The sequence below is a fragment of the Rattus norvegicus genome, chromosome 2, assembly GCF_036323735.1.
Source record: "Rattus norvegicus strain BN/NHsdMcwi chromosome 2, GRCr8, whole genome shotgun sequence".
NCBI lineage: Eukaryota > Metazoa > Chordata > Mammalia > Rodentia > Muridae > Rattus > Rattus norvegicus.
In genome coordinates this window covers 88635919-88698862 of record NC_086020.1, presented here as the reverse complement: position 1 = coordinate 88698862, position 62944 = coordinate 88635919, and the positions used below count along the sequence as shown (strand labels likewise).

The 62944-nt window shown below is 40.8% G+C and overlaps 1 protein-coding gene and 1 pseudogene across 1 annotated transcript; one reads left to right on the top strand and one right to left on the bottom strand.

The window, feature by feature from the left end:
* Positions 1 to 9971: 9971 nt before the first annotated feature.
* Prxl2a-ps1 (peroxiredoxin like 2A, pseudogene 1) lies at positions 9972 to 18156 on the bottom strand (annotated as a pseudogene).
* Car13 (carbonic anhydrase 13) lies at positions 18100 to 49220 on the top strand. Its single transcript, NM_001134993.1, is given in 7 exon segments — positions 18100 to 18191; positions 21626 to 21823; positions 34453 to 34571; positions 39237 to 39332; positions 40755 to 40817; positions 41503 to 41658; positions 47963 to 49220. Coding segments are annotated over 7 exon segments (789 nt in total). The 5' UTR covers positions 18100 to 18154; the 3' UTR covers positions 48083 to 49220.
* The last annotated feature ends 13724 nt before the right edge of the window (positions 49221 to 62944 follow it).

Below are 62944 nucleotides of genomic sequence, written 5' to 3'. Positions count from 1 at the left end.
AGGACCAAGGGCTTCCTCTTCCACTGGTGCTCTTACTAGGCTATTCATTGCTACTTATGCAATTGGAGCCCAGGGTCAGTCCACATATAGTCTTTGGATGGTGGCTTAGTCCCTGGAAGCTCTGGTTGGTTGGCATTGTTGTTCATATGGGGTCTCGAGACCCTTCAAGCTCTTCCAGTCCTTTCTCTGATTCCTTCAATGGGGGTCCTGTTCTCAGTTCAGTGGTTTGCTGCTGGCATTCGCCTCTGTATTTGCTGTATTCTGGCTGTGTCTCTCAGGAGCGATCTACATCCGGCTCCTGTCAGCCTGCACTTCTTTGCTTCATCCATCTTATCTAGTTTGGTGGCTGTATATGTATGGGCCACATGTGGGGCAGGCTCTGAATGGGTGTTCCTTCTGCCTCTGTTCTGAACTTTGCCTCCCTATTCCCTCCCAAGGGTATTCTTGTTGAAGCATTCACATTTTGGTCATCCTTCTTGAGTTTCATGTATTCTGTGCATCTAGGTTAATTCAGCATTTGGGCTAATAGCCACTTATCAATGAGTGCATACCATGTATGTCTTTCTGTGATTGGGTTACCTCACTCAGGATGATATTTTCCAGTTCCATCCATTTGCCTATGAATTTCATAAGGTCATTGTTTTTGATAGCTGAGTAATATTCCATTGTGTAGATGTACCACATTTTCTGTATCCATTCCTCTGCTGAAGGGCATCTGGGTTCTTTCCAGCTTCTGGCTATTATAAATTAGGCTGCGATGAACATAGTGGAGCACGTGTCTTTTTTATATGTTGGGGCATCTTTTGGGTATATGCGCAAGAGAGGTATAGCTGGGTCCTCAGGTAGTTCAATGTCCAATTTTCTGAGGAACCTCCAGACTGATTTCCAGAATGGTTGTAACAGTCTGCAATCCCACCAACAATGGAGGAGTGTTCCTCTTTCTCCACACCCTCCCCAGCATTTGCTGTCACCTGAGTTTTTGATTTTAGTCATTCTCACTGGTGTGAGGTGAAATCTCAGGGTTGTTTTGATTTGCATTTCCCTTATGATTAAAGACCTTGAACATTTCTCTAGGTGTTTTTCAGCCATTCAACATTACTCAGCTTTAAATTCTTTGTTTAGCTCTGAACCCCATTTTTTAATAGGGTTATTTGTCTCCCTGCGGTCGAACTTCTTGAGTTCTTTGTATATTTTGGATATAAGCTCTCTATCTGTTGTGGGATTGGTAAAGATCTTTTCCCAATCTGTTGGTTGCCATTTTGTCCTAACAACAGTGTCCTTGGCCTTACAAAAGCTTTGCAGTTTTATGAGATCCCATTTGTCGATTCTTGATCTTAGAGCATAAGCCATTGGTGTTTTGTTCAGGAAATTTTTTCCAGTGCCCATGTGTTCGAGATGCTGCCCTAGTTTTTCTTTTATTAGTTTGAGTGTATCTGGTTTGAGTGTATCTGGTTTGATGTGGAGGTCCTTAATCCACTTGGACTTAAGCTTTGTACAGGGTGATAAGCATGGATCAATTTGCATTCTTCTACATGTTGACCTCCAGTTGAACCAGCACCATTTGCTGAAAATGCTATCTTTTTTCCATTGGATGGTTTTGGCTCCTTTGTCAAAAATCAAGTGCCCATAGGTGTGTGGGTTCATTTCTGGGTCTTCAATTCTGTTCCATTGGTCTATCTGTCTGTCTCTGTACCAATACCACGCAGTTTTTATCACTATTGCTCTGTAATACTGCTTGAGTTCAGGGATAGTGATTCCCCCTGAAGTCCTTTTATTGTTGAGAATAGTTTTAGCTATCCTGGGTTTTTTGTTATTCCAGATGTATTTGCAAATTGTTCTGTCTAACTCTTTGAAGAATTGGATTGGTATTTTGATGGGGATTGCATTGAATCTGTAGATCGCTTTTGGTAGAATTGCCATTTTTACTATATTAATCCTGCCAATCCATGAGCATGGGAGATCTTTCCATCTTCTGAGGTCTTCTTCAATTTCTTTCTTCAGAGTCTTGAAGTTCTTATTGTACAGATCTTTTACTTGCTTGGTTAAAGTCACACCGAGGTTCTTTATATTATTTGGGACTATTATGAAGGGTGTCATTTCCCTAATTTCTTTCTCGACTTCTTTCTCCTTTGCGTTGAGGAAGGCTACTGATTTATTTAAGTTAATTTTATACCCAGCCACTTTGCTGAGGGTGTTTATCAGGTTTAGTAGTTCTCTGGTGGAACTTTTGGGATCACTTAAATATACTATCCTATCATCTGCAAATATTTTGACTTCTTCTTTTCCAATCTGTATCTCTTTGATCTCCTTTTGTTGTCTGATTGCTCTGGCTAGAACTTCAAGAACTATATTGAATAAGTAGGGAGAGAGTGGGAAGCCTTGTCTAGGCCCTGATTTTAGTGGGATTGCTTCAAGTTTCTCTTCATTTAGTTTAATATTAGCTACTGGTTTGCTGTATATGGCCTTTACTATATTTAGGCATGGGCCTTGAATTCCTATTCTTTCCAGGACTTTTATCATGAAGGGGTGTTGAATTTTGTCAAATGCTTTCTCAGCATCTAATGAAATGATCATGTGGTTTTGTTCTTTCAGTTTGTTTATATCGTGGATTACATTGATGGTTTTCCATATATTAAACCATCCCTACATGCCTGAGATGAAGCCTACTTGATCATGGTGGATGATTGTATTGATGTGCTCTTGGATTCGGTTTGCCAGAATTTTATTGAGTATTTTTGCATCGATATTCATAAGGGAAATTGATCTGAAGTTCTCTTTCTTTGTTGGGTCTTTGTGTGGTTTAGGTATAAGAGTAATTGTGGCTTCATAGAAGGAATTTGGTAGCGCTCCATCTGTTTCAATTTTGTGGAAGAGTTTGGATAGTATTGGTATGAGGTCTTCTATGAAGGTCTGATAGAATTCTGCACTAAACCTATCTGGACCTGGGCTCTTTTTGGTTGGGATACCTTTAATGACTGCTTCTATTTCATTAGGAGTTATGGGGTTGTTTAAATGGTTTATCTGTTCCTGATTTAACTTCGGTACTTGGTATCTGTCTAGGAAATTGTCCATTTCCTGCAGATTTTCAAGTTTTGTTGAATATAGGCTTTTGTAGTAGGATCTGATGATGTTTTGAATTTCCTCTGATTCTGTAGTTATGTCTCCCTTTTCATTTCTGATTTTGTTAATTTGGACACACTCTCTGTGTCCTCTTGTTAGTCTGGCTAAGGGTTTATCTATCTTGTTGATTTTCTCTGGGGGCTGCCTGCTGGTATTACAGGAGGTCGAGTCAAGAAAATATTCCACAGATTTCCCTATAGGCCAGTTTTACAGAAGCATTTTCTCAATTGAGGTTTTTTCTTTCCAGATGACCCTAGCTTGTGTCAAGTTGACAAAATGAACAAGCAAACAACAAAAGCCCATTTCACAAGCACACTACCATCCAGGGTTACCTGGGAAACCCTCCATGTAGACCAAACTAGCTTCATACACACAGGGATTTGCCTATCTGTGCCTCTTGAGTGTTGGGATTAAAGACATTCATTGCCATGCCTGCATGATTTGTATTGGTTTTTCCTGCTAGAACATTTTATACAAGCAGGCCTGTTCATCTTGTTTTGTTTGATCCTGTTTTAGTTTTCTAATTCAGCAAAGTCATTGCAAATCACCACTCATTTCAGAAGCTGAAAAAAACCAATCATCATTTTCTATTTTACAATCTCTGAATCTAGAGTTTGGCAAGACCTAGTCTGTCAGAATACAGTCCATGAATGAAGTTATGTGAGATGTCTGAGAGCTTGTGAGAAAACTTCAGATAAAAAAGACAACAGTCTTGTAAGCTCTGTTCCCCCATAATATGGATTTATTGAAGGAAGGTGCTTTTAATGCCCCTCCCTGGTTCAGTATACAACAGTGAGTTTAAGTCAGATTACCCATAATCTTATCCATTGTTATTCAGAATGCTATTCCCTGAACGGAGATTGTTGGGGTTTAAATTTCAGTCTGCGCCCAGACAAAGCACACCAAGCCAACATGGTTCCACATGGATAGGTTTAATGTGAGAAGAAGAGTAGAAGGGGGGAGAAGTAAAGGAAGCAGGCCATGGGCATGTGGGGGTAAGGTGGGGGATGGTGAGAGAAGGGACAGAGACAGAGGGGAAGAGAGCAGAGAAGAGAAGAACAAAGAGAATAAGGAGGGGCAAGCAGCTCCTTATATAGTGTCAGGCACAGCTGGCTGTTGCCAAGCAACTGTGGGACAGAGCATACCTGGCTGTTGCCAGGTAGCTGTAGGGGTGGAGCTTAGACAGAATACCAACAAAGATGTCCTCCTGATTGTACACAATCTAAATATGATCTTGCCTGTATTCCTGTATACAACTTGAACTCAAGTGAACTTTCTAATATAACCTTGTTTACCTTTCAGAATGCCATCAGTGTATAAATTGTCTGATCCATGAACAAAGCTGGCTATTGCATGAGACTTTAGTATACTACATTTTTAGTTTCCACTATCCCAGATTCATGCCAAAAATAGAACATTGATCATACTAGAATAAATATTCTGGCTCAGGGTATTTGAAAAGGTTCAAATTAGATATTTTCTAGGACTACAGTCTTGCAGCTAGAACATCTGCTTTCAAGGAGCTTCATGAACATCTCCAAGCTGGTACCCACTAAACCCATGATTATCCAAGTCCTTATCAATGAGCCTTTTCATAGAGCTATCCCATGTCCTCATGACAGCTAGTGTCTTTAAGACCCAATGTTGCAAGACAGTCAGGGAAAGCTGACAATTTTTACGAATGGATCTTGAAATCACCACCAACGCTTTTTTTTTTTATTAACTTGAGTATTTCTTATATACATTTCAAGTGTTATTCCCTTTCCCGGTTTCCGGGCAAACATCCCCCTCCCCCCTCCCCTTCCTTATGGGTGTTCCCCTCCCAACCCTCCCTCCATTGCCGCCCTCCCCCCATAGTCTAGTTCACTGGGGGTTCAGTCTTAGCAGGACCCAGGGCTTCCCCTTCCACTGACCACCAACGCTTTTATCCCTTTCATTTGTCACACATGCCAACTTAAATTCCGTGGGGAAGATGATTCACAAAGAACTTAAAACAAGAAGAGGTCATTGTGAATGATGTAGAAGACTGACAAGTACAGCCTCTAGTTCACTATCCTGAAACAGGGCCTGGCATATAAATGGAGCTCCCTACCACTCAGCTTATTTTCATATATTTCCACAAAGCTCTTTCCCTCAGTGCCATTCAAAAATAGAGAGAAAACTAAAGGAAAATTGAGTTATGAAGGAAATATTCAAGTCTATTTGGATACTTTAAATCTAAACTGGAGTGGTTGAGTACAATACAATGGCCCTAGAACTGTGCTGCCAGGCCCAGTGGCTATGAACATGTGCTACAGTTGCAGAGGACCTGGGTTTGACTTTCAGCAGTCACACTGACAGCTCAAAACTGCCTGTAAATCCAGTTCCAGGCAATATGACTTCCTCTTCAGCCCTTTGTGGGTACCTGCTTGAAGGTGGAACACATACAAGAAATAAAAATAAATCTCAGAACTGTCCTTTCCAGAAGCCAGTAACCTCATATAGATGGTCTGAACTGAAATAGACAATTTACTAAACACCAGATTTAAAAATGTATTGTATGAGAAAAGGGACATAAAGGGTCTGAGTGCACTGCCGCCAAGGAGGCAACTATTACATGGTGCAGGAAGAGTTCATTGTAACAATGTATTCACCACAACCTAGAGTGAATGTGTGAAGATAGGTGGAAGGAATACTCAGTAGCTCTGGGGGTTTCTAAAAAGAAACACATTTGGAAGTCCTGTAGTCTAAGGCAGGATTCGCACCACTGAGGAGGCTGTGGTTATAGCCCAGTCAATAGCAGAAATGCTGCATCAAGAGCTGGTCCATGGTTGCCAAGCAAAAGAGAATGCCACTGGAGGGACTAGGAAAGGCAGGGCTGGTGCGAGGACAAGCAGTGTGAAATGTGGCACTGAGTGCACTGCACGGCTTCCTGTTAGGATGGCCAAGATGGGCAGGTGATGAGCAGCCTGTGAAGAAAGGCAAGGAACCTCCCTATCAGGATGGTGGCATGAGGCTGGACCAGATGGAGTTTGTTTGGGGAGAGGTAATGAGTTGGCCACTAGGCTTGGCACAGGGCTCTGAACAGGCTGGAAGACTGTATACTGGTTACACTGTTAGAACCATACACCTGCCCTCATGAGAGCAGACTCTTTAAAGACAGACACTTGAGCTTCTCCCACTGACTGAACAGACTATTGAAATAAGGGTCCTCAAGGAATTGGAATTTCTGCGTGTGGTGGTTTGAATGTGCTTGGCCTGTGGAGTGGCACATTAGGAGGTGTGGCCTTGTTGGAGAAAATGTGTCACTGTGAGTGTGCTCTTGGAGGCTCTCCTCCCAGATGCCTAAAAGACAGTCTTCTATTTGCCTTCTGAACAAGATGTAGAACCTTAGAACCTCCAGTGTCATGACTGCCTAGACACTGACATGCTTTCCATCATGATGATAATGGACGCAACCTCTGAAACTGTAATCCAGCCTCAATTAAATGTTACCCTTTATAAGATATCTCTTTATAAAAGTTGCCTTGGTCATGGTATCTTTTCACAGCAATGGAAACCCTAATTAAGACTGAAATTAGTACCAGGGACTGTACCAATTTGCTGTGATAGGCCTGACCAAGTTTTTGTTTGAGGAATGTGGATTTTTGGGGACTTTAGATTTGGAAAGACATGGACTGGTTCAAATGTGACTTAATGGGCTATGTAGTAGAAATATAAAGGGCATTGGTGCTAATAGTGATTTGAACTCTGGAGATCATCTTAAGATGTTTTGATGAAGAATATTGCTGTCTTTGCCCTTCTCTGAAGAGTCTGCCTTAGGTTAAGGTAAAGAGATTTCAGTTAATTGCATTGAAAAGTCTCAGAAAAGCCCAGCATAGACTTGTATTCTCATAAAGAGTGATTTGGTGAAGCATAGCAAACATAGAAAGGAAAAATACAAAACGTATAATGATACCACATTCCTCAAACAAAAACTGAGTCTCTGAACCTGTAAGCCAATTAAACATTGTCCTTTATAAGAGTTGCCTTGGTCATGATGTATCTTCACAGCAATAGAAAGACTAAGACACTCTCCAAGAATCTCTTGCTAGGAATAAGAAGGGATGAAGCCTGGCGTCAGTTAGAGGAGAAGCTTACCTCAAAGGTAAGGTTCACAGAGTTCTGACAACTTAGCAGACCACCTTGCAGCTAAGGAAAGACTGCAGCTAAGGGAATGATGTGTCAGGAATGGACAGGACCACACTTGATGAGACTGTCTAGTCACACATACTTCTATCCCTCCCTATATTTTGTGGCAATGCAATATTCTGAAAATGTCTCTCACACACTAAGAGATGAACTTTTGCTGGGTCTCAGTTCAAAGTTAATAATATACCTTGAAGTCACTTAAGACTGCTAGCCTGCTATGTACTCAAACTGTTTGTTTAACCTGCCTTTAAGAGAACAATGCAACAACCAACCCTGCTTGCCTCAGGTAAAAGTAGATTTCTTAGGTAATCTATTTTAGCAACCCAAGCTAACACATAGCTGCAGTCTTAAGTCATGTACTCTCCCATGTCCCTGACCTAGAATAATGCATGTATTTTCTGAAACTAGCCAAGATAGAAGTTGAAAGTAACTTCCCTAAACTTGACGACATAGGTCGATTGATGTTTACTGTCTGGCTCAATTGGAATAAGTTGGAACCAGTAACATAATCCCTTGTAAAACGCTGTTAAATAGTTCAGTAAAGTATCCTTTACCCATGTGATGCTCATTATAAATACAGAGTGAAGTGCTTTGTGACAGACAGACACCACTCACAGCCATAGATAGAGATACAGCAGCCACACAACACTCACATAGCAGTCACACACAAGACACACAAGACACACAAGACACAAGACATAAGACACAAGACACAAGTGAACAGGGTGTTCTCCTTAGTATGCATGGGACTTCTCAATTGAAAGCATGAGTATTATAACAAGAGTGACCCTCTGAGAAGAGTATCTCTTCTCTAGGTTGCTTTCAAGATGGGCATTGTCACTTTCCTATCCTGGCATTCAAATTTAAATGCTGAATCCTCCTGCCTAAATCTTAAAGCTGCCAAACTTATCAAGCCTGCAACCTGCAAATTCATCCTGCACATGTTGGGACACGTAGGTCTCTGTAATAAGATGAGCCAATACCTTAGCTACATCCTTTCCCACATTTCCCCCTCTCTCCCTCCAATTCTGGCCTTCCTTCCTCCTCTTGTGTCCTTCTCTCACACTCTATATTTCTTTAGAGAACTTCAACAAATACAAATGAATATCAGAGGATTAACCCCAGAAGAGCTATGGCAAATGGGTGGTTGGCAAATTGGAGATGTATATATTTTTGAGAAACTGATTACTCTCCAAAAGATAAAGACATAGAACATGACATATGCTAATGGGGACGTTCTGGCACAGGGCATGAGCTAGTGATGTAGGCTACACAAGATTTATAGGTGTATTGGTGTGAACTGTGGAGCTTTGCTGGTGTCTCAGGCTAGTACAGCAAGCCTTCAGGACGACAAGGGTCATATCCAGAAGGCAAGCTTCTTGGAATAAAGGTAATATCTGTTCCTCCAGAGGACAGCTTATCCTGTCCTGGCAGGCAGAAAGTAAATAATAATATATGTATTGATGAGAAAATGCCCAGAGAAACCTTTATTTCTTTTCTGTCATAGTTAGAAGAATTGATAGCAATAGAGTAAAACTGACTTAACTGCTTCAATTCCAGGAACTGTTATCTAATTTTTGATAGTTAATGATTTTGTCCTGAATTACCTGTGCCTTTCAACATTGATTTGATGTTTATATGAATTCATTTCCATTTATGATACTCTTAGCTTCCTCTTTTCTCATTTATATTTTACCTACTTTTATTATAGAACAGAATATGGGTATTTTTCTATTAGAAAGTTGTATGATTTGATGAAACCCTTAAATTGTTGAATGTAGGGTATAAGCTGAAATCTTTGACTCCTCTAGTTTTTGAAAGCCATAACCTTAAACTTCACGAGAAAGTGCCCTTTTAATTTTGGCATGAGAATTCTCATTTTGGCTAGCATCTAGATCATTTGAGCAAGCCTTTAAATTTTGGAAGATTTTTTTTTATTTTTCATGCACATTTTATTAGATCCAGGGGTGACAGTTTTTTCTAGTGAAACAAATGTTTGCTTCCATGATGGAAGACCACCAGAAACTTTAGTTTGTAATTTACCTTTACTAAACTATCAAGAGCACAGCATAGCTATTGCCTTATGTAGTACTCTGACATTATGTAACAAATTGTTCACAGAAAACACACCAAAGACACCTATTCTCTAATTATCAAGTCAGTCACAAGCTTTTCTTAGGGGTGTGTGTGTGTGTGTGTGTGTGTGTGTGTGTGAGAGAGAGAGAGAGAGAGAGAGAGAGAGAGAGAGAGAGAGAGAGAGAGAGAATCCCACCCAGGACCTTGTGCATGTTTGGTAAATGCTCTACCACTGAGCTGTTTCTTCTCCCACTCTTCTCACATTTCAGATTTTTTTTTAAGTTAGGCAAGGAAATAAAATTTATTTGAAATACTAGCACTCAGGGCATATTCCTTTGAAAGAAAGTGTAGCAGTAAAATTTAAGCCTTGAATTTTCTAGATCTTTCCTCAAATAAGTCTCATTGGTTTGTAAGATTTTATTCTGTTCTGTTTGGGACCTCTTTACCCTCCTAGGCCGAAACAGAAGACAATGCTAAAGTACATCGTCAATTCCTAGTAAATATGGGGCAATGGCTTACTATCTCTTGGGGCCATGGTGAAAGCATAGCTCATTTGCTGAACATTTCGCAGGCCTTGTTCTTAGCCAGCTAGCAGCTGTACATGATCACCTGTTCTCCGAGGCTAGAATCTACGGCTTGATCTTCTTTACAGCTGCCAGAACAGAGAGTGGGTTCAATCTGTGTCCAAATTATTTTTCTCAGTACTCAAGAAAAATGCTCTGTTTTCCAGATCTTCTTACAAAAACTCGTGAGGATATAGCCTTCGCCTTCCAGGTTTCCAGAGAAACCTCTAATCCAGGCCCGGAAGGAATTGTACCACACACCCAAACGAATGAAGCCCATGAACATCATCTTCTGCCTCTCTGAACCATACAATTTTTTTTTCTTTTCCTCCAGGAAGATTTCCCCTTTGAAGTAAGGCCGGAAGTCCTTCGCTTCTCTCTTAATCTGCACCTTTACCACAACATAGGGAACAACACCTACCGCATCTGGCATCGGCTTCAGGGATGACAGGTCTGCAGCCTCTGTTCTACAGAGGAAGCAGCCTGGCCTTCGCCCAGCCATAATCACAGCCCCACTCTTTTCCCATAGCTCCTTTGCTTTGAATATCCTTGGTTATTTTTCCAGTATTTTCATGTCTATGTCTTCCAAATATTCCAGTGCCGCTTTCTGGGTCTTGGACAGAGATATGTCTGTGCTGGCCAGGAGCAGAGCCCCCACGGTTCCCGCACCGATGGATCACATACCTATGGTGAAGAAACTTGGATCCTGCGCCCCAAGGACCCATCCTCCATGAACGTCACTGGCTCCCTATGCTGCGCCAGCAGACTCAGGTGCCTCCTGCCTCTTTGTCCTTTGTAGTGCAGCATTGAGGGCCCGTGGGATCAAGCAACTTTGGAAAAATTAAATTTTCTTCAGGGCGACTTACATTTTGTAATCCTAATATTAGAAAATCTTTAGAAATGGAAAATTAAAGAAATTGAACTCTGCACAATATAGAAGCCCTGTACTGTGCCCACCTGGATGCTGCCTTGTTCCCGCTTTGATGATACTGAACAGAACTTCTGAGCTCCAAAGCCAGTCCCAATTAAATGTTGTCTTTTATAAGACTTGCCTTGGTCATGGGGTCTGTTCACAGCAGTCAAACCCTAACTAAGACAGTATACAGATAGCATAAGAGGGAAGCTACATGATTAGATTCCTATGACTAGATTCCATAGCAGCTAAAATAGTATCCAGAGCCCTTTTAAAATTCTAAATTATTTTGCTTTGTATCACTTTTAATTACTCCAGTCTGAATTATACTATCCCGTTATGTATTTGGGTCAAGTAGGTAGCTGAAATTACGTTTCTTCTTTTTACTGTTAAGTCCTGCTGCATCTCCTTAGGGGTTGCTTTTTAAGGATTTAGGAGGAGCCTCTTGGCTCCCTCAGTTTTCTACTTCTAGTTGTGTCATCTACTGGGAGAGGACAGTGTCTTGCTAACCATGAAAGCACTGAGGACATTTTCCTCTGTAGTGATCTTTTCTTTGCAGAATGGCTAGCGTCCAACTTAGCCTCTATGACCACTCTGAGCAGTGAACTTGCTGAGTTGAAAGGCCTTTTAGAGGCGTTCCATCACTTTCTGGGACCCGGAAGACTTGAATCAAGGGCCACAACATTGGCCCTCCTCTTAGTCTCTTTATCTGCATTGACTTCAGCCTCCAAGAATGAATGTTAAATGCACATAAGGTCGGTTATACTAGACTTGAAGAAGAAAACAGTAGTTTTAATTTTAATTATTGAAAGTGCATACTTAAAGCTAAGAAAAAAACCAAAGACTTGAAAGTACATCTTGACTTTGTTAACATTGTCTCCTAAGTAGTTAATAATCTGACAAAATAGCAGAAAACCTAAGCAATTGTCTTGGTAAAATATGAAATCTTTGTTTTCCAAGCTAGTGGGTGTTGCTGCTTTGTTTTATAAATGTCATTAGGAACAGATCAGCATTTTAAGAAAATCTTATTGTTCTTTATATAGAATCAAGTTTTAATTTTATATTGTTATATTTAATTTTAACCTTATAAAATTTACTTAGGCATATCTGTGGTATCTTTAAGTTTTATCATTCACAAACCTTTATTCCTTTTGCAAACTCACACACTTTAGGTTTCTGGTTTTGTCCTTGCCTCTCTTTCTAGCTTGGGGCAATATTTCATTTGTACAATGAAAGTCTATTTTACCACATAAAATACTTTCTAGTCCAAAAGTGTTTTCTTTTATCATAACTGTACCTACATGCTGCATTTCTTTCACATTTGTTGGCTTTCTGTCTTATTTTCTAATATAAAATTCTTGATGTACGTTGAGCTTCATTCTTTTTAAGCTATACAAGTCTATACACAGACCATCCGGTTATGTTTGGTTTTATGAAACTACTGTAGCTGGAAAATGGTAGTAAAGCTTAAAATTCTGTAAATCAGTACTTTTTACTTTAGGTCACCTGTGTAGTTCCTTACACAAAACTCCAGGGAGTTAGTTCATAGCTTTCATGTAAATGAAATATTGCTTGTGAGATTCCTAGAAAATGGCAGGTTTACAGTGGGGAAACTAAAAAGCAGCGTGTGGCCATATCTAAGCTTTGAGCACTGTTCACTGTTATTATAGCATACTTTGCGTTCTCTACATGAAAGGAATGACTCTCTGTAGACAGTCTCTGCAAAGGCTTAGCTGTGCTGGGCTTGCTTCTTTCCTCACAACCAGAGAGACTTCAGACTCCAGGGTGAGAGGCTCCACCCCTACCCTACCCTAGTCCCTTTAATGTTCCCTGTCTTACTACCCAGGCTCACTTTTAGTGTCTTCAGGTGAACAGACTTTTCAACATAGATGATCCTTTCTTAGCTTCCTCAACTTCACTTTTTATGAGGCAGAGTGACCTTCACAGTTCTGCACCAATATTTTAGTTTGTTTTTTACTGTCTTATAATAGAGACAAAAATACCCTTAGCATCATACAGCCAATATTTCTACCAAAAACTTCTAGTAGTAACTCTAGCAGTACTTCTAGTTGTTCTTAGTTAGTCCAGATGCTCTTAGTGTATTTGCTTCTGAAGATCTGCACACCTAGAGCTACACTAAAATATTTTTCTGTGTAGTCATAATCAGATCAATATACAATAGGTATTATTTGTTTTTCTCTGAATCCAATTTTTGAGTTTTAAAATTCTTTTATTTTATTTGTTTTTTTGTTTTTTACATTTACGTATTTTGTGTGTGTGGGGTGTGTGTGTGTGTGTGTGTGTGTGTGTGTGTGTGTACACTTGTGCGAGAGAGAGAGAGAGAGAGAGAGAGAGAGAGAGAGAGGGAGAGAGTCTGTGTCATGGCACACATATGCAGAAGTCAACTTAACTTGAGGGAGTCAATATTGTCCTTAAACCCTTAAACCACGTGAGTTCTGGAGCTCCAACTCAGATCATCAGGCTTGGAGGCAAGCACCTTTATCACTGAAATATCTTACATACTGTCATTTTATTTCTCTATTTCTATTTTATTTTATTGAAGCAAGATGGTGTAATATTTGCAGTGGCCTTAAACTCACTGACTTAGCCAGATGCCCTGAAATTTAGAACCCTCCTATGTGCTACCATTCCTTAGTGATTTCATTCTTTTCTTATCTATAAAATGCAAAACATAATTAAATAACAAGAAGATATATTGGACAGTTTCATTCTTCCCAATACATCCATTCCATTCACACCTATTTCATATGAGAAACCAATTTTATTAGTTTGTGGCTTTATCTTTCCATAGCTGCTTGGTTGGTGTAGAATGTCATACAGTTGAAGGCAGGTACAAGATAGAACAAGGCCTGTCATTGGACAAGAAGAAAGGATGGGCAGGAGAAAAGTTTTAGAGAGAGGAGACTGGAGAGGGCAGAAGAAGCAGCGGAGAGAACATGGAGGCTGATGTTAAGATTCCTCTGTGCACATTTACAGGTTGTTATGAATATTCTTAAGGGATGGATTTGTAAAAGGTTTTGTGTGTTTAGATGAGCAAATTGTATATTATTAATTGAATCAGAAGTTATTGTGTTGTGTGTTCTTTGATATGAAGATTCAAGTTTAAGAGAGTTTGTGGTGGTGGAGACACTGGGCTGCCACAAAATTGGGATGTATATTTCTGGCATGGTGGCAACCTGCCTTGGGAACTAGATGGGTAGAGAGATTGTTGCCAGGCTCAGAGAGAAGCCATCAGCAGTGTGATATGGGATGGAGCAGTGTGGGTGAGACACTTTGCTGACCGAGATGAAGATATCTACCAGATGTCTTGGGGAACTACGGTGCAGGACCTAGTGGGGGTAAAAGACAGCATTACTTATAATTTTACAGCAACAGGTTGGGATTGGAGAAATAGCTCAGAATTTAAGGGCGCTTACTTCTCTTTCAGTTCTCAGTACCCACATGGCAACTCATAATTGTAGCTAACATTTCAAGGAACCCATCATTCTCTTCCAGTTTTTGAACACACGGGGCAAGCATGTGATGCACACACACACACACACACACACACACACACACACACACACACACACGCAGGCAAACACTCATACAGTAACACAAAACTAAATCTTTGTTATAAGAGGCTTTTTTTCAGAGTTGCTAATGCATATTACCTTATTTTTCTTTTTCCAACAAACAGACATATGTTACATACATTCTTTTACCTTCTCCTTTTCCCCTCCTAGCTAGTGTCTCAGGACTCCCTTCATATTGCTCAGGGAGTTTGGCGCCATGCATATTGCTCATAGCTGGATGGCTGACTACCACGCAGATATCTTTGGGAAACTTAACCAGTCTCCTGTGTCTCTGCTTTGAGACACCCAGTGATGGTTTGTACATGCTCAGCTCAGGGAGTGGCACTGTTAGAAACTGGGGCCCTGTTGGAGTAGGTATGGCCTTGTTGGAGTAGGTGTGTCACTGTGCTTTTAAGACCCTCCTCCTCCTAGCTGCCTGGAAGTCAGTATTCTGCTAGCAGCCTTCAGATGAATATTCAGAACTCTCAGCTCCTCCTGCACTTTGCCTACCTGGATGCTGCCATGTACCTGCCTTGATGATAAAGGACTGAACCTCTGAGCCTATAAGCCAACCCCAATTAAATGTCCTTTATAAGACTTGCCTTGGCCATGGTGTCTGTTCACAGCAGTAAAACACTAACTATGACACCCAGCCCCGACCCCCCACCCCCGACCCCCCACCCCCATTCAACAGACTGCAGTTTTGGAAAAGTGAACCGACTACCTAAAGAAGAATTCAGAAAAGTTTGAATTCCAACTTCTTTAAAAATGTTTGTTCACTCCTTTATCCTTAATTCATTGGACAACTATTATTAGTTATCAGAAAATAATATTAGAAAACTACTCACTGTGATGTCTAAAATCATTTGGATTAATGAACACGCGTGACTTCATAGAGAAGCTGTCTGGTTTGAAGCATGGGCACTTGTTGTGAAGTAAGGATACTACCGTCTCATGGAACAGTGAGCTTTTATCATCTCTGTCACTGCACAGACACTGTGCCAGTTAGTTTTTGACGGCTTGACACGAGCGTGGGTCATACAGGGAGAGAGAACTTCAATTGAGAAAATGCCTGCCCTGGATTGGTGGGTATGCCAAGTGGGCGTTTTCTTGATTAGTGATTGACGTGGGAGGGCTCAGTCTATGTGGGGCAGCGCTACTCCTGGGCAGAAGACTGTGTAAGAAAGTAGGCAGAACAATCCATGGAGAGCAAACCAGTAAAAGGCTGTGGTCTCTGCTTCAGTTCATGACTCTAGGTTCTGAACTTAAGATCTTGCTTTGGTTTCATTCAATGGCAGGACCAGTCTGAATATGTAATCCAAATAACTCCTTTTTTCTCTAAGTTGCTCAAGCTATGCTTATTACAGCAGTAGAAAGCAAACCAGGCCACTGCTTATGAGTAGTTATGGTCCCAATAATTAAAGTCTGTGCCCACAGGTTTGAGGCAGAACTAGGGTACTTATTTAGCTGAGTAACCTAGTGCCCTACTTTCTTTCCCCCCCCCTGTTGTTGTTGTTATAAATACCATGACCAAAAGCAAACTGAGAAGAAAACTCCAGTTTACAGGTTGCAGCCCATCACAGAGCAAAGCCAAAGCAGAGCTTGAAGCAGACTGTTCAGGAATGCAGTCCCTGGCTTCTTCCCAGACTGCCTTTCTTATACAGCCCAAACCCAGCTTCCATGAGATGGTACTGCCAACAGTGAGCTGGACCTTCCTAAGGGTCCCAGTCTAATGGGAACAGTTCTTCATTTGAGGCTCCATTATCTCAAACACGTCACGTCGACCACCAAGATTAGCCATCACACACCTAAGTTTACTTTTTCAAGATAATAATCTTAAATATACATATATATATATGTATATATATATATACACATAGGGCACACAATACCTTTGCATTTATAATGTGTATGTGAGCATATAAAATACCTAGTCAGCTCTCTTTATCTGGGAGATGTGTAAATTTAAGCTACTTTAAATTAAAAAAAATATACAAAAGTTAATTGTATCTGGACAAGACATGTAAAGGCTTTATAAGGAACCTAGAAATGATTTTAAAGTATACAGAAGTTTGTGAATAATTTATATAAACATATGCCATTGTCTGCTAAAAGTACTATATGTCCTGGGAAAGTACTGTATGTACTTTTAAATTTTCTACATTTATTGGTTTTATGTATATGATGTTTTGCCTACATCTATGTATGTGTACAATGTAATACGTGCCCAGTGCTCACAAAGTTCCAGAGAGGGTGTCAGATCCCCTGAAACTAATGTTATGGGTGGTTGTGGCCACCATGTGGATACTAAGAAGTAAATCCCAATCCTCGCAAAAGCAAAGGCATTCATAACCACCAAGTCGCCTCTTCAGCATAGCAGGGTATACGTGTGGATGTCGGAGAACAACTTTGTGGCATCCATTCTTTCCTCTGCTTCCGAGTGGATTCAGAAATTGGACTCAGGTGGTCAGACTTGAAGGGTAAGTGTTGTGCTACCTCATAGGCCTGCATCAACTACATGTATTCCTCTGTGGTAAAAGTGAGTATTTTATATATAATTTATACATATTTATATGTGGGTTAAATTTTATTTTTAAAATTTCACACTGAGCTGTTACCAAAACTGAGCTCAATTCTTCCAGAAAATGGAGACACCCCCCCACCAAAAAAAAAAAAAAAAAACCCGAAACAAAACAGTACTTAACATTCAGGAGGAATGTTAAGCTTACTATACTTAATGCTATATTGAAAATCTTTTTGTTGCTCTTTATTCTGAGGAACAGGCTGCAATATGGTCTATTTAATGGGGTGGGGGTATCAATGAGCAGTTGAATGGATTATTATTTAGTGGTGTGTGTTTTGCAGTGATTACCACAAAGCTCTCCAGTGACTTGGGTTCCTATTTCATGCAGCAGCAATGTGGATATTGCAGCAGCAATAGCAGGGAAAGAATGAGATGGTATTATTCAAAAAAAAAAAAAAAAAAGACTCAGTATTTTAATGGCAGGCTCTTGTCCATCAAGGAGGATTTTGCACTAGTTGGTCCATAATCGAAACTGATCACAACGCAAACCCTCAGGAAGCTAGAACACTAACAATCTTCGAAGGTCACACAGTTTTTACTGTTCAGTCCATACGCATCACTTCTGAACATCTTCCTTCTTACACGGTCAGAGCGTCAGTGGAGTTGAGAACCAAGAATTCCGGTCGTCAGTTTGTTTTCGTCTATGCAGGGCCAAGCCTGCAAGATGCTGGAGTAAGCAAAAAGGAATCAGTCTACAAAGGATGGAGCTATGGGTGCAGGGAGCGCTGGCCCGGGAGGAGAGCACTTCATAACTAGTAGTTGTTATTTTAGGTGGTGATTATTACCACTATCAGCATTGATGTGTGTGCGTGTGTAATCACCACTGCCACCGCCATCAAGATCCCGTGCCTTTCCCAGTTAAGATTTCCATCTTCAGCCAGCAGCTCCTGCCTGTCATTTCCACAAAGACCTTTCTGGGTCGAACTTCCCAGAAGCCAGGAAATCCCCTTTGGAAACCTTTTTAGCTGCTGAGCACAGGTCCCTTCCCCCACTCGGGCGCCCCCTGCGGGTGACGACCGAGCCCTCGGGTTTCAGGTTCCCCGGTTCGGGGTGCGGGCGGTCCCGCCCTCCAACCAGGCCCGCCCAGCTCCTTGGCGCGGACGCCCTGCCACAGGTCCACAGTGTCCCTGCCACAGGCTCTCCATCGAGGACCATGGCGAGGTTAAGCTGGGGATACGACGAGCACAACGGTGAGCGCGGGCTCCAGATGGGGCTGGTGGGGTTTGCCAGAGCTCAGAGCCCGATGGGGGTTTGGGGTCTAGGGGCCTGGTCCCCGCCGGATCTCTGCGGATTAGACCGCGGTGTTCATTCACTGGAAAAGCTCACCGCTGCCCGGAGAAAGCTTAAGAGGTCAGAAGTCAGATGACACATTTGTAAGGAAACAAGGACAACTTCAGAGCGGCTTGAGTTTTGCTCACTAAGTCTCGGGACGCCTTCCAGGCGCTGAAGCAATCTTGGTAACTTGTAATTTGCATACTGACTTGAAGTTTACTTGGGGCTTGTTCTTCAGACTTCCTTTGCTACCATACCCATCCTTTCAGAGACCAAGGTTTAGCAAATGATTACAGAAATTATAACTTGGTGTTAAGTGTATTTATTGATAAGCATGGCAATGAGATAGATATGTACTTTTCTATATCGCCTAAGTGTATTAGGGATAAGACATTCTTCTTGTTTGTCTTTTGAGATGATTGCTTCAAGTAATTACTCAAGAGAATTGCAAAAAGAAACCAGGAAAGCATTGATAGTGTTGTAAGACCCCCGAAGTGGCCCTACCTCAGGAGCGGCCACCCACAGAGCACAGATTGACAAAGTGGGGTTTGTGGATAATAATATCAAAAGGTTCAATTAGCATATACCTTATTGGATAATATTCTATAGTAAAATTTATGAAAAGTTTTCCTTCCTTTTATTTTACTTCCCCCCTTTTGAGTTTTGAGACGAATCTTACTTTGTAGCTTAGACTGGGCAAAACTTGTGGTCATCCTCTTGCCTTGGATAGAAATAATTCATTTCTTATTGCAGCTTGCTTGAGGTCGTGATGACAAATGTAACTTTTAAAATGGCATCAGGTGAAGTTAAGATTTTTAAGAATGACATTGGGGAAGCCCTTGGTCCTGCCAAGGTTTGACCGCCCTGTGAAGGAAAATGTGCGTGGTGGGAGTGATGGTATGGGGGTGTGGATGGGAGGAACACCCTTATAGTGGGGAGGGGATAAGGGGCTTATGGACAGGAAACTGGGAAAGGGAATAACATTTGAAATGTAAATAAAGAAATACATCCCATAAAAATACAAAAAACAAACAAACAAACAACAAAAATGACATTTATAATTTAGGTGACTTTCCTTTTGATGAAACCCATAATAGCAATCTTACATTTCATTACCTTCTACTATGTGTTTTTGAAAGACCATCTTCACACATTTCCTTTTTGTCTCTGATGAAATCCATTTTTATTGTTGTTGTTTGGCAGTTATTAGGAGCCAGTGGTGGGACTCTTTTCGGTTAGTGAGAAGGTTGTACCCTAAAAGGTAAACAAAGTACTGGTTTCAATAAGATTCTCCAGAAAATTTAAAAATTCAACTTAGAAAGGGCATCATAACGAGGACTTGTTTTACTTCTTATTCATTTTCTTTGTAAATATGTTTATGAGGTTTTGACTTGCTTGCATATTTGTGCACCATCTGCATGCCTGGTACCTGGGGAAGTTAGAAGAGGAGTGGTGGTTTCAGCCTCCATGTGGGCCTAGAAATTGAACCCAAGTGCTGGGCCAGAGTATCAAGTGCTCTTAATTGCTGAGCCTTCCCTCCAGTCCCCAGTTTACATTCTAGCTGGAGTTGTAGAACCATTCTTGTCTTTCAGAAACAGTGGTTTTCAGAGGACCACACTTGGAAGGTAGATTATGAGATTATGTTGGCAGAATTTGGTTGGGATAGGCTGGGTCCTGAGTAAGCATTTTTTTTTCTTCTTTAGTCATTGGCAAAAATCCAGTGACTGAATAGATGAAGGGGAACTTAAGCCGAGACTGGAAGTGATGAAATGGAATGGGAGGTGGAGCTCTGGACAGAGTGCTTGTTCCCAAGCAGCTTGTTTCTTCCTCCGATAACCTCTATTCATTTTATAGGTTTAGGCCATGTGACGTCACCAAACATTATATATCACTGTGGATATTCAAAAGTTTCTCAAGCCACTGAGGCAGCACCATGTACCTTTCACTTAAGAACCACATTTAACTGAGATTAAAGTCAAGTGTGCTAGAAAATGTACAAAGGCAGGTCTATTTAAAAAGGCACAATAGTGCAAGTGAATAGATAAAATTGGCTATTTGATCCACGTGACTTTGTTTTGGGTAGGCCCAGTTGTGAAGGGTTAGGGGTCGGTAACATAGCCTTAGGAAGAGAAAACAGCTCCTTGACTGTGGCAAAAATGTTTGCATTGTATGTTTGAAATCTGGTGCTCGTTAGAGTAACTCATATGCGGTGGTCATGACAGAAAGATTTTGTATATTAAACAAGAAGGCAAAATTGTAAGCAGAAAGAGTACACAGAAAGACAAGTGAAATTAATCTCATAAGAAAACGTAACACCATTTCTACAGTGTCTTCTGAGTTTTTTTTTTAATGCAAAATCACTATGACCCATAGTATCTGATTCACAGGACACCTTTTCAGCAGAGTGTATTGTCATCTGTTCATGGTGTGTCTTTTTTCCAGAAACCACGGTGAGCAACAACGTTATATTTTCTGACAGGGCATAGCCATTTTGTTGGACCATTCTCTGTGTAAGATTTGTGTGTGTGTTGGGTAGACCAGTTGCTTATAACAGGTAGTTGAGCTGAGCTGAGTGGCATCAGAGGATATCCATCCTTAAGCTGTAACTAAGTAGAACTAGCAGGCAGCCTCTGCGGAAAGACTGCCCTCTTTGATGCTTATTATCATCTCTTTGTCTCTGGAAAATTCTTGAGCTCTGGAGCAGTGAGGGAACATTCTTGGTTTTGAGATGGAATTTCTTTGTTTGCAACAATGAATGGTACTTTTGTTTTTGTTTGGTAGGTGGGCAACTTTTAGAAGTACGGTATGAAATGTAAATATTCCTTCACCCATTTTAATTCTGAAAACAATTTAAAGCAAATAAAGTGCTTTCCATACCCACAAAACACCAGTTGTGGTTAAAATCAGAGGACCAGCGTCCTGAGAATGAGGATCTTACTTTTACAAATTTTTAAATTTTTCCCCCCAGAGGGTTATAAATGTGGGTGATGTGCTTGTGTGTATGAATGTTTTATTGTGTATGGAAGCCAGGTGGACATTCCTCCTTTGTCCTCTACCACCTTATGAGTCGTGGCAGGGTCTCTCTCTGAACCTAGAGGTCAGAGATTCAGCTCGTCTAACTAGCCAGCTTATGTTGGACACCCCAATTCTCTGCCTAAAGGCTGGATTACCCCTGAGCGCCACACCCACCCGGCAGTAGTATGGATAATGAGGGTCTCATCCTCATCTCACATTTGTGCTGCACCCACTTTATCCGCGAAGCCGAATCCCCAGCCTCCTGTTACCAATTTTAACTTGCGGAATGAAGAACTTACTTAGCTTAGCCCTTTCCTTTTGGTCCTGTGAATTTCAGGTCCTATTCACTGGAATGAATTGTTCCCTATTGCGGATGGTGATCAGCAGTCTCCAATTGAGATTAAAACCAAAGAAGTGAAATACGACTCCTCACTCCGACCTCTCAGTATCAAGTATGATCCTGCCTCGGCTAAAATCATCAGCAACAGTGGCCATTCCTTCAACGTTGACTTTGACGACACAGAGGACAAATCAGGTAGGCTCTGTTTGTCTGTTTGTTGTGGTAAGACTTTCAATGGTTAGATCGACTCTCCTGGTTTTCACTCTGTAAATTTCAAAGTGGAGTCATAATTTTCACATGAATTCAAATTTGAAACTTAAGATAATGTTACCATGAAATAATAGAGAAAATTTGTTGGAAAAAAGTATGCTGGATGATATTTTAAAATTGGTCTTAGGTTATTATTATTACTTAATGGTGAAAATCTTGAGGTGTAATAGTATTTCACAAATAATTTTAATCTTTTCATGGAAACTTTACAATTTCTTTTTAGATATATTTTTATCTGTATGAATGTGTACTGTGTGACTGTCTAAGGTTATGGTGTCTGTAAGCCCCAACGTGGGTACTGGGAATCAAACCCAGGCGCTCTGTACAAGAACAAAAAATACTCTTAATCGTAAGTGCTAAGTCATTTCCCTAGTCCTGTTTTTGGAAATTGTTTAGTCACCACTACTTTGCTAATCACTGTAAACCTAAAGGGATGAGATATTGGCTTTCTAAATCTTTTTTTGTGCATGCAATCATAATTTGTATGCTTAGAAAACAAGACACACAGGAATGTAGGATAAAAATTAAGGCTGTTCCTCCACTTTATCATTATGTTAGCAGCAATACAGTCTTCTTCGGCATTTAAATTTATAGCCGCACATGTATACACACACATGCCATATTATTTTACATTTACTTTTAAGTTATTTTTAGGCTCATGCTCTATTACTTTGAAAATTTTTCCTATTCAAAATATTTCATGGATATTTTTCTTTAAAAGGTTTAGCTCTTTGTTTTTTTTTTTTTGTTTCTTTTTTATTAACTTGAGTATTTCTTATATACATTTCAAGTATTATTCCCTTTCCCGGTTTCCGGGCAAACATCCCCCTCCCCCCTCCCCTTCCTTATGGGTGTTCCCCTCCCAACCCTCCCCCCATTGCCGCCCTCCCCCCATAGTCTAGTTCACTGGGGGTTCAGTCTTAGCAGGACCCAGGGCTTCCCCTTCCACTGGTGCTCTTACTAGGATATTCATTGCTACCTATGGGGTCAGAGTCCAGGGTCAGTCCATGTATAGACTTTAGGTAGTGGCTTAGTCCCTGGAAGCTCTGGTTGCTTGGCATTGTTGTACATATGGGGTCTCGAACCCCTTCAAGCTCTTCCAGTTCTTTCTCTGATTCCTTCAACGGGGGTCCTATTCTCAGTTCAGTGGTTTGCTGCTGGCATTCGCCTCTGTATTTGCTGTATTCTGGCTGTGTCTCTCAGGAGCGATCTACATCCGGCTCCTGTCGGTCTGCACTTCTTTGCTTCATCCATCTTGTCTAATTGGGTGGCTGTATATGTATGGGCCACATGTGGGGCAGGCTCTGAATGGGTGTTCCTTCAGTCTCTGTTTTAATCTTTGCCTCTCCCTTCCCTGCCAAGGGTATTCTTTTTCCTCATTTAAAGAAGGAGTGAAGCATTCACATTTTGATCATCCGTCTTGAGTTTCGTTTGTTCTAGGGATCTAGGGTAATTCAAGTATTTGGGATAATAGCCACTTATCAATGAGTGCATACCATGTATGTCTTTCTGTGATTGGGTTAGCTCACCCAGGATGATATTTTCCAGTTCCAACCATTTGCCTACGAATTTCATAAACTCGTTGTTTTTGATAGCTGAGTAATATTCCATTGTGTAGATGTACCACATTTTCTGTATCCATTCCTCTGTTGAAGAGCATCTGGGTTCTTTCCAGTTTCTGGCTATTATAAATAAGGCTGCGATGAACATAGTGGAGCACGTGTCTTTTTTATATGTTGAGGAATCTTTTGAGTATATGCCCAAGAGAGGTATAGCTGGATCCTCAGGCAGTTCAATGTCCAATTTTCTGAGGAACCTCCAGACTGATTTCCAGAATGGTTTTACCAGTCTGCAATCCCACCAACAATGGAGGAGTGTTCCTCTTTCTCCACATCCTCGCCAGCATCTGCTGTCACCTGAGTTTTTGATCTTAGCCATTCTCACTGGTGTGAGGTAAAATCTCAGGGTTGTTTTGATTTGCATTTTCCTTATGACTAAAGATGTTGAACATTTCTTTAGGTGTTTCTCAGCCATTCGGCATTCCTCAGCTGTTAATTCTTTGTTTAGCTCTGAACCCCATTTTTTAATAGGGTTATTTGTTTCCCTGTGGTCTAACTTCTTGAGTTCTTTGTATATTTTGGATATAAGCTCTCTATCTGTTGTAGGATTGGTAAAGATCTTTTCCCAATCTGTTGGTTGCCGTTTTGTCCTAACCACAGTGTCCTTTGCCTTACAGAAGCTTTGCAGTTTTATGAGATCCCATTTGTCGATTCTTGATCTTAGAGCATAAGCCATTGGTGTTTTGTTCAGGAAATTTTTTCCAGTGCCCATGTGTTCCAGATGCTTCCCTAGTTTTTCTTCTATTAGTTTGAGTGTGTCTGGTTTGATGTGGAGGTCCTTGATCCACTTGGACTTAAGCTTTGTACAGGGTGATAAGCATGGATCGATCTGCATTCTTCTACATGTTGCCCTCCAGTTGAACCAGCACCATTTGCCGAAAATGCTATCTTTTTTCCATTGGATGGTTTTGGCTCCTTTGTCAAAAATCAAGTGCCCATAGGTGTGTGGGTTCATTTCTGGGTCTTCAATTCTGTTCCATTGGTCTATCTGTCTGTCTCTGTACCAATACCATGCAGTTTTTTATCACTATTGCTCTGTAATACTGCTTGAGTTCAGGGATAGTGATTCCCCCTGAAGTCCTTTTATTGTTGAGGAGAGCTTTAGCTATCCTGGGTTTTTTGTTATTCCAGATGAATTTGCAAATTGTTCTGTCTAACTCTTTGAAGAATTGGATTGGTATTTTGATGGGGATTGCATTGAATCTGTAGATTGCTTTTGGTAAAATGGCCATTTTTACTATATTAATCCTGCCAATCCATGAGCATGGGAGATCTTTCCATCTTCTGAGGTCTTCTTCAATTTCTTTCCTCAGTGTCTTGAAGTTCTTATTGTACAGATCTTTTACTTGCTTGGTTAAAGTCACACCGAGGTACTTTATATTATTTGGGTCTATTATGAAGGGTGTCGTTTCCCTAATTTCTTTCTCGGCTTGTTTCTCTTTTGTATAGAGGAAGGCAACTGATTTATTTGAGTTAATTTTATACCCAGCCACTTTGCTGAAGTTGTTTATCAGCTTCAGTAGTTCTCTGGTGGAACTTTTGGGATCACTTAAATATACTATCATGTCATCTGCAAATAGTGATATTTTGACCTCTTCTTTTCCGATCTGTATCCCCTTGATCTCCTTTTGTTGTCTGATTGCTCTGGCTAGAATTTCAAGAACTATATTGAATAAGTAGGGAGAGAGTGGGCAGCCTTGTCTAGTCCCTGATTGTAGTGGGATTGCTTCAAGTTTCTCTCCATTTAGTTTAATGTTAGCAACTGGTTTGCTGTATATGGCTTTTACTATGTTTAGGTATGGGCCTTGAATTCCTATTCTTTCCAGGACTTTTATCATGAAGGGGTGTTGAATTTTGTCAAATGCTTTCTCAGCATCTAATGAAATGATCATGTGGTTCTGTTCTTTCAGTTTGTTTATATAATGGATCACGTTGATGGTTTTCCGTATATTAAACCATCCCTGCATGCCTGGGATGAAGCCTACTTGATCACGGTGGATGATTGTTTTGATGTGCTCTTGAATTCGGTTTGCCAGAATTTTAGTGAGTATTTTTGCGTCGATATTCATAAGGGAAATTGGTCTGAAGTTCTCTTTCTTTGTTGTGTCTTTGTGTGGTTTAGGTATAAGAGTAATTGTGGCTTCGTAGAAGGAATTCGGTAGGGCTCCATCTGTTTCAATTTTGTAGAATAGTTTGGATAATATTGGTATGAGGTCTTCTATGAAGGTTTGATAGAATTCTGCACTAAACCCGTCTGGACCTGGACTCTTTTTGGTTGGGAGACCTTTAATGACTGCTTCTATTTCCTTAGGAGTTATGGGGTTGTTTAACTGGTTTATCTGTTCCTGATTTAACTTTGATACCTGGTATCTGTCTAGGAAATTGTCCATTTCCTGATGATTTTCAAGTTTTGTTGAATATAGGTTTTTATAGTAAGATCTGATGATTTTTTGAATTTCCTCTGAATCTGTAGTTATGTCTCCCTTTTCATTTCTGATTTTGTTAATTTGGACGCACTCTCTGTGTCCTCTCATTAGTCTGGCTAAGGGTTTATCTATCTTGTTGATTTTCTCAAAGAACCAACTTTTGGTTCTGTTGATTCTTTCTATGGTCCTTTTTGTTTCTACTTGGTTGATTTCAGCTCTGAGTTTGATTATTTCCTGCCTTCTACTCCTCCTGGGTGTATTTGCTTCTTTTTGTTCTAGAGCTTTTAGGTGTGCTGTCAAGCTGCTGACATATGCTCTTTCCTGTTTCTTTCTGCAGGCACTCAGCGCTATGAGTTTTCCTCGTAGCACAGCTTTCATTGTGTCCCATAAGTTTGGGTATGTTGTACCTTCATTTTCATTAAATTCTAAAAAGTTTTTAATTTCTTTCTTTATTTCTTCCTTGACCAGGTTATCATTGAGTAGAGCATTGTTCAATTTCCACGTATATGTGGGCATTCTTCCCTTATTGTTATTGAAGACCAGTTTTAGGCCGTGGTGGTCCGATAGCACGCATGGGATTATTTCTATCTTTCTGTACCTGTTGAGGCCCGTTTTTTGACCAATTATATGGTCAATTTTGGAGAAAGTACCATGAGGAGCTGAGAAGGTATATCCTTTTGCATTAGGATAGAATGTTCTATAAATATCCGTTAAGTCCATTTGGCTCATGACTTCTCTTAGTCTGTCGACATCACTGTTTAATTTCTGTTTCCATGATCTGTCCATTGATGAGAGTGGGGTGTTGAAATCTCCCACTATTATTGTGTGAGGTGCAATGTGTGTTTTGAGCTTTAGTAAGGTTTCTTTTACATATGTAGGTGCCTTGTATTTGGGGCATAGATATTTAGGATTGAGAGTTCATCTTGGTGGATTTTTCCTTTGATGAATATGAAGTGTCCTTCCTTATCTTTTTTGATGACTTTTAGTTGGAAATTGATTTTATTTGATATTAGAATGGCTACTCCAGCTTGCTTCTTCTGACCATTTGCTTGGAAAGTTGTTTTCCAGCCTTTCACTCTGAGGTAGTGTCTGTCTTTGTCTCTGAGGTGTGTTTCCTGTAGGCAGCAGAATGCAGGGTCCTCGTTGCGCATCCAGTTTGTTAATCTATGTCTTTTTATTGGGGAGTTGAGGCCATTGATATTGAGAGATATTAAGGAATAGTGATTATTGCTTCCTGTTATATTCATATTTGGATGTGAGGTTATGTTTGTGTGCTTTCATTCTCTTTGTTTTGTTGCCAAGACGATTAGTTTCTTGCTTCTTCTAGGGTATAGCTTGCCTCCTTATGTTGGGCTTTACCATTTATTATCCTTTGTAGTGCTGGATTTGTAGAAAGATATTGTGTAAATTTGGTTTTGTCATGGAATATCTTGGTTTCTCCATCAATGTTAATTGAGAGTTTTGCTGGATACAGTAACCTGGGCTGGCATTTGTGTTCTCTTAGGGTCTGTATGACATCAGTCCAGGATCTTCTGGCCTTCATAGTTTCTGGCGAGAAGTCTGGTGTGATTCTGATAGGTCTGCCTTTATATGTTACTTGACCTTTTTCCCTTACTGCTTTTAATATTCTTTCTTTATTTTGTGCGTTTGGTGTTTTGACAATTATGTGACGGGAGGTGTTTCTTTTCTGGTCCAATCTATTTGGAGTTTTGTAGGCTTCTTGTATGCCTATGGGTATCTCTTTTTTTAGGTTAGGGAAGTTTTCTTCTATGATTTTGTTGAAGATATTTACTGGTCCTTTGAGCTGGGAGTCTTCACTCTCTTCTATACCTATTATCCTTAGGTTTGATCTTCTCATTGAGTCCTGGATTTCCTGTATGTTTTGGACCAGTAGCTTTTTCTGCTTTACATTATCTTTGACAGTTGAGTCAATGATTTCTATGGAATCTTCTGCTCCTGAGATTCTCTCTTCCATCTCTTGTATTCTGTTGGTGAAGCTTGTATCTACAGCTCCTTGTCTCTTCTTTTGGTTTTCTATATCCAGGGTTGTTTCCATGTGTTCTTTCTTGATTGCTTCTATTTCCATTTTTAATTCCTTCAACTGTTTGGTTGTGTTTTCCTGAAATTCTTTCAGGGATTTTTGTGTCTCCTCTCTATGGGCTTCTACTTGTTTATTTATTTTTTCCTGGAATTCTTTCAGGGATTTTTGTGTCTTCTCTCTATGGGCTTCTACTTGTTTATTTATGTTTTCCTGGAATTCTTTCAGGCATTTTTGCGATTCCTCTCTGTAGGCTTCTACTTGTTCTCTAAGGGAGTTCTTCACGTCTTTCTTGAAGTCCTCCAGCATCATGATCAAAAATGATTTTGAAACTAGGTCTTGCTTTTCTGGTGTGTTTGGATATTCCATGTTTGTTTTGATGGGAGAATTGGGCTCCGATGGTGCCATGTAGTCTTGGTTTCTGTTGCTTGAGTTCCTGCGCTTGCCTCTTGCCATCAGATTATGTCTAGTGTTACTTTGTTCTGCTATTTCTGACAGTGGCTAGACTGTCCTATAAGCCTGTGTGTCAGGAGTGCTGTAGACCTGTTTTCCTCTCTTTCAGTCAGTTATGGGGACAGAGTGTTCTGCTTTCGGGCGTGTAGTTTTTCCTCTCTACAGGTCTTCAGCTGTTCCTGTGGGCCTGTGTCTTGAGTTCACCAGGCAGCTTTCTTGCAGCAGAAAATTTGGTCCTACCTGTGGTCCCGAGGCTCAAGTTCGCTCGTGGGGTGCTGCCCACGGGCTCTCTGCAGCGGCAGCAACCAGGAAGACCTGTGCCGCCCCTTCCGGGAGCTTCAGTGCACCAGGGTTCCAGATGGTCTGTGGCTTTTTCCTCTGGCGTCCGAGATGTGTGTGCAGGGAGCAGTCTCTTCTGGTTTCCCAGGCTTGTCTGCCTCTCTGAAGGTTTAGCTCTCCCTCCCACGGGATTTGGGTGCAGAGAACTGTTTATCCGGTCTGTTTCCTTCAGGTTCCGGTGGTGTCTCAGGCTGGGGTCCTGCCGCTCCTGGGCCCTCCCCCACGGGAGCCTAGAGGCCTTATACAGTTTCCTCTTGGGCCAGGGATGTGGGCAGGGGTGAGCAGTGTTGGTGGTCTCTTCCGCTCTGCAGCCTCAGGAGTGCCCACCTGACCAGGCGGTGAGGTCTCTCTCTCTCATGGGGTCTGGGAGCAGAGAGCTGCTGCGGGCCGGGATCCGCGGGTGTGGGACTTCCGGTAAACACAGAACGTGCCCGGTCCTAGAGGAATTCTGCTTCCGTGTGTCCCAAGTTCACCAGGCAGCTTTCTTGCAGCAGAAAATTTGGTCTTACCTGTGGTCCCGAGGCTCAAGTTCGCTCGTGGGGTGCTGCCCACGGGCTCTCTGCAGAGGCAGCAACCAGGAAGGTTTTTTTTTGTTTTTTTGTTTTTTTTGGTTCTTTTTTTCGGAGCTGGGGACTGAACCCAGGGCCTTGCGCTTCCTAGGTAAGCGCTCTACCACTGAGCTAAATCCCCAGCCCCTAGCTCTTTGTTAATAAATGAAATATATCAGCTACTCTTTTATCATACTTTATATTTTATCATCATAATAGTGGACATTTAAGAAGGAAGGAAAGTAGATATTTAATTGAAAAAAGTATTTAAAACACCTATCCTTATTGATATTTTTTCATTAGTTGTAATAAAAATTACATTTAACTCGTTTATGGGTCATATCTTTCACAATGGAAAAGTGGACTCCCAAGTTAAAATTTTAATTCACTTGTCAGTCTGTTACCTAAAGGGAGAATAGGATGCTATTTACTTAAAATAAATATTTGAATATTCAAATACTCTTTGGGCCTATCTGCTACCAAGTATGGATGATACTATGTTTAAAAAATTAGCTGAATGCAAATATGTGAAAAACTTTCTTGTCCTTTGTGTGTTTGCCAGCACCTATCCAGTGAACTTATAGGGGTTAGTGTAGGTTCTAGGGATTGAACTCTGGTTATCAAGTTTGTCTGGCAAATACTCCCCCACCCAGTGTCATGTCATTGGCTCCCCATTAAGGATTTATGAGATTTAATCATTTCCTTCAGGTTATACTTGACATATTTAGATCCTGCTTTTGCAAAAGCATTGTTTGTAAAAATTGTAAACTTATACAATTTTTTTCTTCATATTTGTCAGATAACCATACTGATGTGATTCTTTAGGCCTGTGTAAAATAAACTTAAAAAAAAGCAATGCTTCTTTTTCTGTGAATTATACTGTATGTATTCAACTTTATTTTCTTCAGACTTTCAATTTTGTGAGTCTGTTAGTAGATATGTGTGTAGTGTACTGAATAGTTTGGGGAAGCAGCCCAGAGTTTCTAAATATTAAGTTGCTACCACTCACATCTGTTATAGGATACTTTTAGAATATTTCAAACATAAAAGGTCTAACACTGAATATTGAATATTAAAGTGTCGAGATTATTCTTCAGAAACATTTTCTTTATGAATCTTAGTATTTTTATTGAGGGAAAAAACGTCTAATTTGTTCTGCAGTAGTCTAGGTCTCTCTTTCTCTCCCTTCCTCCTTCCCTACTCCCTCATCTCCCTGAATTACCTTCCTCTCCTTCCCTTTCTCTCCCCTCCACTCTTTAACTCCTTTAAGACAGAGTTTCTCACTGAACCTGATCCAGGCTGGTAGCCTGGGAGCCCTAGAAATCCTCCTGTCCTCACCCTGCCTCTCCCCTCCATTCTTTAACTCCTTTAAGACAGAGTTTCTCACTGAACCTGGATCCAGGCTGGTAGCCTGGGAGCCCTAGAAATCCTCCTGTCCTCACCCTGCCCACAACACTGGGGTTACCGGCTTCGTGGCCACCACATCTAGATGGTTTTTCTTTTTGTATTGTTTGTTCTTCTGAGTCAGAGTTACCCTGTGAAGTCCTTGCTGACTGGAAACCAGGCTGGCTGGATTAAAGTTGGAGCCACCACTACCAGCCCTGGCTTTTGTTTTAAGGGGCCCATGTGCTTTAACAGCACTACTCTTCCCCACTGAGCCATCTCCCCAGCTCTAAGAGACCATTCCTGACCAAAAAGTAATTCTGATTTTATCAGTGAACATACCACAGGCACAAAATCGCTGTCACGGTCCTTGAAGGTTTTGCCTGACTGGGCCGATGCACACCTGCACCTTGGCTAACATGCAGGGATCCACTCTTCAGAACGTTAATAGTCCTTTGAAAGGGGACAAAGAGGCACAAAATCCTTCAGGAAGAGTATTCAGTAAATATAGAAGAGGCTGATGAGGGGAGACAAAATGGGGCTGTTCTTGCTTGTGAGACTGATTTAATTCCTCTTGTAATGTCACCTGTGCCTGGTTCCCTTGGTGGTCCTGGGATGATTTCATCCAGAACTTGTCACAGTGTGCTTTAACTGCAAGGTGGCATCTTTTGACCTTTTATTTGGAAGAGATTTCCTTTTAGAAATTCTATAGGAAGTAAATAAAAGTAGGTATAAGTTTGGAGAAATCATTACTTGATTTAAAAAATAAAATGGAGACAGTGGTTTATTATTCACCGATCTTGGATGGAAAGTAAAATGAAAACTGGTCATTTTGTGAAAACACAAAATCATTTGCATTAAAAGTACTGTGGAGCGCATCTGCAGTTCTTTCCCTTGTGAAGTACTTACCTCTCTGGTTGGCCGTGGGACCTGGGAGAATGGAGCTGATAAAGGAGGCACACGAAAGTCTCATGAAATAGCCAACTTTATTCAGAGCGTCAAACAGTGTTTTCTCTGATGCTGAAGAGGGTCACATGAGGAAAGCATCTAATAGCAAGGGCAAGCCACATGAGGTGTTCAAGCCTCACTTGGAAAAACATGTTCTTCCATACAGGCATGTAGAGGAACACAGCACCAAGTAATAATGAGTAATCCGCAGTAAACTCACTCCCACACCTGGGAGAAGCACAAAAAACAAATCTTAAGAACAATTTTGTGGTTTTGGAGAAACTGAGGCCACAGGACTCTTGTCTTGTTTTCTTGGAGTTTGCTCACAAGGGCTCAGACTTCTCACCCGACTCCATTGTTGGGCAAGTTCTAACAATGAGGCTGAAGTAGGAGGATCATGAGCCAGTCTGTCTAACCCAAAAAGAAATCCACAAATTAGTGTTTATTGAAGACCCTTAAAAACCTAGAAGTGTTAAGTTCACTTTTTCCTGATCTGAGTTTTTTGAGAGGATCATTCGACCGTGTGGTCCTTTTCACAATTAGGCCTTTACTTATTATAAACTCACTGAAATACTGACCTGTGAATACTGAATATGTAACCTGTAAAATAATCCATGCTGCTTAGCCAGACAAAGCCTGCTAACCTAACTTTAACAGTGACCTCTACTGCCATTATTCTTGGATGCCTCCCTAACAATGTGTGTTTTTTGTATTGCTTTCTTTTTCTAGAGCCAGCATTCCTGAGTCTCCTCCCAAAGTCAATTCCATATTAATTACTCAAGCTCTCTAATCTCCTTTCTATCTGCAAGGGAATGACTTTTCACCCAGCTCAGATTTTGTTATGCAACAGCAAGAGGAAAAGCACAATAGAGCCCGTGACTACTTGCCTTTAGCTGCCTCCCTCCTCAGTCAATGCGGGCTGTGCAGTGAATACATTACTGTTGTCACTCAGGGGAATCATGTGCAACTGTTTAAAGACAAATCAAAGGTCCTGTCCATTTATTCATCAGATATTTTCGCATCTCCTCTGACAGTTACTATGCTAGGAGGTGGCAATAGCAGGATCGCAGTCTCTGCTTTCATACATGCAGCCCAGTACAAGGGGAAGCAGTCAAAGTACCATTTCACACAGGAATACAAGAGGAAGCCCATGGACTGATCTAATGTAGTCTCTTCTTTTTCACTCTTCATAGAGATTTGAAAGTAGCCATCTTGTGCTGTTATGATGTTTGAAACTATTTGTATTTGTATTTGTGTGTGTGTGGTGTGTGGTGTGTGGTGTGTGTGTGTGGTGTGTGTGTGTGGTGTGTGTGGTGTGTGTGTGTCTGTGTGTGTGTGTGGTGTGTGTGTGTGTGTCTGTGTGTGTGTGGTGTGTGTGTGTGTCTGTGTGTGTGTGTGGTGTGTGTGTGTGTCTGTGTGTGTGTGTGTGTGTGTGGTGTGTGTGTGTGGTGTGTGTGTGGTGTGTGTGGTGTGTGTGTGTGTCTGTGTGTGTGTGTGGGGGTGTGTGTGGTGTGTGTGTGTGTCTGTGTGTGTGTGTGTGTGTGTGTGTGTGTCTGTGTGTGTACCATCTGACTTGGGTGCCGAGACCTGAAGGTGGCCCTCTGGAAGCTTAACTGCTGAGTAATCTCTTCTACCCCACCTTTATGTGTTATAAAGAAATCTTTCTTACATAAGGTTTTTATATACATTTTGAAATTTAAGACTCTGAAGAGTAATTTAAATATCTGTTGTTAAGTCTGTGTCTCCCTTTTCTAACACAATTCTGCTGTACGCTGTAGTTTAGTTATAATTATGGTGTATTCAGCCACCATACAATGTTTCCTTTCCATTCCTGCATCTTCAGCAGACAACAGAATTAGGCAGAAATAGTTTAGGACTCTCCTCTCTACCCCTCCTTTCAGTTCCCTTTTTCCTCTCTCATTATCTTTCTCCCGTCCTTTCTTTTTCTTAAGTTTGATGCTAAGGCTAGCCTCAAACTCACTGAATAGCCCAGGATGCCAAGATTGTATGTGTGGCACCATGCCTTGTTTAGAACTGTTTTATATTAAAGTGTTTCTATATATTTGTGACATAATTTTATTACCACAAACTTAGAGATAATATTTCCTGAGGGAAAACACTGAAATTTACTTCACCAAAGTGAGAGAGACATCTTGGAGTTTTAAAAAGTACTTTAATTTCTTACTTACAAATATAGAGAATAAGGGCAGTCTTTATGATTATAGCAACAATCGTGCCACAGTAGCAATGGGTAGCACATCCCTAGTGCTGTGTGTCCCAGGTGAGGGCAAGTGCCTTGCATACCACATTTCCTCTATTTTCACATCAGTCTTAGGGGGTTACATCCCTCTCATCTTTGGTTAGATGTGTAACTGGCAGCTTAGAAGGTAGAGCTTGTCTAAGACCACTCTACAGAGCCTATATCTAATCATACAATCTGTTTGGTTCTCCCAAGCTAAGACCGAACTGTTTCCTTTTTTTTTTTTTATTTGTTTGTTTGTTTTGGTTGGTATTGTTTTTGCCCTTCAAAATCTTTCTCAGAAACTCTGGCTTGTCCCCAGGTAAACAGAGTGGATTTTCAGTTTTGAGAATTTCGAATCTTTTCTCTTTGCTGTCTGCTGGTGTGCTGTTTTCTTTTCCCAAGTATTTAATGGTGCTCTCTATTTCCTTTTCACTCTTTGTATATACAAAATTGTATCCCTGAATGGCACATCTGTAAAGGGGGAAATTCTGGATTTGATGGGATGTATAAATGTGTGATTTATTTGTTTCATAACTCTTTGAAATGTGCTGGATCTAGTTCTGCGTGGAGGTCCTCTCACTGGAAGCTACAGGTTGCGGCAGTTCCATCTGCACTGGGGGTCAGCAGACGACCATGGCTCTGAGCATGTGGTGGATGGCGTGAGGTATGCTGCAGAGGTAAGCTGCATACACTGCCTAATCAACATGGGAAGCCTGCCATAGCCCCAGTAGGGCCTCAGCTACTCAGGCATCCCAGTGTAGGGAACAGTTTCATTAACCCAGAAAAGCTTCAGTCGGGGCCTCTCATAACCTTAAACCAAACCTGAGAGCTTACTGTTTATTATACATTGAAAATGAGTAGACTGAGCTTAACATGCTGTCACATGCCTGGGATCCCAGCATTGGAGAGGCAGAGGCAAAAGCATCAGGACTCGAAGGCCAGCAGCCTAGGATTAAATGGCAAGATTCTAGCTGGTAAAACAAATTCAAATGGCAATAACACCAAAAATAACAAGAAGTACTTGTTGGAGGGTGTGGGGTGGAAGTCAGAGACCAGAAGACAGTAAGTTATTTATCCATGTAGGAAACACTATGATGGGTTATTTACTACCCAGGTCTTGTGACATTAAACTTTATCTATTGGATTTTCTGAAAGGCCAGAGAGAAGAGAAACATATTTGTATTTTGCTCAACTTTGATCAAGATGAATAATCAGAAATAAATAAACTCACATTCTATACATGAGAGCAGTGGCAGGTAGGGATAAACTGTAAGGGCACAAACTCCAGATTGCATTTGCAGGTTTCTAATGCAACCTCTGTTCAGTGTTCAGAACAGTGATAAGCAGCACAAACTTAACGATCATTGTCATGCTTGAGTTTTTGCTGGCAAGGTACCCCTGTTTGTTATTACACCATTCACTAGAAATATTTGGCCTAGTGTAATCCTCTGCTTGACAGAGTGTGATGTACCTCATTTTAATACCATTAAGTAGTACTGAACTTTACCCAAAAATGAAAGCCAAGTATCAGTGAGGACTCAGTGAAACAGTCCTGGCTGGTGATTTGTTTCGACAAGATTCAGTGTTACCAGGCCTTATTCATTGTCTTCAGCTTCTCTCGGTCTCTGAGATGAGGTAGATACCCAGAATAGCTCTGTTACTAAGAAAATCCAGCAAATGAAATTCCTTTTCCACACTTATGTATACCTGGCCTTTGATGTTGCCATCCAACATGCCCTTTTTGTCAGTTATTTCAGTTTTATCTAAGTGTTTTGTGTTGCAGTACCTGGTCTGTCCTCCCGAGAGAGGGGTAAAGTGATAGGTAGTCAATCTCAGTCAACAGTGATAGCGGGGAATCTGGAGAGCCTTGGGTTCGGAAAGGCTTCTTGAGAATGGTATGTAAGTCGAGCCAAATGGCCAAGGAAAAAGCATTGTGAGAAAAATCTAGACTCCGGGAGCCATGGATCCTTTCTTGTGTACTCTTAGGCTGTGGAACGGCAATAGTAAGGAAAAGTGCTGTGAAATAGGAATGAGGTCAGACTGCTCACAGAGAGAAAGGCTTGTCTTTATATAGGACTGGTGCTGACAAGAGAGAAAGAGGAGTGGACCCTGTCCTGCAGAGCAAAGACCTGTTCTGGTTTCTATTATCAAAAACATATCTCACTGCCAACTGGAGAACCGACTGCTGTGGGGCATATGTTGAAGGAGGGAGACAAAGTAGTTGACCATGAAAGAGTTGAGGTGAGCAGCGATGGTAATTTGGGCAGGAGTGTGAAAACACTGGAGAGGTCCATGACATACTTGGTAGGCCATATCAATGGGACTTGCCTAGATCAAGGTTCAGAGTTCAGCAAGCTGTGGTTACAAACTAGAATTTTCTTTTCTTTTATTTGTCTTTTGTATTGGTTATTTTCTTTATTTACATTTCAAATGTCCCCTTTCCCTGTTTCCCCTCCACACACCCCTTACCCCATACTCCTTCCCCCTGCCTCTATGAGGGTACCTCCATCCCCCCCACCTTATTGCCCTAGCATTCCCTACACTTGGGCATTAAGCTTCCACAGGACCAAGGGCCACCCCTCCCATTGATGCTAGATAAGGCCATCCTCTGCTACATATGCAGCAGGAGCCATGGGTCCCTCCATGTGTACTTTTTCGTTAGTGGTTTAGTACCTGGGATCTCTGGTGGCCAGGTCCATTTAGTCGATATTGTTTTTCTTCCTATGGGGTTGCAAACACCTTCAGCTCCTTCAGTCCTTCCCCTAACTCTTCCATTGGGGACCCTGTGCTCAGTCCAGTGGACAAACCAGAATGTTAAAGAGGAAGTCATGGTGCTTTATCATAGTGACAGAAAGTAACTGATACACATGCAAATATAAAGAGAAGGCTAGTCGTCCATATTGAAAAGTGTACTTAGTTATGGTTTATCCATCACTGTTGTATGTTAGGTCAGAGCTATCCCCCATAAGCCCATGTATCTAAGGCTTCCTTCCCTGGGTAGTATTATCAGGAGGCTGATGAACCTCTGATAGGAGTGGCCTCAGAGGAAGTCCATAGGTCATTACCATGTAGGATCTTGCCCCATCATTTTTCTTTGTTTTTACTTCTTCACTATGAGGTGATCAGTTTTGCTCTCCCAGGCACTGCAACTGTGATATGCTACTGTGCCATAGAGCAAAAAGTCAAGGGCATATACTGAGAACTTTCAAACTGGGAGCCAGTTTCTTTTTGTAAGTTAATGCTCTCAGGACAGATGAAAAGCTAATATATAAATGTAGGAGAAACATAAATCAGATTTCCACATTCGAAGTAGAATTTTGTCCTAGTACTTGGCAGCATACTTGCATATCACAAACATTCAGCTTAAAAATACTTAAGTTAAATAATACTATTATTTAGAAAACTTCACCAAAAAGGAAACATCTTTTCTTTTTGTTTTTTGTTTTCTGTTTTTGTTCTTAAACAGAGTCTCACAATGTAACTCTGGCTAGTTTGAACCTCATTGTATAGATTAGGGTGACCTAAATTTTATAAAAATCTACCTGTATCTGCTGGTGATCAAATGCTGGGATTAAAGATGTATGCTACTACGCCATGTGGGAAGAATCTTATTCGGATTATTGTGAGGGCTAGTTTCTTGTCCTTCATCTCAAATCAAGGTCCCTGTTAGGAAGTATGGGTGTGTTAATTTATTTACTTTTAATGCAAAAAAACACCCCAATATATAAGTGATACCAATTTTTCTAGAAAGGTATTGTAAGGCTATGTGGGAGAGTTTTTAAAAACAGATTTTCTTGTTCTGTTTTCTTATCATATTTCAAACAGTTGTTGCTTAGCCAGTAAAAGGACGTCTACACAGGAGACTCCCTTCTCTGTATTTATACACTTGTTTTTAACGCCAGTTGTGTTCCTGATCCACCGATGCCATTTCTCACTAAGTACGCTATTTAAGGAGTTTTTGTAACTGGCACAGAGCCATCTGAAACAACTTGTGCACTCTCCCTTGGCCCATCCCCATAGTGGAATGTTCTTATCTCTCTGAAGCCATGGGAGTCTTGTTTCATCATCATGTTTTCCGGGTTCTTTCCTCCCCCAACTATCTCACACCAGCATGATTCAGAATCCACCTTTGTATGTTTCCGTCTGGATATTGCTTTGTATCCCTTTATTATACATGGTTTTTGCACTATTTTATAGTTTTATAGTTGACTATGTGTGATAATTCTTATCTAACCCAGAAACTCTTCATACTAATTACCTGTAAGATGTGGAGTAAGATTTTGAAGGATGGAGATGGAAGTCTTTATTTGAATACACTAAATTGTCTCTGTGACAATAGGCTGTGAGGGTGAATTGAGCATGAAGGCTGACTGAGTGTCCCTTGTTGAATTGCCAAGCAGATCCATAAGGATTCTTATCTGAGGTGGTCCCTGGTGGTCCTTGCTTGTAACAACATGGCCCCCGCCTGCAGCAATTACCATAGGAACTAAATCTTCTAGGCATGACATATCGCCCTTTGACTTCTTTCTGTCCTTTCAAGCAGAACTGAAGTGGTAGTCAGCATGGTTACTCTGCCTGCTTTCATATTCCTCTGTGTTTGGGATACTCTAGTGCTCATGTGGTCTAACAAGTAGGCGCTCTTTGGGTTTCGCAAATTTCTGCTTGTGTGAGAATGAAGTTGTAAAGTAGGCAGAGTCTCTTCAAGAGTCTCAAGTTCTCAAACTTCTCTCTCCCTCCTTCCTAGCACCAGCTGCCTTTTTTCTCACTTGGATACCTATGACTTTTTGACCCACGGCAATCATACCTTGTTCTTGGCAAAAGCTCTGAGTCTATTTATATAAGGTAGAAAATGTACACTGCCTCGGTCAGTCAGCTCAGTATGAGCATGGGAATGGTGTACCCCCACACCAGAACACTGCCTGTAAAAACAAACTACTGCACAAATGTATGAGGTTATCATTTAACAGTACAAATGATCTAAGAAGAAAAGCATATGACTAGATTTTGAATAGTTTGTCATAGGGGAATGCAAATTCCCCAGCCACAAAAGTGAGAGACTGCAATAAGGACCATCTAACAGGTCAGCTTCAAGTGCAACCTTATTTCCTTCATCTGTCACTTCATAGGAAGTTGACTTCTTGTACCTGTAGAGCTCAGGTACCTCGGTGGGCTCTATGGGCAACTGGAGTAGATTAAGGGGAATGAAGTCAGTGTCTGGATGAAGAATTCGTTATGCACCTGAACATTCAGTGTCAGACGGTTACGTCGATACTTAGTTAGCATTTCCATTTTTTGTTATCCTTATTCAAATGTCTGAACTATTTTGTATGTTTTTATTTCAGCTGCATGTTGTCCACTGGAATTCAGACAAATACCCCAGTTTTGTAGAGGCAGCTCATGAGTCCGATGGGCTGGCTGTCCTGGGAGTATTTCTACAGGTGAGAGTCTACTGTTTGATTTGAAATAGCTATTTAACTAGTTTTCAAAAGCAAACTAGCTCTAAATCTAGTATTTTTCTTTTGAAGTGAACACTAAAACGTTCCGTAATATTTTGGGGAAAGAGTCACTTTTTTTTTTTTTTGAATTGCCAGTCGAGTATGTGAGTAGCAACCGCCATGCCAGCAAGAAAGCAGGAGAACAGCTGAAATCCAAAGAAACCTAGGGTCTTCTGGTTCCTGATTTCAACATTTAGAGCCCTAGAACAGAGGAATATTCAGTTTCATGATTCTTGAGGCATTTGCTTGATCACATTGGCAAAGCATCTCAGAAATACTGATCAATTGTTTTGAAGAAAAAAACAGAGTACGACACTTCTTTTCTAATATTTGCATGTGAACAACAAGTTCAGCCATCTCGCCTGGAGACAGTTTCTTACAGGGCGTGCACAATTTCCATGCTACATTATCTGAGTGATGTTGTAACTTGTGAAACTGGCACTGAGAGGCAGACACTGGGAATGGTGTGCCAAGCAGAGGCAGCCAGGATTTTATCCATGAAATCTGGCCGCTAGCAACAGGATCCAAGGATGGCATAAGATGCTTGACTCTTACAGGGTCTTAAACCTTTTAGTAGATTGAAAATGTTCCTATTAATGAAAGGTGTAAATTTGGTGGATTTGTGTATTTACAATGCATATGCTCTCCAGGTGGAACCCCTCGATTTTGGGACTTTAAGAAACTTTAGGGGGGTTGGGGATTTAGCTCAGTGGTAGAGCGCTTGCCTAGTAAGCGCAAAGCCCTGGGTTCGGTCCCCAGCTTGGGGGGGTGGGGGGTGGGGGGGTGGGGGGTGGGGGTGGGGGGGTGGGGGGGGCACTAAACTTTAGACTGCGAGTAAGGGATCTAAGATTTCATGGAAGATTTGAGGGCAGCCCAGCCGGTCTGGATCTGAGCGGTTTAATAGTCACTTTCCTAAGCAGGATTTCTCTCAAGTAAACCTGCGTCTTAAATGCGGCTTAGCAATTAAGAGTGCTTGCTGCTCTTCCAGAGGATCGGAGTTCAGACCCTAGCCAGATCGCCTACCAGGGCTTGCAACTCCAGCTGCAGAGAATCTGATTCCTTCTTCTGGTCTCCTCGAGCATCCACATGTGTATGGTTGATACTCTCATACGTGCACACCCACCCACACACATGCATGTCTGAGACACGCGAAGCTATTACTACCAGCTTTGGCGCCAACCTGCAGTGCAGTCTAGGATCCCCACAATGCCATCTTGTTCAGACTCTTCTGGCACAGTCAACTCGTCAGGTAGGCTTTGAGCTGACTATGGCTTCTAGAGAAGAGTGAAAAGTAGGATTGAAATGAAATGCTTGCTGCTTGTTTACTCCTGTAATTATGCCTGTTTTGAAACTTTACACTTTTAGATTGGGGAACACAATCCTCAACTGCAAAAGATCACGGACATTTTGGATTCCATTAAGGAAAAGGTAAAATTAATTACTGCTCGTTAGTAACCAACATCTTTCTACTCTCCTGAATTTTGAATACTTACACAGTAGACATGCCATATCCTTCCTTCTTTGAAACAAGCTTCAACTTACTAGATCCAGACTGCAGAAATAATTTATTTTCAGAATGATGAAGAGCCTGATATTATCTGAAGTAGTCACCAATAAGTCTATGCAGATTTAAGTACTAATACCGTACATACTCTTATTTTAAAAAAGACTTAAATTATAATTTACTTAAAATACTACTTACATAAAATAAGACTCTTCCTGGGACCTCTCTCCATATTTCATACTAGCCTGTTTCTCCATATTTCATACTAGCCTGTTACTCTTACTGGATTGAACTCATGACCCCCTGCCTCTCTACCTGTTGACTCCTAGGTATATCTCATTCTCTTGTCCTTCTTAAATAAATTTATAAAATTCACACTATATTTGTTCTTTTTTGAATTAAAACACATTTGTTTTATTAAAATATTAATGGATGATAGTAAATAATCACACAGTGAATGTGTGTGTGTGTGAGTGTGTGTGTGTGAGTGTGTGTGAGTGTGTGTGTGTGAGTGTGTGTGTGTGAGTGTGTGTGTGTGTGTGTGTGTGTGTGTGTGTGTGTGTGTGTGTAGCTATCTTATTTGTAATCTGTAACAATTCCCTTCTCCAGGGTAAACAAACACGGTTCACAAATTTTGACCCCTTATGTTTGCTTCCGTCATCCTGGGACTACTGGACATACCCTGGTTCTCTGACGGTTCCACCTCTTCTTGAGAGTGTCACGTGGATTGTTTTAAAACAACCTATAAGTATCAGCTCTCAACAGGTATGTTCATTCTTCCATGTTAATTGCGATATTATCAGAGGAAACTTCTAAATCATTTTTAAAACATTGTTTTTATTTCCGGAGTCTGACATTTTCTTTCATTAATTAAGTGAATGGTTAGAATAGATAAGGTTCTCATGTCCTCTCCTTTCTGACTCTCCCTCCCTTCTTTTCTTCCTTCCTTCCTTCCTCCCTTCCTTCCTTTCTTCCTTCCTTCCTTCCTTCCTTCCTTCCTTCCTTCCTTCCTTCTTTTTATCATATCTTTCCATGTAGCCCAGATTAGCCTTGAAATTGGGATCTTTCTGCTTTAGATCCCTAGGTGCTGGGATTACATTTATGTGCCACCATTGAAGGTACATGGTTTTCATCCCTTTCTTAATTGATCTTTGGGATAAATCCTTACTTGAATCACTGCCTAGAAATGTTTGGTGCTTAAACTTTAAATGGTTTACAACCCCTTTGGAGGCACATCAGATATCTGCATATCAGATATTTATATTACGATTCATAACAATAGTAAAATGACAGTTATGAAGTAGCAACAAAGACAATTTCGTGGTTGGGGATCACCACAACATGAGGAACTATATTAGTGGTCACAGCGTTAGGAAGGTTAAGAACCTCTTCGAGGATGAAGCATCATTTTGAAGGCCTAATTATTTGCTTTTGTTTTTTGTTTTGCTGCTTGTTTTATTTGAGATAGAAATAGGCTTGTAGAGAGAGGACAGCTCGAAAGAGGGGTCTCAAGAAAGGGAACCCACTCCTCTCTGCTCAGTCCTTAGACTGCTGTTCTCACAGATTCAGAAGTGAGCATTAGTGTCAGACATTGACCTATGAAAAACATGCACTCAATTGCTTCAAGAAGAGGAAATGTTGGATTAAGGGCATAGATCAAGAGTGTAGAGCTCCTATCAAGTATTTTGTTTCTACTGCTTTACTGAAAGTTGGCTTCTGTTAATAAAGCGTTTGTGGGTCTGCCCAAGGGAATATTGCTAAGGGGCCACAGCCACCTGTGCCCTCCCTGGTAAACATTTACTCTGGCATTTTTCTTTGTAAATTTTTATTTTTCTTCAAAACTGATGGGGATCAAATACAAAGCCTTGTTCAGGCTAAGCACTTGGACACTGAGCTGCACCACAGGCATCCTTTTTTCTGTAATATGATTATGGAGTTCTCGGAATAAGCCACAGGATCTAGATTCTCAGAATGTCCTATGTCTTTAGAAATGTGTCCCTGAATGTTGAACTTCTTAATATATTTCTTTCTCATGTGTGTTGAGCTGTTTAAAATTAGGCCTTGTGATTTTCACAGCAACGAGCCTAGTTATCTTGGCAGGGAGTTACAGTGTCTTCCTGCTCTGGGCCTGTGCACTGCCTGCCTGAGTATTCTCCACCTCACCTCCATCAGGTTAATCTTTCCAAGGTCATCTCAGGACAAGTTTTCCCTTGAGAACTTGGTGAGAACTTATGCCGAGTGTTTTCCCTTGTTGCCTTTGTATTTAGGATTAGAGAAAAATAGCAACTTAGTGCATAGTTATTAAAGTACTTCATGAAAGTTTGGATAAAATCCAGGACTCCTGAGGCTGGAGAGATGGCTAAGTATTTAAGAGGACTGACTGCAATACCTACAAGGCAGCTCAGAGTGGTCTGTAATTCCAGTCTCAGGGACTCCAATCCTTTGTTCTGGCCTTCAGGAGACTCAGGCAAGTGAGTGGTGCACAGACATGTGTGCAGACAAAAAGTCATGTACATTAAATGCATTCGTGAGTAAACATTAAAAATTCGGGAGCCCTATAGATTTTGTCCATCATCTAATACGAAAAAAAGACCTACTACTGATTCAGTAGGCATTAATAGAGTCGACTTTCTTCCTTTCACTTGCTAAATTTTTTACACTTACCCATTTATTAAATTTCCTAAACTTAGTTAATTATTATAAATTCAAAATGGCTTATGACCGTTCATAGTTTAAGGACACCCTTATTTTTTAAGACACTTGGAAAATAGTTTTTTTATTATTGTTTTTTCTCCAATCCATGAGTGATTTAGAAGAGAGCATTATCAAAATATATAATTTAGTTATTTAAAAAGAATAAAATGAACTTCACTAAAAGTAACTCCCTGCCAAGGTAGGGGTTATAATTGCCTCAACCTGAATTCACTGTTGTGTTATAGTTGAGGTTCATTGAACTAAAATTGTCAATGTGACTTTTCATGTCTGAGTATGAGAAAGAATAGCTTAATTTTAGAGCTCCCATGGATTGGCAATTTCCTCTGAAACATTAGCTTAAATTGACTGCAGCTGGGACACTGTCAGCTACTTCAATCTTACCCAGACTGACGGAGACATTTAATAACCATTCAAATCACTATTAAGATTTAAGGAATAAAGAAAAAAAGATACTTTAAAATGTTTCAACTTAATCATGGGGATAGAAAACTCTAAGCCAAAGCTCTGTTGGGAGCCATACCAGAATATAGTTAGGACTCCTTCCAACGTGTCAAGGTTGCCAAAAGCAAAAGGAGACTGAAAAACTGAAAAGGAATGTCAATGGATAGGTTGGGGATTGGACTCTGTGATAGAGCTCTTGTATCCTGTAAGACCTTGGGTTCAATCCTCAATGCTGCAAAACAGAGAAAGTAAATATAAGCCATTATTAGGCAGAAACCTTAATTGATGTTGCTAACCTGATATTGAATCAACGGGTATGGAAAGTGTACCATAAAATAGAAGATGTCTTTCATAGGAAAACTGAGTTGGGTTGGGTGGGAAATATTTATAGCCTTTTTGCAGTAGTTCTATAACTCTACATTTTTCCTAAATTTAAAGTTTATAAAAATGCAAAATATGGAAGAATTTTTCAGTTGTTCAGTGTTTTCATACTGAGACAAAATGTCTTATATTGTTGATTTTAAAAATTACTCGGCAAAAGTAATTTTTAAGGCATTTAATTCTATAAAAATTTTTACTTGTTTTTAGTATCCTGTGTGTGTGTGTGTGTGAGAGAGAGAGAGAGAGAGAGAGAGAGAGAGAGAGAGAGGGAGAGAGAGAGAGAGAAGAGAGAGAGAGAGAGAAAGAGGTGTCTACATGGGTCTGTATATGATGTTTGTGTGTATATGTATGGGGTGTATATGTACCCCACTGTGCATATGGATATCAATGGACAAATTTGTGGAGTTGTTTCTCTCCTTTTACCTATTTGTGGGTTCTTGGGATTGAACATACTTCATTGTAGTTGTGTAGTAAGTGACTTTACCACCTGAGCCACCCCCAACTTTTTTTCCTCCTTTCTTTCTCTTTAAATTGATTTGTTGTGATATTCCCATTATGCACCCAAGTTTTACCCATCAGAGCTGCCCTTTACCTTACAACCTTCCCCAGCACTCCTAGGAGTCATTGGTGTGGTTCAAGATCTCTGGCTTCAGTAACACCATCGATAATGGATCTTTACCACGGCTCCTCCTGGTTATCCTGCTGTTGCCTTGTGTCATGGAGATCCTGCAGCTTTGAAACAGCAGGACTGGCCTTTTGACGAATCCCAAATGTTCACTGATAATACAGATTTTGGGGTGTGTCAAACAGAGCCCTGGATCTGGGCCAGGTTGCTAACAGAGCTAGTCAATGTTCAGGCTTTCACTTATTTGCACCACCAGAGTGAACTCTCCAGCACTGCTAACACTAGGCCACCTAATGCTGCCATTGGTGAAAGGCAGCTCACCTGCTCTCATGCCCTTGGCACCAGGCCACCTGCATCCATTTCTCCAGAGCCAGCTCCATTGTACTGCCCAGTCAAGGAGCCGGTACCACTCTCCTGAATGCTATAGTGGCCTTTCCTGCTCTCATGTTCTCAGGTCCACTCTCCTGACTATTGCAGGTGGTGAGGGATAAGAAAGGGGAGGGCATTATCCCATACCCATGCCACCAGATGGCAGATGAAGAGTAGTAGCAGGGCCAGCTCTCCGAGCTTTCATGCTCAGGGCTGGCTCACCTGCACCCACACTACCAGGCTCATCTCTGCCATGCAGTGCAGTGCAGTACAGCTGGTGAGGGGCAGGACTGGATCTCCTGAGCTCACGATCCTTTGGGTAGCTTTGCCTACTGCCTGAGGTGGTGGTGGTGGACAGGGGGATATCACCTATTTGCCTGTGCCATATTATGGCAGAAGAGTAGCAGGGTCAGCTATCCTACACTTAGGATTGTCTACCCACGCCCCCCACTCCCAGGGCCAGTTCCACTGTGCTGCCTGGGTGAGGTGGAGGGCCCACTTTCCTGAGTGTTGCCTCCTGTGAGAAATGGAGCCAGTTCTTCAGAGCATAGCATACAATGAGGGGCAGGGTCAGTCATGTAGCCACTAGGAGTCTAGTGGACTCATGCCCCTTAGTAGCAAGTCAGGCTGGGACCTCACCATGGCCCCAGATGGCAGGGCTGGCCCTCACAGCAGGCTACTCCTCTCTGCCCTTGCGTCTCCACTTTTATCTCTCTCCACAATGCTCAAGTTGCTCCACTTCTCTTTCTTTCTCATCTGACCACCACATACTTGCGCATTGTAGTCATTTGGGGGATTAAATTAAATAACGTGGCATAAAGCACTTAAGCACAAAGTCTGGATCTCTGTGTTCCAGGAAAGAACTTAATTTTATTATTACCCAACTTTGGCTGGCAGTAGAGAGTTCTTAAAGATGACTGAGACAAGGGTGACAAAAAATTACTTAGAGAACTTTGGGAAAAAGGATTTTGTCTTGCTGGGGTTGCTCTTTAAGGAAATGAAGATCTTAGTAGTTGGGCCCAGGAAACCAGCAAAGCAAGTCACACTTCCCTCAGCCTGCAGGCTACACTGAGAAGAACCTGCCAAGAAGGGATGGGTGCTGAGTCAGCCTTTTTGAAAAGGGGGCAAGTTTTCTGCTTGAATCAGCCTGTGCCTACGTGTGGGGATAAGATATCTGAGCCAGCCAGGAAGGTCATGAAGCCAAAAGAAACTAACCTCAGCAGGGCTTGGCATGTCCTACCTGGCTAGGCAGGCGATGGGGAGAGTGCTAAGGCTTAGGGCTCTTGGCAAATGTGCAAGGTGGTAGAGGAAAGTTCTACAGCAAGATGCAGTTCTGCACGGATGAGAACAAAGGGATACAAGGTGGGGATTGATGACAAACTTCTGAGAATTGAATTTGTGTGGTGTGTGGTGTGTGTGTGTGTGTGTGTGTGTGTGTGTGTGTGTGTGTGTATTGTGGTCTTTTTAGCAATCAGTGACATCCCTGGGGAGGCATGTTGTCCTGGGAGGTGCATAGATCATTATCTTGGAATTGAACTGCATTCCCCTTGACTGGAATCATGACCAGGGTTACTTTAGCCTGTTTCTGTGGATTTCACCAGGAACTCTTTCTCATAAGTCTTATCTGTTTCAAACTAGAAGGTTCTACTCTAGGGAGAATGACTATTCATAAGTTGTGATCATTTGTCCTCTCGTTCCCGTTTCTGGGCTCTTTAAGAAGACATGACAGCATCTCATTTGCACAAGCACAGATCAGATGCTGCATTCACAGGCCGTGGTTGTAAGCTACTGTGTTAATGGTGAGAGCCGCTTTCTCCTCTGCCACTCTCTTGTCTGATACCGTACAGGAAAGGAAGAAGGGTGGAAGCCTACCTGATGTGGCCTGAGGTTAGGGGACTATCTCAGCCTAACAGTTTACTAATTTGTCTTCATCAAAACAATGCAAAATCAAAAGAAATAACAAACCTTGTTCTAATATGCAGTATATATATATTTTTTCAGGGAATTTATCCAGTCTTTATCACTGTGGACTTTTGATAAATCTTATTTAACAATCCTGAATTTCCTCACATGACTGGAGTTTTAGAGCTTTGCAGCAATTACAAGTAGTGCGTAAAGTTATATTTATTGATATACAAAGATACTTATAGTATGTATTACATAGAATAAGGAGGTTTAAAAGATGATGTATATTTGAGGACATTTTTGTAATAAAATGTCAGATGTATGTTGTAGAGAGGGGAAAATACAGAAAACCGTTCTGCAAATCCCGGTTTGTACTGTTTAGAGCACAACCTACAATTTCAACTTTGGTCCTCAAGTGAAGAATATTTATATATGTAATTTTGGATTCATTGTTATTTATATAGCAAAGAGAATCTAAAAGAACAATGCTTTATGATCTGTGACCTATTACATTGCCTTATTTTTTAGCTGCTGGAAGACTAAAGACTAAAACTCTTCTATCTTTTCCACATAGTTCATAAAGATCTGTGTGATATTCTGTGGTAAAATTAATTCTGCTCTAATTTTCAACAGTTGGCCAGATTCCGAAGCCTCTTGTGCACAGCTGAGGGCGAGAGTGCGGCTTTCCTGTTAAGCAATCACCGTCCGCCACAGCCCCTGAAGGGCCGCAGAGTGAGAGCATCTTTCTATTAGCACTGACCAGTGGATCAGCACAACCAGAACAGGAAGGGAGCAAACACAATGGAGCTGAGACATTCCTATTAATGGCTTTTTGAGAATTTCATGTTTGTGGATTCCACTTGCCCAGCAGCTTTGGCACCACAGAGAAAACCAGAGGTCTGAAATAACTTAGCTCATCACTCCTAGATTTGCCCTAATGGATGTCCAATTGCTAAATATTGGATGTATATTAATGTCATGAAGTACACTGTTTCAGCCCTTCTGACAGTAATGTCAGCCTTCCAAACCTCAGACTGTACTAAACTTTGCTGTGGGCTTTGGCTGAACATTCTAAAGAGCGTTTGATAAAAACTTTAAATTTACTCTGAAATGGTATTATTCTTAAACAAGCAGTTCTTACAGTTTTAATATTTTTCGCATGAATCAAGAGTATATATTTCCTTTAATACATTTTCTCAGATTCTCATTTTATGTACTGTAATATAGCATACGACACAAAACATACAGGGATAAGGATAGAATAATGTGACTACTCCTGTGACTAAAATAACCTACAGTTTTAGTGAAGAATTCCTCAGGCTAAGAACATCTATTTAAGGCATTATTCCGTCTAATACATTCACTCGAGAATGTTAGTGACCACCAGGGTGATAACTGACAATGTGTCTGGCTCATGGCATTAACATGATTCAGACCAGCAGTTTACACAATACCACTGCAGCAGAACAGCCCTGAGCTGGTGAACAGGTTCCCACATTTGCCCTGGGTGCTATCCTATATCTGTTGTTTTTTCTATCACCAGTGAAAACAATGAGCCCAGTCTTGCATAAATGCCTACACCATTCAGTGCATTTTCTAGGAAGAACTTATGATTTTATAAGATGCCATTTGGTACTAACTTCAGACTATTCTCTCTGGAGTGTCGCACACCATGTTCCTTTTGTGTTTTCATTATGAGGTGATTCCATCATTAACTCAATAACCACACTTAAGACTTGAATATTTGTTATACTTTTGCTATTTTGTGAAACTGTGTTCCTGAGTTTCTTAAGTTTAATAATTTGTTTCAGATTTCTCTCATCTTGTAAATGTAAAGTTAATTACTGAGATTTTTCTTCATATTCTTCTCAGTAGAATAATTTTATTTTGAGTAAATTGTACAATGATGATGTCTACTGTCATATAAGATGAGAGGCCAAAGATTAGAATGAGCACCTTAGCCAGTGTTCTTACCTGCAGAGTCCAACCTAAGGCTTAGAGGAAGACCCACGTACCATAAATATTTCATGAGCTGGATACTTAAAGGATTTATTTAGTTATCTTGATAACTGCCATCTATCTGAGATGAAATGCAGCCAAGTTAATTTAACATTAAAATAGGATAGCTATCTCTTGAAGCCTTTTAAGGGTAATATTCATTAATCCACATTTTATAACCAGAGGTTCTTAAAAATAGTTTTAAATAGCTGAATAATATTCCCTTGTGTAAGTGAACCACGTTTTCTGTATCCATTCATTGGTTGAGGGATATCTTGGTTGTTTCCAGCTTCTGACTATTATAAGGAAGGCTGCTATGAGCATGATGGAGCATGTGTCCTTGTCATATAGTAAAGCATATTTTGAGTATATGCCCAGGAGTGGTACAGGTCTTCAGGTAGAACTATTTCCAATTTTCTGAGGAACTGCCAGGTTGATTTCCAGAGTGGTTGTACCAGTTTGCAGTCCCACCAGCAATAGAGGACTGTTCCTCGTTCTCCACATCCTCTCCAGCATGTGCTGTCACTTGAGTTTTTGTTCTTAGCCATTCAGATTGATGTAAGGTGGAATCTTAAGGTAGTTTTGATTTGCATTTTCCAGATGACTAAGGCTGACTAAGACAGATGCAGATATTTACAGCCCACCATTGGACTGAGGTCTGGGATCCCAGTTAAGGGACAGATTGAAGGAACTGAAGAGCATGACATCCTCATAGGAAGAACAACAGTATCAATTAGCTCAGACCCCTCAGAGCTCCCAGAAGCTAAGCCATCTACAAAAGAGTATACATGGGCTGGTTCATGGGCCCTGGCACATATGTAGCCGAGAATTGCCTTGTCTGGTCTCAGTAGGAAAGGATGTACCTAATCCTGTAAAGACTTGATGCCCCAGGGAAGGGGAATGCTGAGGGTGGGGATGGGTGAGGGGGATGGGTGTGTGTGTGAGCACCTTCTCAGAGGCAAAGGGGGGTGGGGTGGGGTGAAGAATTCTGGGAGGGGGAACTGGGAAAGGGGACAACACTTGGAATGTAAATAAAAATAATTTAATAAAAAGAAAATTCAGACTCATTAGCTCTTTTCACTTCTAGGTAAAAAAATAGGTAAATCAATGAAGCAAATAAATCCTGTATTTGTTTAAAAAACTTTAAAAATGTTTTTAAAAATAAGAGTGTTGGGTGGGAAGGTATTTCTTTAGTTGGGAAACACATGCTGGGAAGCATTCTAGTCAGAGAGGGAGTTTGTTTTCTCAGAGTCTGCAATGTGTGAAGGTGGGGACTCTAATAACATCTACATGTTACCCAATAGGTAACTCATGGTTTCACTGCAGCTCCATGTCTCCATAGTGGGCTAAAACCGTCCACCTAGCACTGGTTTCCTTGGTGATCATCTGCTTATGAGTAGCTCTTGGAGGTAGACGGTCAGTGATTTAAAATTGTCATAGTATCCTCATTAAGTAGGATGGTAGGTTACTCACGTTGCTCTCTTATTTGCCATATCACCCACGGGATTTATGCTTGTTAAGCATTTTATATTATAATTTGCATTCGATTCGAACAAAATAAAGAAAATAGGAAAAACACTTGTCAGTAACAAGGTTTTGTATATGTAACAAGTGAAATTGGATTGTATATTCTACACCATTTAAAAGGAAATAAAGTCAGATTTATAAGACACTTCAAGCCCAATGCAATGCAAAATAAAGCCATTTCCCTTGAATTATTTAAAGTAAGATGCCATCCTGAGTCCTCAGTTTCAGTGTTCTCATGCCAGTGCCTTCATGCTTTGCATAGTGAATGAAGAGGGCACAATTCTCAGTGTTGCTCAGTGGAAAATACTTTTCATTGCATTGGGTTAAGATATTTCTCTGGGGCGGCTGGAACCTCAGATTTGACTTTCTGATGAAGATTTATACCAGAAATGAATCCTACACTGCTAACATGGGTTGAGAGAAGTCTTTCTGACAGAGCCTCATAACTCTTTGCTTTGCGTGTGTTAGAGCAAGTCTCCCAGTGGAAGTGTGTGGGTTCACGAACATCCCTGTCAATGAGTTTGTTTTCAGTACAAGTTATTCTGGGTGGGGATAGCAGTTGGTTTTTGTTAGCTGTGCTCACAGCATGAAAACTGAAGAAAGTCTTGGAGAGTGTATGTTTCCTGAGGTCAGAAGCATTCAACCCCAAGTTTCTGATGGAGGTGTGGCTTATAAAAAAATGTTAGTGAAGGCCTCTATTTTGATGTGAATTTCTGGAAATAACTACCTTTATGTGTTTGACCGGTGACAGAAGGAGCTGGAGGTATAGTGAGCCTCTTGGGCTCTCGGCTACACACACTTGCATGTGTGTGCGAACACACACACACACACACACACACACACACACACACTTTGTTAGCATTGAAACAGTACAACAGGATGTCAATTTCCCCACAGGAAGGCATAAATTACTCAATACTTCAAATGGAGTGTGTAAATGCTTGGATTTAATACCACACGTAATGGAAAGTGCAAAACAACCAGCCAATCAAACAAAAAGCACAGAACAGGGATACAATCATGAGATTAATAAGATCAGTAGGCTTCCTCATTCCTTATTGGGAGTCAGTGTTTCCTGTGGTGGTCTAGAAACCATGACCACACAGCTGAAGTTGAATAGGCTGGGAGATTGTCGTCGTCATCATCATCATCATCATCATCATCATCATCATCATCATCATCATCATCATCATCATCAATCATGATCTTCATCATTATTTATTTAGAGGCCCAGCTCCTCTCTGGAACCATACTTGAGGTAGAGAAATAAGGAAGAGCACTCTAAATTTCCCCAGCAGTGTCACCCATTGGTGTGATCCTCTTTTATGTGGGTCACTCGAAACTGAACCGAAATCTCCAGTGGTGAAAGACCTTTGTCACACATCAATCCCCTGGAAATTTAACAATGATTTAATGAATATCTTATGAACTAATTACTGTGCTGGATATAAAGATGACAGAGAGGCGATTCCTGTTCTTAAGCAGGTCAAATTTCCAAACTATAAGAACAGAGCTGATCAACATAAGATGCTAAGTTTCTTAGTTTGGTGTATTTATGGGGTAGTATGGCAACATAGAGAAGATGGAGAAGTTAATGTGGTCAGGAAGGTTTTTCAGGTGTGATGCATTTCAGTAAAGTTCTTTTCTTCTCTAGGGGTTTTTCAACTGGTATGGAGTGGGAGGGACAAATATCAGAATTATTTGAGAATGATGGAAATTTCAAAATAGCCGAGGCAAATAGTGGTCTTTACTGACTCACACAATTAAAAGAAAAAAGCCCAGAAGTTGAGACTGGAGAGATAGCTCAGTGCTTAAGAGTACTCAGTGCTCTTGCAGATAGATGACCCAGGTTCAGTTCCCAGCGCCTTCATGGTGGTTTACCACCATCTGTAGTTCCAAGGCTAGTTCAGGTGCTTTCTTCTGAATTCCAATGATACAGGGCACATGTAGTACACAGATACATGTAAGCAAAATAGTCATACACATAAAACAAGAATAAATATATTTTTAAATTAAAAAGCAAAAAACAAAGAAACAGTAATCTTCTGTAATGGCAAAGCAGACGGCCAAAATCAAGACCCAGTCTATCCGCACCCTTGGCAGTTCTCTAAACATAGATGTGTGCTTCTTCCCTTTTGGTGAGCCAAACTAGTGCCAAAGGACAGGTTCTACATTTACAAATATTAAAAAGTACCTGATCTGAATTTTCCTTGACCAAGAGCAAATTTCCTTCCCAATGCTTAACCAAGGTACCATAGCCAAGGGAAGAAACAACTCAGGAAAGGAGATGTCTTTATTGAAGCTTCTCTTGCTTTCTTAGATGCCTTTGAACTTAACTCACTCAGCAAATGGCATGAATTGCTATAATAATTCGTCTTTATATGTCACTCAAAAAGAACCAATGGAATCCAAGAAGACAACGAGCAGAGGCAGAGAATCATTGCATAAAGACAACCAAGGCTACTTAGGGGAGATGTGGGGGAGAGTGTTGTGTTATAAGGCGGCTTGTATATGGACAGATCACGCCAGACCAACACAGCCCCACTAGAAGAGGTTTTACTGGGGAGAAATGAGGAAGAGAAGAAAGAGAAAGAAAGTACAGGGGTTGAGGTTTCTGCCTTTTACTAGGGCTGTGACATAATCATGAGCACCATTGCCATGGCAACGACCCAAGAGTGTCCTTGTCGCCTAGGGTGACATCATCGCTGGATTCAGAGGCTGACCTAAAAGCCACTTATAATGCCAACATAACTCCCTTTCAGGATAGAAGGCAGGCAGGCAGGCAGGCAGGCAGGCAGGCAGGAAGGAAGGAAGGAAAGAAGGAGGGGAGGGATGACTGGATGAATGGAAAGAGGGAGGGAAGGAAGTTAAAGGAGGAAAGTATTTGTTGACTAGTAGTGAATGAACACATGGATGAAAGTAAATGCTCCCATTGCATTTAAGACTAACACAGTTTGTAATGTGTTTTTCCTCCAGTGAAATAACAGGAGCTCTAGATTGTTCCAGTAAAAACATAATTTTCTTGCTAAAGAAATGCTGCCTTGGCAATTATGAAGTTACTTCAAGATAAACCGAGAGGAGCTTTGCTCCAGATAAGGCCACCTATCTCAGAGTCAAACCAACTGCCACCCTCTGGACAATGAGGGAAATGTCATGGGCTAACAGCTATGAGTGGTTTGCTGACCTCCAGGATAATCCCTGAGACATATTCAGGGGGTCACTGAAGTTAGCATTACTTTATACTAATGCCAAAATATTGTTTGCTGTTCTCTTGTTTTGATGTATGTGCTTCTGGTTAAAAACGGCTGGCTAAGACTGATGATGTCTCAGTAGAAATTGAGACTGTAGCAACAAACAACATGTCTGCATATTATTTTGACACCAGGTATCCTTTTTTGTTATATTTATGAATATATATAATACATTATATATTATTAATAAATATCTAATTTATTATTTATTATCATGACAAAAGTGAGATAGTATTTATGTTATTTTAAATGATGACCATGAAGATCTTCAGAAAATAAAGTACGGCTGGAAAATGTAAACCTTTGACTGCTTTTTCTAATTTATTCTAACTCTGTATTTAGTTAAGAAAACAAAGAAAAAAAACCATGAAATGTTATTAAAATGAGAACTGAGTCACTATAGCTCATGCATTCCGAAGTTACATAGCGAGGTGTTAAGATGGTTTTAATAGAGGCTGGGAGGTGGCTCAGTGCTCCAGAGCACTCACTGCCCTTTCAAAGGATCGGTTCAATCCCTAACAACCAAAGGATGGTTTATAGTGACCTCTAACTCCAGTGCCAGGGGATCAAACACTCTCTTCTAGAGCCTGAGCTCACCACACATGCATGTGAAGCCCCGAAATACATGGAGACAGAACACCCTTCACATAAATAAACAAGTACACACACAAACACCATCAATTTAACAGTGATTGGTCACCATTTTGTAATAGAGAATAAAGAACACAAATCATTACTGTGACCTTTTCCTCACAGAGTAAGTCAGAAAGAAATACAATTCTTCCAGGCTCAGAACCTCTTGATCCCCAAACCTAAACCTTGGAAGCAAACACTGCTATAATCAGTTATTTGATAAATGCTAAATCATTGCTAGGAATATATTTCATGAGTATTTTCTAAAGACTTTGTGCAAGAACCAACTATACAAACAGTTCCTATTGGTCTGTAAATTGGAAAATTAAAATCTGCAGAAAAAAAGAGGACTTGGGACCTTTATCCCACCATGCTGCAATTATTTTAATGGATATGTACATGCATTCTAAACAATTTTACTTACAGAAGTCACAAACTGTAAAACGATAAACTCCTTTTTACTAGGAATAAAGTGGTAGCTGATGCATTTATTTTGTGGGCATCATAATAACCAAGATGGTGCTAAGCATGAACTCACTGTCCACTATTGTAACCAAACATTTTAAAGGAATTATGAAAAAAAATTAGCTGCCTTACTGTTTTTATGTTTTCTAGCCATTAATTGAGATGCATTTTTGAAAGGTAAAAATTGACAGTGACAGTAATTATGAAATCAACACTAAAGCATGATTTTTACAAAGGCCATCTTAATTAGTTTTCTTTGTCAAAAATCTTCATAGCTTCATGAATTAAAACTTAGAAGTATCTGTTCTTTTGATTTGCCTGTTTCTTTGTACAGGCCAATAATTGATGTTATTGACTGAAGATGAGTGGATGTTCTCATCCCAAGCTTTCTCTGAGCTCCTTTTGTATATCAGTACTCTCAAGAAATTGTTCTGTGTAGAGCTCACTAATACAGAGAAGAACGTAACAGAGCAAGAGATTTACCAGCCTTCCATGATCTTCCTACAACCCTGAAGTTTGACTTAAAATTTGTTGGACATACAGTCAGTGACAGTTTAGACCTTGGCGGTCTGTATTTGACCCAAATCTTCTTTTAGTAAACTCACGGCCACCTTCATCAGCTCAATCTTTCCTCCCTAAAGTACTTCTCAATAAATTCATTGCTCTCCTTTAATTTTCTTTTGAGTAAAAACTGAATTATCTTCAATCTCAACCTATGACTTCTATGACTGCTCCTTTTTTGAATCTTCAGCATAACACATATGGCGTTAGTGTGAAGGACTGCTATGCAACCAAGCACAGCGACTGTGTTGAGTTGGAAACCGAGCTAACTACCTTTTTTTTCATGAAGCATTATGTCTGACAGCTGTCAATCTCTGGATATCCAGATTTGTGTAACCAGCAAATATTTTCTTGGCAATGAGCAAATTAAGATTGTTTATTTAAGATAAACAACAAGGTGTAGTTCAGTTGATAAAATCAGAGCTCTCCAGAGAAAATGGCACTTTTACAAGCTGTTTTCCATTTCTGTAAGTTTCTTCATTATTTATTATTTATTTTCAAAATCAACATTACCTTCAGTTAGCATTTCCTTAACTGAACACATGAACATATCTACTTACAGCTTTCAAATTGGAAGGTCATTTTGATTTCATGGAGAGTTTTCTTAGTTCCACTCTTACCCATAATATAATATGTATTAATGTCTAATTAATAACTGTTTTGCTCTTATGTAGAATTTTACTCTCATGTGTAATGGGGCATGAATTTTCATGATGGTCCTCAAGGACTGAAAGCAGTATTCTTTAATGTGTTTAATGAATGAATGAAAAAAAAAAAAACAAAACAAAAACCAAAGCGTTGTCATATAAGAATTAGTGTTCTCTAGAGAAACAAACTTTACAGAAGGAGCCTAGAGAGTGAGGAGGAAATTTATTAGATCAGTTGTTCTCAACCTGTGCTTTTCTACCCTTTTGGGAGCTGAATGACCTTTTCACTAGGGTCAGCTTAGATCACTGGAAAACACAAATATTTACATTACAATTCATAACTGTAGCAAAATTTTATTTATAAAGTAACAACAAAAATAAATTCATGGTTGGGGGCCACTACAACACAAGGAACTGTATTAAAGTGATGCAGTATGAAAGGTTGAGAACCACTGTGTTACAATGTGTTCCAGCTATGATCATGATAAGACAACAATAGCTGAGTCTGAGTGGCAAGTCCAAGAATCCAGAAGTTTCTCAGTCAGTGAGCCTGGATGTTTCAGATAGTTTTAGGCAGACACTGGAATTCTGAAGTAGTAGGACTCTAACGCCGGGGAAGGAAAGGATTTGCTGGCCAGGTGAGAGCAAGCAGGCCGAAAGCAAAAAACTTCCTTCTTCCATGTCCTTGCATAGGCTTCCAGCAAAAGGTGTGGCCCAGATTACAGGTGTGTCTTCCTGCTTCAAGATCAGATTAAAGGTATATGTAATGCTACCTCAAAGTTCTGGACTAGAAGTGGGTCTACCCACTTCAAACCAAACTAAACACAACAACAACAACAACAACAACAACAACAACAGCAACAACAACAGCAACAACCCCACCTCACGGGTGTGCTGTCTGTTTCTGGATTCCAGTCAATTCTAGATGCAGTCAAATTGACAACTGAGGAAAGTCATCACAAAGATAATAAAGTGGCTAATAAAAAGTCTCAATGCAGGCAGATTCGTACTGTTTCCTCTTCTGTTCTGTGACTTTTCTTCTAGGAAACCCTTTTCTGATTCAGGTGGGTGCATTCTGTTCTCAGCCAGGTGGAATACGGATGAGAAGCCCCCACAGCGAAAATCACCAGTCAGAGTAATCACAGCCTGTGACTAAAAAGATTTTATAGATGTAAAGGGCTCTGTAGGCAGATTTCATGGTTTTCATTTGATAAAAGCTTTGAGACCCGTGACAATTCTGCACTTGGTCCCAAGGGGTCTCCCCATATGTGCCTAACAGTGTCCCTTTATTTGGGCAGTATGTAGGTTTGTCTGACTGTCACTCAGGCACCCTGAGGCCCAGCTTTCTTCTCCATCCCAGTCCCCAGTAGATTGCCTCTCTGTTTGCTCTAAGGTAGATGCTTTTGTATGTTCTAGGAAGAACTCAAACGATGTCGGCTCCTTCCTCATACTGAAAGGTTCTGTCAATGCCATGTCACTGTGCAGAAGCACATGGATAGAACTGTTTACTTACTAGACACAAGAATATGAGATGTGAGCCCTAGGTGAGTTTTTTAACATGGGAATAATCCACCTGTGGTGAGGGAGAGGAAACACATCTCCTTTTTTTTCACAGTGAAGATCCACTTCATGTGTTCACCCTACTGAATGAGAGTCAAGACCATTACCCAATATTTTAGTCGAATTAAGCAAGCTTTATTTTCTGTCAGAAAGAACTGTCTTTTTAAAGTGGTGTTGGGAAAACCAATCAATTGGTAAGATACAGAAACTTAAATTTTATAGAAAACAAAGGTGAACTTATTTTGACCTTGTAACAAGATAGCTACTGATCTTAAGATGGAGTCAAGCTGGTTCATTGTATGCCACATGCCCATCTGAACAAAGAGCTCCTTGCCATGTACAGTGCCAGAAAAATTTTTCCCTTGGTAAAATTCAGAGAGATTGGAAAATTAATAGGATTTGCTTCATTTAATTCTTCTTAAGAAAAAGGATCTTGGAGATAGCTATTTCAATATGCTAAAGTTGATTATGTTCATATTTTTTAAGTAGATAACATCTGTTTATTTTTTTAAACTCTCTTTTCCTTGAAATTTGAGCTCATATCCATTTACCTGTGGATGACTCCCAGGGAATCTTTGATAATGTGTCCAAACAGATTTCTCAGAGGTACTCCCTGCCCATCCCCCTACCCAGATCCTCTCTGGAAATGTTGGCTCTCCCTGCAAACTCTCCTCAGCAAGGGGGGTATTAACTGCTCAGGACTCACAGAACTCTCCCTGTTTTCTCTTGAAACTACGTAGACGTCCTTAGTGAGCTCTATAAATGCTTCCATAACATGTGGCCTACAGCTGTTCTTGTCCCATTGTGGCTGCACACTTTATGTACAGTAGCCAGCGAGATTCTTACCCAGCAGGTCAAAGGTCTTCACACTAGGGAGCACCACTCTGACTTCCTGCCATAGGAAGTCTTGATTGTGGCTTAGGGAATTCCTCATGATTTGAGCACTGCTGTTCTTCTACCCATTCCCCTCCACAAGCCTCACCCTCTGTGCCACCGCATCCACACGTCTTGCTTTTAGAACATTCTTTTTCACATCCCCTTGGAGTATTTTTCTCCAGACAATTCATCTGGATCTCTTTCTCATTCTTTGTAATGCTACTTTTTCAAACTGACTTTCTGGGGCCTTGCTCCTGAAGATGTGTTCTTGTTTATTTCTGTTTGTTTTTCTTATCCTAGTTTCTTACTTTTTTTTTTTTTACAGTACAATAAAATTTGTGAGAGCCACATTAACATTCGCCACCACAAGATGGCGCTGGCTTCCACTGCGCCCCACGTGGAAATCCGGGATAGCATTTGCCATTACAAGATGGCGCTGGCTTCCGCCGCGCCAGCCCGACTTCCTTTCAGGAAGTTAACTGTGTGCGCATGTGCAAGAGTGTCTTTGTGCCAGGTCTTTGCCCACTCCGGGGCGTGCCTATGAGATCATGGGTAAGCGACCAATCAGGTGTGGATGCGCCGCAATAGGGTGTATATAAGCTGCGCCATGCTGGCGCCCCGCGTCCCCTCTCTTTAAGATACAATAAACGTTTTGCTGCAGAAGGATTCGTGTGTCCGCGCATGCGTTCTTGCTGGCGAGATGATAGCGCGGGACAAAAATTAACAGTATAATTCAAGTATTTCTCCCTCTCCTCCCCCTCTCCCAGTCTCCATGACTCTCTCTCTTTCCCTCCCTTCCCCTCCCTTTCCTTTGTCTCCCTTAAGGACAGTAATATTTTGTTAACTAGTGTTCTAGCATGACAGCTCACAGTAAATATCAACAGATCTTATTTCATGAACAAAGTTTTTATTTTTTTATTTTTTTATTAACTTGAGTATTTCTTATTTACATTTCGATTGTTATTCCCTTTCCTGGTTTCCGGGCCAACATCCCCCTAACCCCTCCCCCTCTCCTTCTATATGAGTGTTCCCCTCCCCATCCTCCCCCCATTACAGCCCTCCCCCCAACAATCATGTTCACTGGGGGATGAACAAAGTTTTTTATGGACATATATGGGATCTAGAGAGATAACTCAGTGGTTAAGAGCACTGACTGTTAAAATTGAGTATGTTCAAGTTTAGTTCTCAGCAACACTCTCAACCATCTGTAATGGGATATAATGTACTCTTCTGATTCTGAATCTGACGACAGCTACAGTATACTCATATAAATAAAAATAAATAAATAAGAAAGTTTATGAATTGAATTTCTGTTAATTTTGTGCTTTTATAGATGACGAGGTATAAAATTAAAAATATATGTCAGCCTTTTTTTTTGATTGTTTGTTTTTTGTTTGGGAACTTGTTGTGTAGAGCATGTTGACATTGAACTCTCCAGTGTGATTCTCCTTGCCTCTGACACCTGAGTACTGGGACTGACATGGTATGCAACATCACACCATTATTTATTTGTTATTTTAATTATCTTTACTAATACATTACATGTAGGTACTACTGTTCTACAGTGTTATTGCATCCATAAAAATGTAAGGTACATACGTTTTCGAACTATTTTCAGTGTTGTTTCAATACTTTGAAGTGCTGTGGATGTTTTTACAACATAAGGAACACATTAGTTCCTCATATCAAACCTATCAAAACAGCATCGTGGTAAGAGACATGTTCCAGAAGAGACGACAGGAGAGGGTTAGCGGGGGGAGAAAGTAACTCTTGCAGAAAATGAAAACATGAAATAAAAGTAAATTTAGTCTAGCAGCAGCTAAGGAAACATTAACAGGGGAAAAGAAAATCCAGGAATTTCAAAAAACCTTCATGTTCTATCCTCTTTTTAACCAGAAGGTGGCACTGTTGGCATATAAAACTATTATTCTCGGAGGATGCAGGACAGGCAAGTGGAAAAGTAGGGAAGGCAGCTAAAACCGCCACTTAGCTCACTGTGGTCAGTGCAGATTCCCAGCTCCTTCCAGACAGCATTTCCTCTTTATTGCTGAGAACCCTAGGGACTGTCTCATTGATGCTCATTAGTAACTCAATCAGCTCACACTTAGTGTCTTGTGATTTCTTTGCTTTCATCTCTTTCCCTCCTCCTCTTGCCTCCAAGGCGAATCTCCTGGCCATCCTCCTCCTCAGGGAGCAGCCTGCCACCTGTTCTGGTACCACACACTCCTCTGGGTGCCATACAGATCTCGAGGGACCCTGCTTCTGCCGCTGCCAGGGAGAGAGGTTGATGAAAAGTTCATCAACAGTAAACAGCCTGTGTGGCCTCCCCTGGGGTGGGAGTGGGGCATGGGGAGAGTTTACTAAGGTGGAAACCAATGGATTTGAGTCCTACTGTCAATGCCAGGAGAGGGGCTTCACCTGTCCCCCTGTAACTACATAATTCTTCCCCAAGTTTTCTACAAATGGAAGGGAGACTTGTGCTTGAGCACTGGGTCTGAAAGCAATTAAGTAGGTAAATACCAAAGCTCAGTTATTAAGAGCTCCTTTCTCACAACCCATTGCCAGTGGTTACTCTCACCACTCCTATGGTCTGAAGTCCTGTTGATTCATGGTGTTATGTTTTAAGTTCAGCTGGTGCTCTTGCTTTTCTGTTGCTAAAGATGATGGTAGATGGTAACCTTGCTTCACGCCCCCCCCTCCATTTCCCCCTCTCGAGGTCCTATTCACATAACCACCCACCCATCCACACCGTTCTTCTACTCTCTAAAAGACATTTCTAGAATTAGAGAAAGCAGACATACAATATTTCTGGGAAATTGGTTATAATTTTGTAGTTCAGAGGTCCAGGAACTCCGTTTTTGTTTTTTTTTTAAATAAATGTCTTTCTCGTGCTTTTGAGAGGACTTTGGGTTTGCCTAACTGACCCTTAACGGAGACACTCAAGCCAGCTGTGAGCACTATTGATGGCATTTTTGAAAATCCTTTTTTAAAATTTATTTTCTTATGATAATGATGACGACGACGACGACGACGACGACGATGATGTGTAGGGGTGTTTTGCCTGCATGCATGTCTGTACCGCTTGTGTGCCTGGTGCCCTCTGAGAGCAGAAGAGGTTGTTGTAAAAGGAATTACAAAAGGTTGCTAGCCACCCTGTGGGTGCTGAGGATGGGACCAAAGCCTCTGGGAGAGCAGTCGGTGCTGGTAACTACTGAGCTCAGCTCCAGCTCCCTTATTGAGTACTTTTAAAGTTAACTGTACTGACCACGACAGAAGCATGATGTATAAAGTAAAACAGCTAGCGAACACCACCACATTTCTTCCCACCCCCAGGTCTCACTCTCTAGTCATAAAAGTAGGAGGATGGTGGCATCAATGTAGATTCGTACACTTCCTGTCATCTTGCAGAAGGCATCTTTTAATTTTTTTTAAAATTATTTCATCATTTATTGTGATCAGTATCTTTGGGGGTTTTTGTTTGTTTTCTTAAAATTACATCTTCATTTATTTGCTTTGGGAAGAGGGTGAGAGCGCATCTTGCCTTCCCTCATAGAGGTTCTTTCCTTTCAGGTTTATAAACTTTAAAAGTTCCACAGACTTACAGTTTCAAATACTTTATAGGTTTTCGCTTTAAAAATGTCCACTCTTTTAAAACCCAAATTCTCTGTAAACCCTTCCCCCCAATCGTTTTTTAAAGTTTAAAGTCAACTGTGGGGTCCTGTAAAATAAAAAAAAAATGAAGTCATTTCTTACTTCAAGGGGGAAGAACCAGGGCACAGTCACAATCTGAACAAAGTAAAACTACAAGTTAAACCCAACAGTTTAGCTAACAGAATGTCTATCGAAGAAGGCATCATACTTAAAGCAATTACTATTGGCTTACAGACAATTCCGCTAGGCTCTGCCCAACAGATATCTAGCAACAACTTACATCATCAATGCTCATGCAAGCCAGGTGCAGCAGGGCATAAAAGGACTGCTGGCTACCCTAGCCTCCTCCTTTCCCTCCCCCCTCCTGCTCCTCTTTCTCCTTCTCCTCCTGCTCCTCCTCCTGTTCCTCCTCCTCCTCCCTCCTCTTCTCTTCTCTTCCTTCTCTT